At 36.8% G+C, this 72,089-nt stretch overlaps 3 protein-coding genes across 4 annotated transcripts in view; 1 reads left to right on the top strand and 2 right to left on the bottom strand.

The window, feature by feature from the left end:
• Positions 1 to 22,564, top strand: part of LOC100890119 (F-box only protein 42) — a 40,995-nt gene extending 18,431 nt beyond the window's left edge. The window contains exons 4-7 of one of the 2 annotated variants that reach the window (XM_030987355.1): positions 3,781 to 3,880; positions 5,506 to 5,562; positions 15,576 to 15,704; positions 17,085 to 22,564. In XM_030987355.1, the coding sequence (XP_030843215.1) occupies positions 3,781 to 3,880; positions 5,506 to 5,562; positions 15,576 to 15,704; positions 17,085 to 17,903 (1,105 nt within the window). In that variant the 3' untranslated portion in view covers positions 17,904 to 22,564. Of the gene's footprint in view, positions 1 to 3,780; positions 3,881 to 5,505; positions 5,578 to 15,575; positions 15,705 to 17,084 lie in introns of both variants that reach the window. The other variant, XM_030987354.1, reaches the window with a different exon arrangement.
• A 2,643-nt stretch (positions 22,565 to 25,207) lies between these two features.
• Positions 25,208 to 51,097, bottom strand: LOC589993 (tRNA pseudouridine(38/39) synthase). Its single transcript, XM_030987353.1, has 14 exons — positions 50,980 to 51,097; positions 43,466 to 43,641; positions 42,253 to 42,346; positions 41,267 to 41,459; positions 38,807 to 38,912; positions 38,400 to 38,460; positions 37,641 to 37,700; positions 36,769 to 36,842; positions 29,552 to 29,669; positions 28,251 to 28,374; positions 27,299 to 27,356; positions 26,663 to 26,739; positions 26,088 to 26,201; positions 25,208 to 25,740 (listed from the first exon to the last, which is right to left on the bottom strand). Exons 1-14 carry the CDS (start codon positions 51,001 to 51,003, stop codon positions 25,664 to 25,666), a joined length of 1,356 nt encoding a protein of 451 aa, XP_030843213.1. The 5' UTR covers positions 51,004 to 51,097; the 3' UTR covers positions 25,208 to 25,663.
• Positions 51,098 to 55,601: 4,504 nt separating this feature from the next.
• On the bottom strand, positions 55,602 to 66,242 carry LOC100889852 (4-substituted benzoates-glutamate ligase GH3.12). The gene is made up of 7 exons (XM_030987352.1): positions 66,002 to 66,242; positions 60,129 to 61,154; positions 59,581 to 59,719; positions 58,958 to 59,125; positions 57,868 to 58,016; positions 56,671 to 56,774; positions 55,602 to 56,120 (listed from the first exon to the last, which is right to left on the bottom strand). The coding sequence occupies exons 1-7, from the start codon at positions 66,207 to 66,209 to the stop codon at positions 55,896 to 55,898; spliced, it is 2,019 nt and encodes a 672-aa protein (XP_030843212.1). The 5' UTR covers positions 66,210 to 66,242; the 3' UTR covers positions 55,602 to 55,895.
• Positions 66,243 to 72,089: the final 5,847 nt, after the last annotated feature.

Below are 72,089 nucleotides of genomic sequence, written 5' to 3'. Positions count from 1 at the left end.
GTGACTCCATGTATTAAACAGAAAATACCAACCATCTTTCTCCTTTTTCTATACCCCACCCGATACCCCCCCCCTCTCTCTTTCTCTCTCTTTCTCTCTATTTCAATGCTGCATACAAATAATATTTCAATAGTTTTTTTTATTGTACAGCATATTACCTGTCCTATAAAAATAAATTGTATCCAGCGGTCATCTGAAGGTGATTAGTTTCACTGTTTCAGAATCGTTTGATATATACGATGATAGTTAATATTAATGATGATGATGATGACGACGACGACAACGATAATAACAAACAATAAAAAAAGAAAAGCAAACAAGAAATTAAAAACCAAAACAAATACCCTGAAGTTACTTAAAGAGTTAGAGTGTTGATTACATCCTTTGAGATCTGTGTATTTCATAGTCATAATTAAAGATGGATGACTATTTTTATGCCTCCGCTACAAAGTAGCCGGAGGCATTATGTTTTCTGGTTGTCCGTCCGTCCGTACGTCCCGTTCTCGTGATCGCGTTATCTCAAGAACCAATTGATGTATTCCCTCCAAACTTGGATCATGTATGTATCTTACAGAGCCAATGAACTGATTAGATTTTGGGGTCACAAGGTTGAAGGTCAAAGGTCACAGGGCTCATTATGTATGCAAAAATAGCTCATGATCGCATTATCTCAAGTACTGGTGAATAGATTCCTGCCAAACTTGGGTCATGTATGTATTTTACAGAGCCAATGAACTTATTAGATTTTGGGGTCACAAGGTTGAAGGTCAAAGGTCACAGGGCTCATTATGTTTTCAAAAATAGCTTGTGATTGCGTTATCTCAAGAACCAATCGATGGATTCCTGCCAAACTTGGGTCATGTATGTATCTTGCAGAGCAAATGAACTGATTAGATTTTGGGGTCACCAGGTCAAAGGTCACAGGGCTCATTATGTATGCACAAATAGCTTGTGATCGCTTTATCATGAGAACCAATAGACAGATTACTATCAAACTCAAGACATGTATATGTATCTTGCAGAGTCAATGAACTGATTAGATTTTAGGGTCATCAGGTCGAAGGTCATGGGGCTCATTATGTATGCCTATAAATAGCTTGTGAGTGCATTATCATTAAAACCGACAGATGGATTACAATCAAACTTGAATTTTGAAAATTGCTTTATGGCGGAGGCATTATTTTCGACTGCACGCAGTCAAAATTCCATCTAGTTTATCTTCTAATCATTTCCTGGTGTTCTTTGTTTGTTTGATTTTTTGTTTCTATTTTCCATACAGACACACGTATCTTTTTTGTTCATGTACACAAAGCAAGACAACAAGTATAATTCCTTCATTTTGTTTTAAGAGCCTGGCTTGGAAGACTAAATATGACCTTGACAGGATTCATATGTTTGTCAGTTGCCTGTCCATGTACATGTAGGAATCATACTTGATCCTGAATTTGTATTTCTAGACCAGCCGGCCAATCAATATCATCAATATTCCACCACTAGCTGTCATGTTTTCAGGCTCATCCTTTGACTATTAACAATCATGCATTTCTTTTGCATTTTACAGCCTTATCCTTGGGATATGTGTACACAGGGCTCAAATTAATTTTGTGTCCAGGGGCGCTTTCACAAAAAAAAGCCCCCGTGAGCCTTCTCACAGGGGCTCTTTTAGTTCTGACAGGGGCTCTTATTTTAATACACATTTCCATTGAATTGGTACCCATGAAACTCCTAAATTCCTTGGTATTTTATCATTATCATTTAAAATTTGAGTCGGCATTTTCCCTCTTAGAAATGTACTTGTTACATACGGTAGCTGTTATTGACTTTTATCCCCGTGATGACATTCTCTCAATTTCTTCCCGTTCTTCACATAATGTCCTCCTCTTTATTTCGAGCAACCTTATTTACATTCTTTCTTTACTTTTAGTCTTTACCATATCCTTCCAAAACACAGGGGCGGATCAAGCTTTTTGCTATATAAGGGTGGGGGGGGGGGGGTGACCTAAATATGATGTGGAGCATCGTCCACGAGCCGCGTAGTGGCGAGGCGATTTTTGTTGTTGCTATTTTGAACCCCTGTTAGTGATGTTTTCCTGGCATCTACTGACATCTACTAATACTGTGTAGGTCTGGACACATGATAGCATTTTTCTATGCACATCACATTTTCACTTGGCAGCCCAATGGGGGGGGGGGGGGGGTTGAACCCCCTAAACCGCCTAGATCCACCCCTGCAACATTTTTGGTGATCTTCTTCTCAATATTGATTTACTGGTCGAGTTGCATTATTTGCTGGTCTTTTAGAATAACCAGATTTGCGCAATCCTCTCCAGCTCCAGCAGATTTAGGGCGTCAGCGTGCCCACCAGTACTACCGGCGCAGTATATAGCCATTGCTGATGGCCGCATTAGCTGCACTGCGAGTGTTTGTTGTATGTATCGGTAATATTCATAGAGATGGGAGAGATAGCGCCATCTAAGTTCCATTTGACTGGTTAAGGGTTGAAAATTGATACTCAATAGTGTGTTAAAGTTATATCAGAAAAGATAATCTTTATGTTATAATTCCACGGGGGCGAATTTTAATTTTGCAATCGCCTCCCTGAGCAACCTGACGGGGGCGATTATGGAGCTCACGGGGGGCGAATCGCCCATCGCCCTCATGTATTTTGAGCGCTGTGTGTACATGTACATGTGTTCATTACTGTTGGGGGGGGGGGGGGGGTGTGCACGCTGGAGTTCATATTTGCAATGATACTTTAATTGAAACTTGGAAAGGGATAATAATTGACAAATCTTTAGTCTTTACTCTTCTTTCAAAATAAAGTCTATGCAAGTTTAAAGTAGATGATGTCGTGAAACAAACGTTGTACTAGTACAGTGTGTATTAAAGTCATTTAGATTCAACCTGATTCTACATATATGTACTTACATCCGTGAAGCAGAGAGTGAGAAAATCAAAGTGACTGCATTCAATTTTTCAGTCTACATTGTACATGTATGAGGTTCATGTTCCATGAAGTGTTGTGTAAAAAAAGTAAAGGGAATTAAACTTGAGCCGAGGATATTTGTAAACAATATTTCTAACAAATCACTGATGAGTATTAGCTACAGTAGTTGATGATACTAGGAAATAAGGATTAAGGGCTCAATACTGTAATGTTGGGACTCACAGATTTAAAGTGTGGCTAACCGACTATAAATCATTATGGACGTATACATGTATACAAAAACTAAAGCCAGTACAAGTAACTGATTGTCAATTTGGGGTGGAGGCGGCCTTACATTTTCAGTGCCCATACATGTATGTCCTAGGCATATGTTAGTGTCAAGTCCTGTCTATGGTGTGTAAGAAAATTGTTTTGGATGATTAGACTAGGACGATCTAAAGATGACAGAAAGAGGTCCTATTGTCTTGAACTAAAACTACAAATAAGAGATTTGATTCAGAGAATTAATTGTCTTCAGTAGATATGAAACTTTTTAAAAAATCTTTTTGATGTCTAGCCTTAATGTGTATACTTCTGATAACTGGCTAACGCTATGAATCTATATGTACTGTCATTATTGTTTACAAATATCCGCCTCACACAAGACTGACGCCGTTTATATTTTGCTACAGTTGTTTTTGATTGCCTGATAATAAACAAAAAAAAAGTATTTTTTTCTTTTTCCAAGAGAAAAAACTTTCCTAGATATTGGAATGTGAAAGATGTTTTTTGATGAATGATGAGAAGTTATTGGCTTAATTCTTGTGTCCTTTGTTTGTTATTTTCATGTACAGGTCCAACAGTGTATGGGTTCTAGATGTGCAAGAAATGACCTGGAAAGAGATAGAGACAAGGAGTCATGATAAGCCCAGAGAAAGATATGGTCATGAACAGGTCAGTTAGCCTACTCATAATTTAGATGATCATCATTCCACATCGTGACATGTTGTGGAATGATGATAATAACTTTGGATTCAGAGCCCCCTAAACACCAGATGCATGGGGAAAAAAGGCAAACATTTCTGCACACATCATGACCATTTTGTTGCTGGAATGATGACATTATGTTTGGTGCCAGGAATTTATAAAAGGAAAATAAAAGCTTTAAATCACTAAATTGGCAACATGTTGAGATCCTAGAAATAAGTATTCATCAAACAGAATTTGCAGTATCTATACTTTTCAACATAGCTCATAACCATAATGATTGTTTTCGGAGACAGGATATTTTATTAGAACAATAAGCAATAAAAGGAAAAATAAATTATTGGCAATTTACAGAAGAAAACATGATCACTTTGAAATTGACCAAGACGTCATGTCTGACTTCAAAAGTTGTCCAGAATAGAATATGATGTCCCTTAGAAGCAAAGCAGAACCACATTCTGAAGTGATTCTAGATGATCTTATAAGCCCAATAAAAGACAAAACAATAAGTATTTGTGGGCTTGCTTCGTTCCATCGGCCCTTTTCGTTGGGTTGCGTTGTCCAGTTACACAAAATATCCTAAACACATATTCATGAATGGTTGTGTGCATCACTTTGGGTTGCACACAAGTCACACACTTTTTTGAAAACATGCCTCCATATTTGTGATAGGTCAGGCAGGCAAGTTGAATGCCAATAATCACAAGCCAAGATGCTCCTCGAGATAAATGTACAATTCTGAAAACAGGCCTATACAAGAAAGTGTCAGGTAAACAGGACCTAACACTTTCTCTCTATTATGATTTCAAGTGAATGTCACATACCAGGTATTGTGGATATATGGTAGAGTAAGGAAAGTCAGATTAGATTAATAACCCTTCTTGTTTTGAGCATCATCTCATCAAGTAGATAGGATTACAAGACAGACGATCTGTTTAGCAGTGCTCATGGCAATCATGTTTGACATTTCTGAGATGCCTCTAGCTTATGCACATGACACTCTACACACAGGCAGCCAGCCCTATAGCCTTGGGGTAGAAGGAGCAAAGATTATAATTTGATTTACAAGTGGTTGGCTCTGTGTTTATGAGGATGCATGTAGGGAGAGCATTACTAATCAATATTGTATCTAGGATTGGAACCATGTCTACTGCCTTCTTTGGTTTTATCCTTTGCTGAGCCAGTTGACATCAATGAATTTGAATTTTTCAATATCACTTACAACAATGTTACAAGTAGTATCAAGAGAATAGAATTTATAAAAACAATGTTCATTTATTTCCATGGTGTTGCAATTATTTGTAAATTTTCTGTGAACTAATTTGCACCTCAGCCAAAGATGAATGAGCACATGTATGCTATAGACTTTTCTCATATTGGTATTCTGAATGTTGAAATAATTCTCAGAAGGGCTTTATAAATGTCCTGTTAATGAATGCATAGTTCATCAAGGTGGTGATCGATGATAAACATGTCCTAATCATCGATCCCCAGGTCATTAATTTCTCTATCAATCTTTCAATTGGTGATCGATGATCACCATGCCCTAATCATCGATCCCCAGGTCATTAATTTCTCTTTCTATCTTTCAGTTGGTGATCGATGATAAACATGTTCTAATCATTGGAGGCTGTACCTCGTCTCAAGAGGTAAGTCATAACCAAGTAAGTATTCTCAAACAATCAACACAATATCTCTTCTATCTTTGTCTTTGTCATCCATGTATTGCTGGTGGATTTGTCTCTCTTGTCAAGTGGTAATGTTTTGGTTTTTCAAAGGGTCCATTGGAGGACCAATCTTTATCTACTCTTCCACTCTTTATGTTACCCGATGTGATTTTGATTTTTTCCCCCCTCAAAACTTAAATTCTTCTGTATAGTCTGCCCTGTGTGTATGTCATTGTTAATTGTGTATCTTTATTGTCAAGTATGTGACATTGTTAATCGTTTTGCACTTGGCAATCTGTAATTCTGTACTACGTTTTGTTTCTATTATGTACACACCTGTTTTTGTTTGTTTGTTGTGATTGTTTTCTCCAAAGTCTAACCCATGTGTTTTTGTCTTTGTTCATGAATTTGTATTCCATTTGTGTGGAATTGGGCTGGAGAGAATCCTGCAATGCTTTATTAATCATGAACTAGTTGCTGATTTGGTTGAAGAGGGCTTACCATTTACTTGAGTGATGTTTTCTCCCTGTAGAATAGGTTATATAGGATAATAGTCATTCAGGGGTTGTTTATTGGTGCCAAGTATCTTGGATAGGAGGCATCCACGTTCACATTCATATCAATGCCCTCTTTGCTGAAGAGCAACAACAGTAGGGAAATACTGTATCAATGTGCATCATTGAAGCCTTTTAATTCAGTCAGTCTATTTCCACATTTGAATATAAATAATGAATAAATACCCCATTTCTGTCTTTCTAGGCACTTCCTTCATTAAGAATTATTCATGTACCTTTAATACTTGAAATGATGGTAAAACTAGTGAAACCCAAACCAGAAGAACCCAATGTACATTGTAACTCAAATTCAAGACCTGTTTTTATATGGCACGGAATATCTAACTCATATAATGAGACTGTTGAAGAATCTCCATGAAGTGTACTCAATCATGGATAGCTGGGTAAAAGATAGACATACATGTAAATAAGAAACAAATAATTGATCTGTATACAAAGAGAAATATATTTGGCAAATATTTGGGAAATATGATGTTTTATAATGTCTATCAACCTGCAATGAATTGTTAAGTAACCTCTTTAGAAATCTAGCCATCTGATATTCCTTTTAAAGAGATGAACAAATGGTCAATAGTTCATGAGTGATATCCGTTGCCCCGGGTAACAGGCCGCATAAATCAATTGTGCTCAGATCCCCATTGGTTTATGTGTTAAATACTTTTTGTGCGAGCGTGGGCACCATACAGTGCTTGTTTGCGATTCCCAAATGATTGAAACCTTCAGTCATTTTTCAAGCAAAGATAAATAGACAGTTTCTCCGATTTTTTCTGCGATGTTTTTACCAATCTTTACTCAATAAAAGGTCAAGGTAAGAATTCTTGGTAGATTTTTGTTTCGATTCGGCATATAAAAGACATATCGACTGCTTTAATATTCAAGGCCTGGCTGTTTTATATGCTCTCGGGAACTTGCACATTCCCTTGAAGCAGTCGATATCTCTATACTACTTATTTCTTCTCCACTCCCATCCTCAACCCCATTCCTTCTGACTGCCTTATCCTTTGCTCTGACCTTTTCATCTCTATATATTCATCTGTCATTCCTAATGGCAACTTCAACTTTTGAAAATAGCCAATGCATGTTCAAGACCAGACTGCTGAGGGTTCTGAGTATAAATCTAATATAATTCTGTGACCAAACAACTTCATATGGCCAGCACTTTTCCCACGAGACTTGGCGTGCTAATATTCATTCGCACTACCATTGAGATTGGTACTCAAGCAGATAAACTGTGCTGCCCTATCCACTTAGAGCGAATCCTCATGAGATTTGAGATTTATGTTAATTTTATACAGTTGAGACAGGGCACCAATATCAGCTGTGTTTATAAAGGAGCTATTTGTCTGGCAGATCAAAAATGTTCACAAGTGATCCCCAATAGTCTGTAAATTGCACAAATCTCCCTTTTATCTGTACGAGAATATATTCCATCTCAGTAGATTCCGTGGTACAAAACTTGCTTTCTTCTGAATATTGTGCGCATGGAGGCTTAATATTTTTCAATTTTGAATGCCTCAATACAGTGTACATATCTTTTGATTCATTAAGCATTTCTTTTCTAAAATATGGTTTTAAAAAAAAAGAATAAAAAGTCGACTGTACATTTTAACGATTTTTGGGATGGCAACTTTTTTTAATAGCCTTATTGTCATGTTTTCTTTTTAAACTGATATCATGGTGATGCCTTGACTTTGGGAAGCTTTAATTGGTGTTAGTGTTTTTCAATTGTATAGATTTCAGCTAACAAGAGTAATGAAATATGTATATGGTAAGTTTTTCTTTTAAGCCTTGTATTATTGATATCTTATAAGACAGTATACTGACATGAATTAGTGTATGAAATTCTCTTTGGTAGCATGGCCTATTACATCTTTTGGATGTTGAATGTGAAAGAGGAGTTATATTACTTTCAGGCGTACTCACATATGAAGACATACAGGGGGTGTGCCTCTCTAATGGGTCCCATTTTCATGAAAAATCCCTAAACACGGGTCCCATTTTTAACAAATATACCATTAATATTGGGTCTGTTTTTTTTTTAGTTTCCAATTTTTTTTTCTCTCAGGTTTTTGCATGGCAAACACCTGAAAATTATGAAAAATGGGCCTTACTACAAGAAAAATCCCCCCAAATTACCCTTACAAATTGGTAGGCGTACCGTTTGGAGGCTTGAGCGGCACACGTACCCCCGTCCAAACCAAATCTGAGTTTTGATGAAATCAAGCCTAGAGAAGATGATGAGGAGCTACTGTTGGATCACCTAATTGCTCTTATACTCTTTTCACACTGGCAATATTTTGCTTAACCCCATACTATAGGTGGGGTTAAAGGGGGGGGGGGGGTCTTAGCCCCACCTATAGTACGGGTTAAGCCTATTCCACTTTCTGTTCAGACTGGTTTTTACCAAAGTGGGCTAAAGTTGGCTAACCCCACCTATAGTACGGGGTTAACTAACCCTGCAAAATAGCAGGGCTAACTCCGCAATTGTGGTGCTAACTCCTGCTAACCCCGCAATGGCGGTGCTAAGCAAATGAATGAGAACAGAAACGAAAAATAGTCCAGTACTACGCAATGGAGCGTATCGCAGCTGGCCAGATGCGAAGTATATCCAATCATAACATACACGATATCCGGGGTTAACGAAATGCAGTGAGAACAGCGGGAATTTTCTTATTCCGGAATAGGCGCTAGTACGGGACTGAAAACAGCGAGTGTGAAAAGCCAAAAAAATAGTCCGGAGTTAAGGATAGTACGGGGCTAAGCAAAGTACGGGGTTAAGCAAAACCAGTGTGAAAAGAGTATTAATGTATTGCACAGTATGTGTGTTTCAGCAGGACTTCATTAGAGATACACTATACCAAATATACCATTGATAATTGAGTGACATTTCTAGGTCTGCAGTATGTATAGACTTGCCACTGTGAATGGTTTCAACCATGAAGGTCTGTTGACTGAATGAGTAGCGCTTAACTTGGCAATAACTGTGATTCTAGATACACCTTACACAACATACTCTTGCTCATGCAGTATTTTGAACTATACAACATCTACATGTATGTGGAGCCAGAAAGGTATTAACTCATCATATACGCTTACACAAAGTTAACTAACGCCCTAGTTTCTACCTCTAAACAGATATGTGACCTAAAGGTGCAAATGCATGAAAAGGTCGCAAGTCTGAAACTTTAGCATACAGGAAAAAAATCTCTGAGTAGCTGCTAAGCGCATAGAGAATTAAGTATTTATTATTACGATTTAATTTAATTGAAAGTTATTATTATTATTACTATCGATTGATCTTTTATAGCATTGCTTGAATACAAAGGGATTATATTGGAATTAAATACACAACTTATTAATTATTTTTGGAAACCTTGGAAACTGTGGTTTCAGAAAGTATACAAGACAAAAGAATGAATTTTGCGCAAGAGACTGAAGTAAGGTGTGCCTGCAAATGCCTTTCAAAGTGTTTCATCCTGTTTTGGATAGCGATTTTTGCTTCTTATTATCTAGAAACAGCCAAAATATAAAGCATTTTTCAATGTTAATTCTTGCCGCATATAATTTGTTGGTGTCTTTATGAACCAATGAATCCGTTGTATATAATTATACGGATTTGTTAGGCCAAAGCAGCGCAGAGGAATTTCTTACACCTATTGAAAGAGCCATTTAAATAACTTGCTTCTCAATGTGTACAATAGGGCTGCTTCATTTATGATAAAGAAACATGATTGATCAAAAGATGTAAAACAATGTTACACTTTACATTTGATTAATTTAAAACACTTGGAGTAGTAATTAAAAGAAAACAATGGAAGAGAAAAATATGTAGTGTGAAAAACTGTGACAATCATTGTGATACACATTAGTCTAGTTTAAATATTTGTTTGTTTGAGAATGTATGACATATGAAGGATGAGAGAGGCATCAAAGTAAGGGCATTTACTCAAGTTAACATTTCACATAGATTTAATGCCTTTCTTGCTCTCAGATCATTTAAAGGATTCATTTCAAAGGTACTCCATGCATACCCTTTTCTCCAGCCATATGAACCCACTTAAAATGTTGACTCGTGTTTCAACATGAATTGAAGAAAAACATTACTCGAAGTCAGCTGAGTTTCAGGTTTTTAAGCAATAGAAAATCATGCTTCAGAGATTTGCTTGACAAGATATAATCATTTCAATGCAATTGTAAGAAGAATCTTTCACCAGGTAGACGACATCATATTCCATTGCATTTATTAGAGAGTGTTAGATGAAGAGTAGCTTGTTGAGAGACCTGTATCAGCCATTGATTGCACTACTGCTTAAAGGTAGACCTCAGGTGACGGTGAGGGTGACAAGTCAGATAGTATAATATAGTATAGTATTTATTTTCTGTTTTAAAAAACAACATATATACAAGTATATACATAGCGTTAATAAAATGGCTGGATAGCCCATATTCAACTGTGCCAGGCACGACACTGCTTGTCTTCCATGGGGTCCAGAAATCATATACATCAATATAAAACATGACGTATAATTATTTACTAAATTAAAGGATATAAAGAAGGTACACTACACAGTTATAAATGCTTAAACTCTACAAAATGGTAGTTGTGTGAAATGAGGAGACATATATAATACAAATCACACTGAATATCAAAAAAAGAAAGATATATGCTACAAATGTACAATTTGATAGATGATATGATGTAGGAGAGAAAAACACCTGTACTGGCTTGTCCAAGCTGATGTGAAACTGCCACCAGTTCCCCCCAGAGAGTGCTGTTAGTAACTTGCAAGAGCTACTGGTACTTACCCACCTTTGCAAGCAGCCTTCATGATTATGTTATTTAGAAGTGAAGGTGGTCATTGACAGGCAGCTACTACTATTACTAGTTAGTCAGAAGGAGCTTTATGGCATTAGGAGGATCAGTGTGTATCAGTCAAAGCAATATTCAGGATAAAATGTTCACTCAAGCCTGAGAGGCACTGCTTGATGTGATTTTTTAATGGAATGATATGACAAGTGAGATGTAGATTTAGTGCACCAAGGAAATATTTCCTGACATATTTATATGAAGTTGAACAGATTATGCAAAAACGTAGTGAACTTGAGTATATGGGAGTTGGTCACATCAACTTAGTCTTTTACGATTAGTTTTTATTTAATACAGATGATACAGGGCTCTTGTAATTTAACGTACCGGTATCTTATTTATTTTATCAAATCTGAAATCTCTGAAATGCTTGATATGTAAAGTGATATTTGTGTTTCTATTTTATAATTTTGATACCTTCATGGTCTCCAAAAACTGTCAAACACTATCGTAAAGCACTAAAGCTCTAGTATTTGCCCATTAAAATGAAGAGATTACTTAGTGTTGCACCAAATTTAAATGTATTTGAAATCAGGAAGTGTTAAAGAATTAATTTCAGTTTCATTTGATAGACGTCACCACTAGAGTTAAAATATGTACATGAAGCATTTTGTCAACAATCAAATGAAAGTGAAAACACGATTGGTTATGGTGATTAAATGATCATTGATGACTAAAGTAGCTGTGCGAAGATTTTAAAAATTGATTGGACAACTTTATCAAAATTCAATGCTTGGAAACATTCAAAGTAATGATTATGATCAATTACAAAACGCTTAAATACATCCCGGCATAGCACCCGAAGAGCTCTCCGAACACTGCTGAGATGTGTGACATCACAGGTTGGGCATGATTTGCACAAGTAGACAATGTCCCATGACATCTCACACATTTTCACCGCCTGTTTTGTCATCTTCTCTTCAGTCAATTCTCTTACTTCACTACCATCAGTCTAAATGTTTGATCTATTGCCTCACTCTAAATTCCGCGGATGGTATTTTTTTGATGAAAAATGCAGCGATGAAAAAAATAAAGGAATCCGTCGCTTGCAAATGAAATAAGACGCCATTGTATTTTCAGCTGCATACACCACTGTATGTTCGGCGTTTCAAGAAAGAACAAATGCCGTCCATGCTATCATTTTGGGGGATTTTTAGTTTGAAAGTGTGGTTTCTTTGTTTGTTCATTAACCCCTATCCTGTGTATTTACAAACAAAAGATGTTAGTTATCGGAGTCGGTTTCATATCCCTTTTTGAATGGTGTGAAATGCCATCACATTTATATACACTAAGTTCATTATAATTTGAGAAATAATAGCATTGCAATTATGTTCATTCTTTATGGGATGTCATCTGCTTGTGCAGATCATTCCCAACCTGTGATGCCACACATCTCAGCAGGGTTTGGAGAGCTCTTCTGGTGCTATGCTGGGGCCATATTTAAGCATTTTGTAATTGATCATAATCATTACTTCAAATGTTTCCAAGCATTGAATTTGATAAAATTGTCCAAAGTTTCACCTTTGCAATAATGAAAATAAATAATTTTTTCAAAATCTTACCACAGCTACTTTAAAGATACTATGTCCCTTTTGCAGCCAACCTCAAATTCTGTAGAACTTTGCAGGAATTATGAATATGTCATGTATGTCCTATCTGTGAAATTTAAACTTTAGCAGTGTCCTAATATTCAAATTATGCAAGGAAACCTGTTTACTTGCTAGACTTCACTGTCAGACACTATTGTCAGTATTGAGTGAGTGACTGGCTTTTTTCTTCTTTGGTAATAACATAATGAGATGTAAAGGATTTGTCTACATCAATAACCTACTTCTTGTAATGGCCAAAATTAAACTGATTGAATCTTTGCGCAGCATAAAACGTACGACCATGCGGTGCAATGGTCTGAAAATCAAGACTATTACTTATTGGCTCTATAGCTCCTAAGTCAATTTGGTAACTAATAGTCGTTATTTTCCCACTTAAAGACATTCTCAAGCCCCCTGTTTTTAAGGGGAGTTCTAAATTAGTATTATCTTTCAAATGCCATTGGAATTTAACCTTTTCATTTTTTTGGCCTGCAAATGGGACAAAGTACCTTTAAAGATTGTACTTACATGTATGAGGGTTTTTTTGCCAATATAATATATCTAAATAATTAATTTGGGTATTTTGTGCCAAAGCCATCTCTTTTGCTCCATCCCTCTTTTGGTAGGTATAAATATTAAGATCTGTATATACTGTCTTCTCTCTGTTGGATATTTACTATTGATATTAGTAAGATATGAAGTCTGATTTGATCAACTATTCTGGTTGTCAAGTACTCTTGAGATATTGGAGAGAGCCCTATGTAATGTGAAACTCTTCTCTCTTAATCTTTTTTTTTTTTTTTTTTCATTTATCATTTCTCTATCTGTCTGTCTGTCTGCATCTCTCTCTCTCTCCTCTCAGCATAATGAATATCTCTGTGTAACATGATATCTCTGAAGCTCCCAACTCTCTCTCTCTCTATCTCTCTATCTCTCTATCTCTGTCTCATCTTACTTTTACAAGCCTTTTCCATATTTTGTTCCATCAGAGTGCATGTACTGTATGTCCTTGTAGGACAGGAAATTATGCAGACAGAGATCTTTCTGAAAGAAGAAAAGACCTCTCCTTGAGAAGACAATCATGTGAATTAAGAGACAAGACTAGATGAGATAGTAAGATAGGAAAGAATTTAACCCAAAAATCAATCCAACATGGGCAGATTGTGTTTGGCAGAAGAAGCCAATCATGAGTGCCCACTACAATATTTTCAATTCCTCAAAATGTATTTAATGGGTAAATTGGTATTCAGTGTTTCAATTATTATTTCTACATTGATGCAGGATAATTTCAGTCTCTGTAATGTGTCTTGTAGAGGTAGGTTACTTCAGTAAATTGAGTTTACTTCAGTAAATTGAGTTTACCAACAAACCCTATGGAGAAGTACATTGTAACTTAGGATCTGTGTTAAAATGTATTTGGTATATGAGCAGTCAGTAGTGCACTTTGCTATGTACATAAAGCTATATAATCTAACCCTGTATAAAATGGATCTTGGAATTCCTTTGGTCCTTTAAATATGTATTTACGACAACTACGCTGAGTGCTTTGCGAATAAAAAGCTGCAGGACTCTATTTTGTAGTACAGCATGACATGTACATGTACCGGTATGTAGTTCTCATTCTTTGTACATGTATGTACATGCAGTGCATTGAGTGCAATTTAATTCAAAGATTGCAAAAAAATGCATTTGTTTATGTACCGGTATGTACATGTAGTTGAACTCCTAACACACATGACTTGCATTTATACCTACATTGTCTATACATGTCTAAAACAAAGTAATTTCATATTTCCTATCACATCGCTGTACACCACTTGTATGCAAGACCCCCCCCCCCAAAAAAAAAAAGAATAGGAAAACAAAACAGAAGAGAGGTGCGGGGGGGGGGGGGGTAGTAGTAATGTTTGCAGTTCAACCGCAAATCCTACTGTAAATGGTTGGCAATATACGTGTGCCGATTGGCAAATGGTGGCATACCAGGAAATGGGCCTGTAGAAAGGTTAACAGTATGTCTTCATCAGCTCAAGATTGCCAAATAGCCTGCTGTTTCTGATTTGGGAAATAAGCCTGAAGTTACAAATCACGTCTTCATCAGCTCGAGACTCGACCTCAAAATTATACAGGAGATATTTACAGAGAGCCATTCTTTATTTCCTCTAGCAAGATATTAATAACACCATCCATGGCAAATCGAGGGATACATACAGTATTTGCAAAATATACCTGACAGCTTTCGATCTAAGAAAAGATTTATAGAATGTAGTAATAAACAGCATGCATTCAGTGTGTATGATGGAAGGTAATAATGGGGCTAGACACAGACACAGCTCAATAAAAACATATAAAATGCAGAAGTCATGTAACAGTCAGAAGAATGAATTTCTTCAGCTTCAAAATATCATTCTATAAATGGATTGTTAAACAACAAAATCAGAAACAAAGCAGAGAAAAATGAGATGGTACGAGTTACATGGCTGCATATACACAGAAGAGGCAAGAAGAAGAGTCTAAAAGTCTAAAAAGCAAAGATTAATCCATCACTGTAGGGATTACTCTCACAGAATTGTAGATCTTTTGATAGGGTGTTTGATTTTTTAATTTGAGTTCTTCTTGAATTTGTGTGTACCTTTTGACTACCTACATGATGCAATAAATGTTAATATCTTTAAATGTCAAGTAATCTAGAATTCTTAAATCAGTGAAAAGCACTGCATGTGAAAGTTATCAAATTGATTCAAAATGAATGTCTCTCTGTTGCTGCATGTTGTGAATGTCTTGTATATAAAAGGATCCATTCTTCAGTATATAGTGGTCTTCAAACATGAAATACCATTATAGGAAAATGGTTTGAATATTAATGAATCCAATTCAATCTTGTCTAAAATCATGCATAAGTGCCAAAGGAGAATCATGCCATTAAACCACAATGCCATTGTATTTTGTTTTGTTGTAATTCTGCAGGCTCCTTTAGAGATCTTATCCGATGCTTGGCTTCTTGATATGAGTGGTCCTAAGTGGAAATGGCAAGAGATGAGAGTCTGTAATGAAGAGTTTGCAGCACCACAAATATGGCAACATCCAGCTTGCAAGGTAAGATCAGACTACTATGTCGGTCGGATATAGAAAGAGTAGTGATGGATGTATGTATGTAGGTGATGGCAATGAATGATAATCAGATTGTAATGGTGGTAGTGATGATGATGGATGATAATCAGATTGTAATGGTGGTAGTGATGATGATGGATGATAATCAGATTGTAATGGTGGTAGTGATGATGATGAATGATAATCAGATTGTAATGGGGCCAGGTAGTGATGATGATGGATGATAATCAGATTGTAATGGTGGTAGTGATGATGATGGATGATAATCAGATTGTAATGGTGGTAGTGATGATGATGGATGATAATCAGATTGTAATGGTGGTAGTGATGATGATGGATGATAATGATGATTAGGATGACAGTGTTTATGGTATTATAGAGAGTGGATCTGGTAATATATAATAATAGGCCTATTTATATAGCGCAGCTTCTATATGAATATACTCTAATGCGCTTAATACAAGATATCACATTATTACCCTGGCTGTAGCTGAGCTGCAATAATAAGGGGCTATTAAAAGCATTGGCAGAATTTCTTCCTACTGGGTACCCATTTACTTTACCTGGGTGGAGAGTGGCAAACATAGATTCATGTCTTGCCAAAGGACATTAGTGTCGCGGCAAGACGCCAACCACAAACCATGTGATCCACAGTCCAGTAACGTATCCGCTAGACCGCAACACCTCTACTAATTAATACATGTATGCGAGTTAAAGGTGACAATGGTTGGGACAATTGTTGCAGTAATGTAGGTGTTGGTTATAATGGCGACCTTGTTGATAGTATATTAACAGAACGCGGAAAAACAATAAAATCTGGGTCTTTAATCCCATGATTTGGACTGTAATGGAAAATCAGAGCTGCCAACCATTCCGTTTTTGCCGGAATTACTCTGTTTTTTCCTCAAAATTACTGTACTACATTTTTTCTTCATAAAATACTTTTTAATTTTTTTTTTTTTTTAACATACCGCATGTTAAACAACTGCCCTAAAATGGTGATTTGATCACAAATTCAATAGAAAACTAATTTTAAAACATACTTGAAGAGAAAAATATTCTCAAAAAGAATGAAATGCCGATAATGCCAAAAAAATACCTGCTAGTATGGAAAAAAACAGCATGATGAATGAACATGTCTGCATTGGAAGTTTGTCGCGCGTGGTTGTAAGTTTCAATTTCATGAATTCCTTTTTTTGGTTGAATTCCTTTTTTTGCTTGAATTCCTTTTTTTTGCCATCATGATTCCTTTTTTTGGTCGCACAAGGTTGGCAGCTCTGGATAATGATGATGATCATGACACTTTATTTATAATGAAGATGTAAGATAATGACTTAGGAAATATCAATTTTTCTATTCCGACAGGTTGGAGACACAGTACTAATCTACTCCACTCCCAGGCATCATAAACCCTATGGATTAAATCGCAAGCGCAACCATGTGGCCAACACACCGTCCCCCACCAGACCGCATACAAAACAGACCCATATGAGCGGCAGAGACCAAGGTCAAAGTTCACAGCGTGGTCAGAACAATCTTCAGAGTTTATTTCGTCGTGGTGATGGATCTGGTGGTTCAGGACGAGCTGCTGTGTCAGGTATTAAGGACAGTATGAACGGATGTAGTAATTGTGAAGTGAACAGTAATGCTAGAGATGCTTCAGCAGACAGTGTGAAACCTAAATACCATGGTGGTGCCAGGCCTAAAGTTAAGGTCATTAATGGATTGAAAGGACTTACAAAAAGTGTGACATTATTTGATGCAACGTTAACGGAGAGCACATCAGACATGGCTTGTTTGACGCTGTTGAAGTGTAAATGTAGACCTGAAGCACAGGCTAGTCCGTATCCATGGCCCACATCAGGACCACAGCCTAAGAGGTCTACCTTACAGCTTTATGTGCTAGACATCAGTCAAGCTACAACTCAAGGACAAGTCAGCTGGCTTCCTGTTCCTGATTCTACACATCCAGATTTCCATGAAAGACCAATATCAGGTGTGGTTCCTAGTCAGCATGGTCCACCATCTGAATCTACCATCATGGCTTCACTTACTGCAGCTAGAGGTGAACTGGTTATGTTTGGTGGACTTGTGGAGAATCGCAGTCAAAGTTTATTGAGAGGAAGAGGTTCTAGTGCCTCTTGGGATTATAAAGCAGTCAATAAGATCTATTTCTCTTTCTAGTCATCCTTGCAATCAAAGATTTCCCTTCCTGGCTACTGGACTTTGACCTAGCTCTTTGTAGCTCGATCATGCCTTCATATTTGTAGTTATAAATAGGCATAAACATATGAACCCATTGAATCTAATTGAATATTGATGGAAAGTAGATTCACTTTAATGTATTTTGATGACTAATCTTCAGGTAATCTCTGAAGGTCAAACCAACTCTGTAGGATCAGAATTTAGTGCTGGGAGCCGATGTACACCTGTAGCCTACATGTGCATTATCAGTATGGCCCTCTTCAGAAATTAACACATGTATTAAGTTACATGTGTGTTTATTGAATGCACAAATGCACAGGATATCAATATTTTTTGTCAGATATAACCATGATTTATTTAAGCATTACATGTACCTGGTTAGGATGCATGTTCTGAGATATGTAGGCTTCAGTAGAATTTAATGCCAAAGGCACCAATGTCCTTTGGCAAGACATTGATCTACATTTGCCACTCTCCACCCGAGTGTTGAATGGGTACTCGGTAGGCAGGATGCAAAAGCTAATGTGCTTAGATTAGCAAGTGTGCGCTTGTAAAAATGACGCCTGGCTGGAATGCTCCCCGGTGAGTGGAGAATGTCAATACATTGTGTCCGGGAAAGCCTGAATCCGATGACCAGGGTAATAATACAGTATATATCTGTAAAACGCTTGGGAGGGCGTGCGGTCCTGAAAAGCTCAATGTAAGAACCAACTATTGTTATTTAATGATAATAATATTATTGAGTGAATAGATTTAATACACACAATACATAATAAGTCAGAGGAAAATCAGCCAATTCTTGAAGTATTATTGATGTTTCTATTGATGTACATTTGCAATGTCTGTGGCACTGGAAGTAGAACTGTTGAGCCATGCAAGAAAACGCTGAAAGGCTTTCTCATATCATCATTGTTAACGATGAACACATTATGACATTTTAATACATCATAATTCCTTGGCTCTGCAGATGAATACGTATGCCCTACACGCTTTTTGGCTTTCAATACAGATTTGATTCCATTGTAAATTAATTATCGGGTAACTTTACCTCCGGACGTCTTCTGTTAAATCAGTAATCAATATTTCTAGAATGCTCATTGTTGGAAGGAAGAAGTGATATTGATACGATTTCATTAAAAGTAAAACATGTTAAGGTGACTTGACTATCAAATTAAAAGGCTGAAAGCTATAAGGGTCAAAAAGCCAGTATGTACAGAAGAGAAAATTTGATTCACTCACTCAGTAAGAACATGGAACCAACCATGTTGAACAGCTAACTGTCAATGCTTGCTTGATTAATGTTCTCTAGTCACATGCTCACGCTGTATATCAAGGAAATATCTCAAGAATGTATGTTGAAATAATGCCAGAATCATTTATTCTATAAACAGTTTATTGATATCTAGAGAGTTTCATGCATTCAGATGTAATGTTAGTGACCTAGCTTTGCTTCAGTACCTGACTGTAAGTTTGGGATATGTGTTTTCTACTTTTTATCTTTTGTGCAGCTATTCTGTAGGACGTTTGAAATCCAGATATTAACAATAATGTTTATAATTATGAGGATACGGCATGGTTTATCACGGGCTGAGTCACCATTCTCATCTTTTTTGCAACTATACAGAAACCATTAATGATTGTTACTCATTAGATACCACTTGTAATTATCCACACACACACACACACACACAAACTAGTATACATGTACATGTATAGTCAGTTCTGTTACTTGTCTAATGTAATGCTTACATTGTGTGCATTAGCTTCTATGATAGAAATACAGCACAGGGGCTGTGGATCATGTTCATCATCATGAAAGACCATCATTTAAAGTCGTAATACTTTAAGAAAGACTTTGAAAAGAAATAAAGCCTTTTATTAGCTGTCGCCATGACACCCTCGATATAAAACTATTTGAATCTAAAATTACCCTCCTTGTTGGGATGAATGCATCCTCTTGTATTGAATGGAAAGCTATTACTGCTTCTAGAGATTATTTTTGTTTCCAGTAGCTTAGAAGCATGTACCGGTATGTGATCTTTTTTGTGGTTCTGAAGGGGTTAAACATTGAAGGGTTTAGGGGTCATTAAATCTGTGCCATATGATGATATTGATCTGTGCATTAAGGATGCAAACTCGTAATAGGACCTTGCTTTTACCCTCAAGATTGAAAATAATGGTATTAATTTGGTTTCCTTTTCTCACAGCCTCTCAATCACCTTTTCTTTCTTCTTTGTTATGTTCTTGTTCTTCTTTTCCTCTCTCTTTATCATGCTTTTATCATTTGTCTTTGAAAACCTTTCTTTCTTTTTGATAATTCTGATTTGTGCATATAATTACAGTCCCTCTGTCTTTTTTTTATTTTGGTTTCTCTACGACTCTGTCTTTATCTCGATCCGTCTTGTGATCTGTCAATATAAACATCCTGGTTGTGTTCTATTTCATTTATAAGATTACATCTTGTTTCGATCCCTTTACAAGTATGACTTGATCTGTAATTACTTTGATGATAATGTACCTAATCTGAGAATGTTGTGTCCAATGGTTTTCAGAAGTTACATGCCTGTATTTTGTGACTTGACCGGTTTACACATACATGTAGCATACCGGTAGATTCAAATCAATATTGGTTTTATGACAACTGTGTTCTAATGGTGATGATATTGATAATGATATGAAGTTTTGTCTAACATACTCTGATTACTCAAGTATGCGATTATAATAACCTGCATGTGCTAATACATTTGTTATGAGCCTAACTGGAATTTGACAAGCTTGTAGTGTGCATATTATGTTGAAAACATGTAGATTTAGTTATAACCACTATTGTGCAATTGATAGGAGCTACAGAAATGTTAATATTATACATGTAAGCACTCACTGAATCTGTAATGCACCATAGAAACCATATAAAAGTGGAGTAAATAATGAAGTTTGCTCATAATCAAGAATGAGTCTGACACAGATTGACAATGGCTCATGGAAATGTGTGTATTCCAATCAAGTACCAAGCTGATTTAGCAAACTATGCCTTTTTGAAATTTCTTTTGGTCATAGAAATATGTCTTTTTGCTGATGAAATGTAATGTATAGACTCTTAATACAAACACTTCATACAAACACTTCATGCACAATAGATATTGCATGTATTAAAGCACAAGTATAGTCCAGATTACTTGTACAGAATATCAGTATTTGAAAATCATTCAAGTTTCACAAACACAGAGAATATATATATATATATAAACAGTCATTTCATTATAATTGGTCTTCTCAGTATTTTGTTATTTATTTTTTAAGTATAATTATGTACCTCTTTCAATGTGTTATTATTATTTTGACGGCTTTGGAGGAGTGGGGGGGGGGGGGGGTAGGGCATTGCCGTTAAGATGGATTTAAGCAAAAAAGAAATGTTCAAACTCGTGTTTTTTCTTTCTAAATCAGTCTTACAGTGTATTGGGTTGTGGTTGCTTTGTCTTGCCAAGGGTATTAACCATTGAACAGCTTTTCATTTGAGCAAACCATCTATATTTTGTTGTATTTTTACATTAAATATTTTGAATTCTAAGAAGTAGATTACAGCTATACATTGTTAGGAGAATGTAAAATAAAATGCTGAATTGCTGATAATAGAGCGAATCGAGTTGCATTATTATGCTATATCAACCCATCAAAACAAGACAGAGATAAGTTTTCTTGCTGGTAGTAACACATTAATACCACAATGTAAAGTGAAACTCAAAGACAATCTCTTTGTACAGATGTGAAATAAAACAAGTCTTCTTATATATATATATATATATATATACATACATATATATATATATATATATATATATATATATATTTTCGCTTCCGGGGTTGGGGCCATAGCATGTGTCACACAAAAGTCTGTATTCTACTAATTCAATTTAACCCAACCCGAGTTTAAGATTACATAGACTTCGGTCTAATTTCCTTTATAAATCAAACCATAATTTTAACTAAAAGCTTAAACCCAACACCAGGTTTATATTTGAGAAGAATACACAGCTACCAGTTTGAAATGTTCCTTTTCAAACATTTTGCAATCTATTGAAGAAAAAAATGCAATGTATAACATGCCTGATGGATTTGTTACTGAAACAAAAAATATATATTTACTTTACTAAATACATGCAAATAAGTATGTTTCATATTGTAAGATATATTGCAATGTATTTCAATGCATAAAGTCAAAGATTAGATGGTGTTAATGCATTCAAATAGGCAATCCAGTAGCATTGTTTTATTCAGATTGAAGAAATTTTAAAATAATTTCAACAAAATGTGTAAAAAAATTATGTATCTCAACTTCATATACTCAAATGTCAACGTAGATCTTGTGTATTATAGTACATTCACACTGTAAAGTGAATTATTATTCTTGTAAAAGTGCTGTTTTCATTAAAATTTCTAAATGTAACATAATATGAACTTGCTTTGAACCCCACTTTGTAGAGTGTCTCAGTAATATTTTAAGTAATTTACATGGCACGCAGATGTATTTGAACATTTTCACATGCATGCAGGTGAAAGGAAAGATTCTCCTGGTGCAAATTTGGTGGTTAAACATTAAATAAAATATTGTACCAGGACTTAGTCCCATTTCAAGAAGAGAATTCGGTTGTGGAACTTTTCTTGTGTGTTGTCAATATGTACATTGTAGCTTTGACCTTTGGTTAGATTGGGGTACATGTAAATAAGGTTTAGGTGGCCAAACACCTTGAACATCTATGGAACTGGAACTATGGGTAATCATTATTATTCATCAGTATCAATATCACAATACCCACCACCATTCATCATCAGAACCATCATCATCATCATCAGAACCATTATCAGAACCATCATCATCATCAGCAGCATCATCAGAACCATTATCAGAACCATTATCAGAACCATTATCATCATCAGAACCATTATCAGAACCATTATCAGAACCATCACCATTCATCATCAGAACCATCATCATTCATCATCAGAACCATCATCATTCATCATCAGAACCATCATCATCATCAGAACCATCATCATCATCAGAACCATCATCATTCATCATCAGAACGATAATCATCATCATCAGCATCATCAGAACCATTATCAGAACCATTATCATCATCAGAACCATTATCAGAACCATCACCATTCATCATCAGAACCAAATTGAGACAATGACAAATCTGCCCCCCCCCCTCTCCCATAATATTATAGACTGTACATGTATGTCTTTTTTAAAGTATAATTATTGGCCAGCACAGAGTAAGGAATTCCAATGCTACATGTATGTAACATTAAAGATGTACACTTATTCATAAATCTTTTAACCCTATGTTAACTGGGGGGGGGGTCAATTTGACCCCCCCCTGTAGAAATTTCGCGTCTACTCCGAAACCGCGGCAGATATGAAATTTTCCTTTCATGACTTTTTACTTTCGAGTCTTACGCATCTTTTAAAACGATTTTTTCGAAAATCGGACCTACGGTTACAAGGTCACATGACCTTTTGTCTTTGCATGTCAGCCCAAAAATCGCTCATTTTCGTGATTTGTGTACAAAACATATGTAAAAGTCATTTTTCCTAAAAAACAGATCAAACATGAGTTATTGGGTCTTGTTTAAAGTTTAGGTGGTTGTTTTGGGAGTCATTATAGTTGAATTGTAGTAAGAAATGAAATAAAACAACAAAAACAATGAAATACATAAGTTAAAAAAACAAAGAAATACATAAGAAATTATCAAAACAAGGGATAACATAAGGAATAAGCTGGCTCTTCCAAATTTTGTTGTCGTATTATTATTCATAATGGTCTAATGAATATATGTAGTGAAAAAGAATGCTTAAATATGAATAATATATGATTTATGGGTAAAAATGTGATTTTTATGACTTTACTTGCATAAATTACCATAAATATGCAAATTAGTGAATTTTTCAGAAAATTGAAATTACCATAGTATTCTGTACACTTCAATTGACATGCGTGCAAATTTTCGCGGCGATCGGCGGTGAAACGGCCGAGATCTTAGGGGGGGGGTCAAATTGACCCCCCCCCCCAGTAAAAACCTGGTCTGAAATAGCCCAGTTAATATAGGGTTAAGGGGGAAGTCCACCAGATATTATCATGGTTAAAATAAAAGCAGTAAAATGAGAGATAACAAATTAGTGACAATTTTAGCGAAATTCGATTAAAAATAGGAAAGTAATGAATGTTCTCATCAATGAAACACAAATTGGCAACAAATTTGCTTTGTACAGAAAATTGTATGAACTTTCTGTTTTAGTTTTTGATGAGGGTAAAAGACTTAATTCATAGGTTTTTTTTATAAAAAAACATATTTGCAAAAATTATATTAAGGGTGAATGTATGTTTGAAAATATACATTTTTGAAGTGTTTTTTGTTTGGGGCAAATGGGAGGCCGGGGACCTTGCAAGGTAATGATGTATATCACAGATTTGCCAATTTGTGTGTGATTGATCGCATCTTCATATACGGTACTTATAACTTTCTTATTTTTAATCAGTTCTGCTCGAACTTTCAGTGACCTACTTCTACTGAAACCAACTTAATAGGGTGGACTTCCCCTTCAAACTGTAGTTACTTGTATAAATAAACACTGGTATACCAGGAAATGCTTGTTAGTCAGATGACCATCTGTTTCATGCATACATTTACTGGATATTCACTTAGTATGTCCATAGTACAGTACAGTACTGCATCATTCAACAAAACAGGATATGAGAATGGCCATTGATTATACATATTTGAGAATGCCTTCAAAAATTCAAAAAAAAAATGAGAGGAATGCTTTTTTTCTAATCAATAAGGGATGTGAACATGTGAACAAAAATGCATGAAAGTATCTTACTTAATCAAGAAATTACAGTTAAGAGTGATGCACTAAATATCAGCTATCCCTTTCACTGTGTGTTTAATAGCAAGCTTCCATACTATATACTTCCCCTTTGTATCTAGATCCTCATATCATGATATCATCTCTATGGAATTTATGTATTATAGTCATACATGTACACGAGTCCTGTTTGATGAAATCCTCATAAAAGATATCCCAAACATGTTGCACTGAGATCTAATTCTACTCTGATATTAAGTGGGTTTACATAGAAGCAGAAAAATGATAGGAACAGGTCAGTGCAGTTCGAGCAAAATTTGATTAAAAATAAGAAAGTTACACATTTGTAAAGTTGCGATCAATCAGGTTTCCTCCCATTTGCTCTGTACTACTAAATGTCCACCTTCAATTTAATAATCATAATAGTGGGTTCTTGTACAGCGCTCCTGTCTGTCAGACTTGACACTCCTGGCGCTCCACAGTTAAGAAAATGTTCAATCATACATGCACTCTAAATATAATTCTGACGAGTATGTTTCTACACAATCCCTGTATGAAACAAATATATTCTATCGTCAATAAGTAAGAAAAGGAAAGTTTATGAAATTTCTGTACAAAGCCATTTGGAAAGGACCTCACAAGATACATCACACTTGCCAATTTGTTATTTCGCTGATGACAGATTTTACTCAAACTTTTACTGGCCTGTTCCTGTCATCAGTTTGCTTCTATTTAAAGCAACTTAATATCAGGGTGGAATTCTAATTAATGGAATCCCAATTATCTCCCACGATTTTGATGTGATCATAACTGGGTTCGAGCTGATAATGTTTCCCCAAGGAATGGTCCTGGGTAGGGGCTACTATCATGACGATTCTTCTGAGGGGGCATCTTCAACTTTTCTTCGTTTGGCAAAATGCTCTATCCGGTTCTCCAGACTCTCTGAAAAAAAGGCAAACCCAACACAATGCAAATTAAATTACCAGAAGAATAAATAAAAAGCTAGTAGTTGTTCTGAACAGTCTGCAACAATCATGTACATTTTCACTGTAAAGATTATTGTACACATTTCTTTGCGAGCCAATGATAAGAACATACATTGTACAAGTATATATTTTCAGCCAGAGTGTTAGACTACTCATTATGTTGTTATGTAGTTTGATGGTAATACTCAAATGATGGCTGATTTTACTTAATTATTTTACCAAATTCTTTGCCCCAGATCAGTAAATATTAATCAAAGAATATCCATCTTATAATGTGCTTTCATTACACTGTACTGTACTCACCTCCCCTTTTCCTGTCTAATAGTGGTCTGTGATGTTTAGATGGTAAGCCTACAACGAGACTGGTAGCCTGCCTCTGTATAGGTGGTCTGGCATCACACCAACGAATAGTCTCATCTGTAAGAAGTTTGATATCAATCTATGCAAATCAAGGTACATTTATTATCAAACACAAGTTCAGAGCACTGGCACTGCACTGAGGATTTAGCTCTTAATTTTCATATGACAAAATAATCACAAACTAGAGACAAGTACAATACCCCTACGTATCCATTCAGAATGGGGTTAACAGGCTGGGTTACTTCCTTAGATCCAGCTAGTTCAATCATATTGACGATTGATGATGAAGGGGAAAAAGGTTGGCATACAGAATCAATAGCTTTTCCCCAGATCCCCAGACTCTTTTTTTGTGTTAAATAATAAACCTATCAAATTAGGATTTTATTTCAATCTTTGATTTAGTTTGATATTATCTAACTATGAAAAAGCAAATTGTAAGGTGTGACGAAATGGGGGCTTTTTAGTGGCACCAACCCCAAACCCATGACTAAATTATTGACAGTTAAAGGGAAACAAACCTGTATAATATTTATTTGATTGAGTGGTAACAGGAACGGTTGTCAATCCTTCTAACATGGCACGCATCATGGATGCCCTGTGGAATATAAACATTCTCATCTTTAATATATCATTTCAAAAGTTTCTCTCATTATGTATCTCACAAAAATTGTATTTGCAGTTTCATTTGTTCAACTTCAATGGTCACATTACTAAGAATACAGCCTAACCTACCATATACAATTTACCAAATCAATGCTGACTTTGTTTTGAGTTGAGAGATCAATCCACGTTTACGATTTCTATGAATGTCCTCAAACAAAAAATTCATCAAAATACATTTCCCTCCAAACTAAAGCTGAATGTTTTCTTAGCAACCCCTGAACATGTTGCAGTGCATACCTGATTTGTATCAATCCATGTGTACATACCAAATTCTGTATGCAGTGATAACAGACCCCTAAATCAGAGCACATGTCCATTAACACATGCACAAACATACTGTTTCTCTGCATGTACGTACATGTAACTTTATGGATATGTTTGAAATTGTTTGAACAGGGTATCTACCTAACACATGTATACTGGTTCTCTGCATGTACATGTATGTAACTTCTTTATGGATATGTTTGAAATTGAATGAACAGGGTATCTACCTAACCATGTGACCAGTCCACATTTCTTGGAATTGATTGATGTTCTTCTCATGAATTGCTGGAATGAAACAGATCAAAAACATAGAATAAGTGGAACATAAACAATGTGCTTAGATTAGCAAGTGTGCACTTGTAAAAATGACGCCTGGCTGGAATGCTCCCCAGGGAGTGGAGAATGTGCATACATTGTGTACTGGTAAGCCTGAATCCGATGACCAGGGTAATAATATATATATATCTGTAAAGCACTTTGATAGGGCCCTCCTGAAAAGCGCCATATAAGAAATAGTTATTATTATTTTATACTCTTACACAACTTGGCCACATTACTTTTAAATAATTGATCAACATTGCCTTTCTGATTGATTTTAATGCATAGGTACGCCTACAGTTAAGACAGTGACCATTCAATCTTCTTGCTTTAATACACACACATGTAGCTTGGTTGGGATCTAAAGTCAAGTACAGACTATCCAATCCTTTGGGCAAAAAACTAAAGGAGCCAGAATCAGATGAATTAAATGTATACAAACACCTATGTTTGTCTGAATTTGAGTCTGCAATTGTAGTAGTTTCAATTTCTCTATTACCCTCACTACTGGTCTTATTTACATGTAGATCTCTCATAACTCTAATGAATTGATCGTTGCGCTGATCCCTGAAAAATAAAGTAGAGGATGTGCTTAGTTGGTGTGTAAGGTTCTAAGACAATCCCATTATCTCTGCAGTCTGCACAGGAATGTCTAAATATTGCTAATCCTCCTTTTGTCACCTTGCATAACATCTTGTTCTTCAGGTAATTAGTGCTTAACAAAAAGACTACAAACTTTTACGGAAAATTCTTCGGAACTGGACAGTCTTCTCCTTTCCATTAGGTTTGAGATGTATTAGTGGTATTTCATTCATATATTAAAAAGGAAATTGGTATCATCACTAGCAGCAATTAGCTTACATTGATCATATCTCCATGATATTCCTTCATAGGCACAATCATAGAGAACCAGAGGAAAGTCTGCTGCCATTGCATACTGGGGTTTACATGGCTCATTCTCCACATCTAGCAGCTGATCAATTATCTGCAAGAATAACAATGCCATTCAGTCAACAATATCCTTTACTTTTACAATCATGAGACAGAAGAAAGCAGTAGGTAATACTAATAGAGGCAGAGACAGGTACAATATATAGCTTCTCAAAAATGCCAATAGAGATGGGACAATAATATTTTGACAATTCTTGCTATTGCCAATACGCCTAAAATTCCCTGGATGCAGACACTTGGAAGTAATTTTGAACCACTTCACGGACTTACATACTTCTGGTGTACATCAGCGCATTTGCGGTACATGAATTATGTATGTGCAATGTACGCAAGCTATTTCTAGGTTCTTTAATGTATGTGACGACGGCAAAAAAAAAGAAGAGAAAGATACCCTAAATCATTTCGATGACCAGATTGAAACAATACAAGGCCATTCTCAAAACTTGAGAATACCCCACCAAAACGTAGTTTGTTTATTGGTCGTCCAACGAGCCACTGAACCCTTTATCGTAGTCCCATTCGTTAGTATTTTAGACGAGTTTTCACACTTTCCAACAAACGCAACCAAAGAAAGTTGACATTATTATTTCTATTCTTCTACTTGCTCTTGCCCATCACACACCAAAATATTTTGTTTCTAGAGTATGGTGAACAATATTTTCATATGTTTTTTGTAATGATCCACTCTTGAAATCGCTTGAAAATTGTGATTAATCGCTATGATTACACCCCAAGACACAAACAAATAGACCGGAAGAGACTTGGTCACCAAACTGTCCCATACTGCATAAAATGAGGCCTGAACACAACATACAGGTATTTCTAATATATATGTCATAGCGGAAATTATGCCTTGAAATCATAACATGTCTTGCTTTCATGTTATTCTAATGCCACTCAGGGATTGAAGAAGACTTTTTGTGGAGAGAAATGCATTCTATAAATCATGATAGCCCCTATCACAGTGCACCAGTAACTACTCCCAAGACTTCATATTCAGCCATTAAACAACTGGGCCTTGCAAAATATATATGATGATCAACTCATTTAACTCAATACATGTAATTATTACAATCCAAGATAGCAATGATGATGGGGGTAACAGACAGTATGACAGGGGGAGAGAGAGAGAGAGAGAGAGAGAGGGAGCTGGGGTAGTATCCAAAAGAAGGTCATTGACCTTCACCCCGGCATGTCATGTTTCTTCTCACCTCAGGCTTCTCCTTGTGTTGTCCAATCAAGAAGAGGATAGCTGTGATACATCTGACTTGGTGATAGAGGAAGGCTAGACCACTTATAGTGAACTCACACATCTGAAAGCCACCTGAACTATAATAGATAAACAATACTGTGATCATACATCTGACTTAGTGATAGAGGAATGCTAAACCACTTATAGTGAACTCACACATCTGAAAGCCACCTGAACTGTAATAGATAAACAATACTGTGATCATACATCTGACTTAGTGATAGAGGAAGGCTAGACCACTTATAGTGAACTCACACATCTGAAAGCCACCTGAACTATAATAGATAAACAATACTGTGATCATATATCTGACTTAGTGAAAGAGGAATGCTAAACCACTTATAGTGAACTCACACATCTGAAAGCCACCTGAACTATAATAGATAAACAATACTGTGATCATACATCTTACTTAGTGATAGAGGAAGGCTAGACCACCTATAGTGAACTCACACATCTGAAAGCCACCTGAACTATAATAGATAAACAATACTGTGATCATCCATCTGACTTAGTGATAGAGGAAGGCTAGACCACTTATAGAGAACTCACACATCTGAAAGCCACCTGAACTATAATAGATAAACAATACTGTGATCATACATCTGACTTAGTGATAGAGGAAGGCTAGACCACCTATAGTGAACTCACACATCTGAAAGCCACCTGAACTATAATAGATAAACAATACTGTGATCATACACTGTACATCTGACTTAGTGATAGAGGAAGGCTAGACCACTTATAGTGAACTCACACATCTGAAAGCCACCTGAACTATAATAGATAAACAATACTGTGATCATACATCTGACTTAGTGATAGAGGAAGGCTAGACCACTTATAGTGAACTCACACATCTGAAAGCCACCTGAACTATAATAGATAAACAATACTGTGATCATACATCTGACTTAGTGAAAGAGGAATGCTAAACCACTTATAGTGAACTCACACATCTGAAAGCCACCTGAACTATAATAGATAAACAATACTGTGATCATACATCTGACTTAGTGATAGAGGAAGGCTAGACCACTTATAGTGAACTCACACATCTGAAAGCCACCTGAACTATAATAGATAAACAATACTGTGATCATACATCTGACTTAGTGATAGAGGAAGGCTAGACCACTTATAGTGAACTCACACATCTGAAAGCCACCTGAACTATAATAGATAAACAATACTGTGATCATACATCTGACTTAGTGAAAGAGGAATGCTAAACCACTTATAGTGAACTCACACATCTGAAAGCCACCTGAACTATAATAGATAAACAATACTGTGATCATACATCTGACTTAGTGATAGAGGAAGGCTAGACCACTTATAGTGAACTCACACATCTGAAAGCCACCTGAACTGTTCATAGATAAACAATACTGTGATCATACATCTGACTTAGTGATAGAGGAAGGCTAGACCACTTATAGTGAACTCACACATCTGAAAGCCACCTGAACTATAATAGATAAACAATACTGTGATCATATATCTGACTTAGTGAAAGAGGAATGCTAAACCACTTATAGTGAACTCACACATCTGAAAGCCACCTGAACTATAATAGATAAACAATACTGTGATCATACATCTTACTTAGTGATAGAGGAAGGCTAGACCACCTATAGTGAACTCACACATCTGAAAGCCACCTGAACTATAATAGATAAACAATACTGTGATCATCCATCTGACTTAGTGATAGAGGAAGGCTAGACCACTTATAGAGAACTCACACATCTGAAAGCCACCTGAACTATAATAGATAAACAATACTGTGATCATACATCTGACTTAGTGATAGAGGAAGGCTAGACCACCTATAGTGAACTCACACATCTGAAAGCCACCTGAACTATAATAGATAAACAATACTGTGATCATACACTGTACATCTGACTTAGTGATAGAGGAAGGCTAGACCACTTATAGTGAACTCACACATCTGAAAGCCACCTGAACTATAATAGATAAACAATACTGTGATCATACACTGTACATCTGACTTAGTGATAGAGGAAGGCTAGACCACTTATAGTGAACTCACACATCTGAAAGCCACCTGAACTATAATAGATAAACAATACTGTGATCATACATCTGACTTAGTGATAGAGGAAGGCTAGACCACCTATAGTGAACTCACACATCTGAAAGCCACCTGAACTATAATAGATAAACAATACTGTGATCATACACTGTACATCTGACTTAGTGATAGAGGAAGGCTAGACCACTTATAGTGAACTCACACATCTGAAAGCCACCTGAACTATAATAGATAAACAATACTGTGATCATACATCTGACTTAGTGATAGAGGAAGGCTAGACCACTTATAGTGAACTCACACATCTGAAAGCCACCTGAACTATAATAGATAAACAATACTGTGATCATACATCTGACTTAGTGAAAGAGGAATGCTAAACCACTTATAGTGAACTCACACATCTGAAAGCCACCTGAACTATAATAGATAAACAATACTGTGATCATACATCTGACTTAGTGATAGAGGAAGGCTAGACCACTTATAGTGAACTCACACATCTGAAAGCCACCTGAACTATAATAGATAAACAATACTGTGATCATACATCTGACTTAGTGATAGAGGAAGGCTAGACCACTTATAGTGAACTCACACATCTGAAAGCCACCTGAACTATAATAGATAAACAATACTGTGATCATACATCTGACTTAGTGAAAGAGGAATGCTAAACCACTTATAGTGAACTCACACATCTGAAAGCCACCTGAACTATAATAGATAAACAATACTGTGATCATACATCTGACTTAGTGATAGAGGAAGGCTAGACCACTTATAGTGAACTCACACATCTGAAAGCCACCTGAACTGTTCATAGATAAACAATACTGTGATCATACATCTGACTTAGTGATAGAGGAAGGCTAGACCACTTATAGTGAACTCACACATCTGAAAGCCACCTGAACTATAATAGATAAACAATAATGTGATCATATATCTGACTTAGTGAAAGAGGAATGCTAAACCACTTATAGTGAACTCACACATCTGAAAGCCACCTGAACTATAATAGATAAACAATACTGTGATCATACATCTTACTTAGTGATAGAGGAAGGCTAGACCACCTATAGTGAACTCACACATCTGAAAGCCACCTGAACTATAATAGATAAACAATACTGTGATCATCCATCTGACTTAGTGATAGAGGAAGGCTAGACCACTTATAGAGAACTCACACATCTGAAAGCCACCTGAACTATAATAGATAAACAATACTGTGATCATACATCTGACTTAGTGATAGAGGAAGGCTAGACCACCTATAGTGAACTCACACATCTGAAAGCCACCTGAACTATAATAGATAAACAATACTGTGATCATACATCTGACTTAGTGAAAGAGGAATGCTAGACCACTTATAGTGAACTCACACATCTGAAAGCCACCTGAACTATAATAGATAAACAATACTGTGATCATCCATCTGACCTAGTGATAGAGGAAGGCTAGACCCACTTATAGTGAACTCACACATCTGAAAGCCACCTGAACTATAATAGATAAACAATACTGTGATCATACATCTGACTTAGTGATAGAGGAAGGCTAGACCCACTTATAGTGAACTCACACATCTGAAAGCCACCTGAACTATAATAGATAAACAATACTGTGATCATCCATCTGACTTAGTGATAGAGGAAGGCTAAACCACTTATAGTGAACTCACACATCTGAAAGCCACCTGAACTATAATAGATAAACAATACTGTGATCATCCATCTGACCTAGTGATAGAGGAAGGCTAGACCCACTTATAGTGAACTCACACATCTGAAAGCCACCTGAACTATAATAGATAAACAATACTGTGATCATACATCTGACTTAGTGATAGAGGAAGGCTAGACCACTTATAGTGAACTCACACATCTGAAAGCCACCTGAACTGTTCATAGATAAACAATACTGTGATCATCCATCTGACTTAGTGATAGAGGAAGGCTAGACCCACTTATAGTGAACTCACACATCTGAAAGCCACCTGAACTATAATAGATAAACAATACTGTGATCATACATCTGACTTAGTGATAGAGGAAGGCTAGACCACTTATAGTGAACTCACACATCTGAAAGCCACCTGAACTGTTCATAGATAAACAATACTGTGATCATACATCTGACTTAGTGATAGAGGAAGGCTAGACCACTTATAGTGAACTCACACATCTGAAAGCCACCTGAACTGTTCATAGATAAACAATACTGTGATCATACATCTGACTTAGTGATAGAGGAAGGCTAGACCACTTATAGTGAACTCACACATCTGAAAGCCACCTGAACTGTTCATAGATAAACAATACTGTGATCATCCATCTGACTTAGTGATAGAGGAAGGCTAGACCACTTATAGTGAACTCACACATCTGAAAGCCACCTGAACTGTTCATAGATAAACAATACTGTGATCATACATCTGACTTAGTGATAGAGGAAGGCTAGACCACTTATAGTGAACTCACACATCTGAAAGCCACCTGAACTGTTCATAGATAAACAATACTGTGATCATCCATCTGACTTAGTGATAGAGGAAGGCTAGACCACTTATAGTGAACTCACACATCTGAAAGCCACCTGAACTATAATAGATAAACAATACTGTGATCATACATCTAACTTAGTGAAAGAGGAATGCTAAACCACTTATAGTGAACTCACACATCTGAAAGCCACCTGAACTGTTCATAGATAAACAATACTGTGATCATCCATCTGACTTAGTGATAGAGGAAGGCTAGACCACTTAAAGTGAACTCACACATCTGAAAGCCACCTGAACTGTTCATAGATAAACAATACTGTGATCATACATCTGACTTAGTGATAGAGGAAGGCTAGACCACTCATAGTGAACTCACACAACTGAAAGCCACCTGAACTGTTCATAGATAAACAATACTGTGATCATCCATCTGACTTAGTGATAGAGGAAGGCTAGACCACTTATAGTGAACTCACACATCTGAAAGCCACCTGAACTGTTCATAGATAAACAATACTGTGATCATCCATCTGACTTAGTGATAGAGGAAGGCTAGACCACTTATAGTGAACTCACACATCTGAAAGCCACCTGAACTGTTCATAGATAAACAATACTGTGATCATACATCTGACTTAGTGATAGAGGAAGGCTAGACCACTTATAGAGAACTCACACATCTGAAAGCCACCTGAACTGTTCATAGATAAACAATACTGTGATCATCCATCTGACTTAGTGATAGAGGAAGGCTAGACCACTTATAGTGAACTCACACATCTGAAAGCCACCTGAACTGTTCATAGATAAACAATACTGTGATCATCCATCTGACTTAGTGATAGAGGAAGGCTAGACCACTTATAGAGAACTCACACTTCTGAAAGCCACCTGCACTTAATAGATAAACAATACTGTGATCATACATCTTACTTAGTGATAGAGGAAGGCTAGACCACTTATAGAGAACTCACACATCTGAAAGCCACCTGAACTGTTCATAGATAAACAATACTGTGATCATCCATCTGACTTAGTGATAGAGGAAGGCTAGACCACTTATAGTGAACTCACACATCTGAAAGCCACCTGAACTGTTCATAGATAAACAATACTGTGATCATCCATCTGACTTAGTGATAGAGGAAGGCTAGACCACTTATAGAGAACTCACACATCTGAAAGCCACCTGCACTTAATAGATAAACAATACTGTGATCATACATCTTACTTAGTGATAGATGAACACTCGACCAACTCACATATCTTAGTGAAACTAAATGCATGCAAATAACAGTACCAAGAGCCAGTGAGGGTTAATTGGCCATGAGTGCTGTATTCTGGGCACTGATGATGTTTTCTCGTATTAGTTATAGTAATAATGATAATATTGGTTTCTTATACAGCCATTATACATGTATTCACCACAAAAAGTGATCAAAGAGCTTAAAAATTACATTTTAGCCAGACTACCAACTTCTGTTCTCAGAGTATTCAATGAAATACTCCTTGCAGGTACCTATTTAGAACACATACATGTAGATGTAGAGTTGCAAATGCACACTAAGGTCTTCCTAAATGATGTTAGTGCTATGCCAGGTCAGTGCTCTGACATCGAGAACCAGAAGGATTTAAAGCCATTTTCTTTAACACAAGTTAATGCCCTTCTGCTCAAATGAGATGATTTGCTATAATAGTGGCAACTGCTCCTGGCTTTATATCATGGAAACCATAGCGTTAGGATTACACTTGGGATTTGAATTACCGGTAGTTTTAAGGTTAGGTTTGAAGTTAGCCTTAAAGTTGCTCAAGCTTTGGTATACAGAGGGCAGCACATGGACACCACAATAATCTCCCGAAGGAAACTCAGTGTGTACATCGGAGCGGTTTCGGAGTACCGCGCGTAATACCATAATAATCGTACATAATGCAGTCATAGAAAGTCTGCATGAACATTTGCAGTGTACGTACAGTGCATACAAATTGAAATATTTTGTACGTGCACATTGCGTGCTCGCTAAATATGATCTAACAACGCCTGGACATTAACCATAATACGTAATTCCCATCAAATAAAACTTGCAAGATTAAATTGTAAATAAATATATTTTACAGAACTATGATAAAGTGCATTTTTAAATGTATTCAATTAATCACATATCATTCAATTTGATATTTTAAAACTAAATAAAAAACAAACAATCAAAAATTGGGATAAATTGGGCATGCACGACTCGACTCGTTCGTTTTTGAAGTAGGGAAGTTGGCAATCACTACATAACACTGAGCCAACGGGTATTACCCTCCCATGCGTAAAAAGTTCTTCTTTTATTTTTGTCCTACTTTTGTCATTCTGTTTCTCTTATTCATCTGATTCCGTACCACTTAGGTTTTATTGCCCATTAAATGCAAGAAAAATTTTGTTGTTGGTATTCTTATAATCTGTTATAACCTAAGTCAGGAAGATTTCCATTCTCACATTTATTATTTATTTTAAAAAACGAATTGTAGGAAGATCGTATAGTGTGTAGTGGGCTTATTAAATACATCTCTGCATTAACCCACCATCCATGGTGTGGCTAAGATAAGGAGAACATATTACCTGTCATCTAGCTTTCTAATTTCAGCAGACCGGATAGTTCTTACAAACTTCACTACTCCATTGCCTACATCCATCTGGAAATTAAAAGTTATGAAAATATAAAAGAAATTAAATCATAACAGAGATGACAAAAGTTGTACAATGTACTTCTAAGGTGACCTAGGGAAGTCACAAGGCGAAGGTCTGCATATTTCTTGATCCCTTATGGCCTGTACATACTTTCTGCTATCACTCAGGATCATTACCTTATAAAAACAATTTTAAAATAATTTTTTCTCTCACACACAGCATCTGAAATGGTAAAAGATAATAATGCTCCAAGAAATTAAAAGAATGTTTAACACAATGGCAAATATCCAATATAAATATCAAATAACCATGCTATCACAATTGATGTAACACACTTTGTTTCTTTACAATAAAGTTGATCCTTTATACTCCGGAGGAAAATGTGAGTTGTTACGCGTGGCACTAAAAGGGCTAACACTTACAGGCGCTATCAGGGATTTGCAAGCCCTAAAAATCTAATCTCAAAGTTTATATGTAGCAGCAAGATTAGTTCATGAAAGTATGTGCACAATGTATCAAAGGACTGTGTTGTTTTATTCTCTCTGAGTGAAAATTGAAGCCCTCATTTTACACAGAAAAAAATGGGTGAATAAAACACTGCCAGTTCCAAAATAATTGAAAAGAAAAATGATTGGTATTTTGCTAGTAATGAATAATTGGCCAACATACTTTTAGGACATTTTTAATTTATGAATTTACCTCGTTTTTTTCTTCTCCCTTTTACAAGTTTTGAAATTTGAACAATGCAAATCCTTGCAATGCCCACTAAACTGAAAGAAAATCCAAACATACAATGTACATACCTTGCAGAAGTTCCTGAAATCAAAGGTTCCAACAAGCTTTTGAGAGGCCTCATTCATCAGCTTTTCATTCATGTACAAGAGAGAGAATGAGGGAATCATTCACACATGTTAAACAATGCCAAAACACCTGGTAGGGAAGGACAAATTCACAAATGAAACAAACACATCGCAGGAAAAGATTCTCTAAAAGTTGATTGAGCACAAGGCCTTTGTGAAATATGGGTTAACCCTATGTTTTTTCTGTCGATCACAAGGTCCGCGGTTCGAGTCCCGCCGCGGCACTAATGTCCTTTGGCAAGACATTGCTCTACATTTGCCACACTCCACCCAGGTGAAGTAAATGGGGACCTGGTAGGAATTTATTCCTTGAAACGCAGCGCGCGGGACAGCTGCACTAGCTGCTAAAGCCAGGGTAATTATGCTGCATTATTGTCGAGCGCTTAGAAACTTCAGATAAAAGTAAGTGTTAGGCGCTATATAAGTAAATATAATCATTATTATTATTACCTTAAATAAAACTGAAAACTGCAGCAAACAAAATGATTTTGCTTATGTTAACTATGCACTGCCAAAGTCATTCAAGATGTCAGTGTTCTTTCTTTCAATTTCCTTCTTGTTTTGTTGCTGTTGTTATTTTCTTCTGATGGAAACTACAAGTGGTTTACAAGCTTTTGCCCAAACTGTAGTTAAAAAAATTGATACAACACATAATATTTCTCTTTCTTTACTGAACCCTGGTTAAAGAAGATAAATGCTTACCTTTGTATCTAGATCACCAGCAGGGAAGAAGTACTTGTATGTTCTGTGTAGTGTATCAAACCTCAACATAGAAAAAAAACAATGAAAAAAATTGTTTGTAAGTTCATGACTAGAAGCATTCATGGGGCATCCATAAAATGAAATTACAAATTATAAAATTTGAGCACTCCCCCCCCCCCCCCCCCTCTTTCTTTCTTTCTCTCTTTTTATCCTAAAGTAGACCATCAAATACAATCAGAATAGAAAAGTAATTCAAAACCTCTCGTCATTTTCTAATTTTCTAATGCTTTCCTCTGCTTTGCTAACTCAATTACTCAGTAGTAAGTTTAATTGGATGTAAATGAACATATAATGTTCACAGTAGATATGGGATGTTATTATTACTCCGTGCACTCTACATCTATTACCTTGCATGGAAGCTGGGTTCAGCTGGTGTCCATGCTATGACTCTGATTTCACTTGGTAAAACACGGTTCAACATCAAAGGGTAGTTGATCTCCTCGGTTGTGTTTCCTGTTCGGAATATAAATGAAAATGATACCATTCTTATTACTTGATAAGTTACATCCATCATCGCAGGAAGGCAAGATTTCCTTTCACATGGTAGCCTGTCCATTTTAATGAGGCCTATTTAAGGTCTATTTCAACTCCCTTTACAAGTGATCGTCATTCATTATAAGAAACTTTATGACCCAGCACCTCACAACCACCAAAAACCATCACAGATGATTTTTGGTCATGTTCATATCTGATTCTCAGCTTCACAATGGTATGAAACTCATCAGAATTGGTTGTCCACAAGCAGGGCTCAAATTAATTTTTTGTCTACGGGGCTCTTCCCCCCAAAAAAGAGCCCCCGTGAGCCTTCTCACGGGGGCTCTTTTAGTACTGACAGGGGCTCTTTTGTATACAAATATCCATTGCATTGGTACCTATGATACTCCTCAATTATTTGCTATTTCATCATTATCATTTCAATCAGCATTTTCCCTCTTACAAATTTACAAGCTACATAGCTGTTACTGGCCTGTGTATATAATATAAACGCATACAACACTGATCTTTATGATGTCTTTAACGTGACATATCTTCTTCTCCCCTTGCAAACGAAAAAGAAAACATGGTCATTAAAAGGGATTAAGCGACAAATAATGATTGTGATTCAAATTGATGCAAATATTTGTTTGAATAAGCACTGCTATTCACCCGAATCTTCTTTGTAAAAACAACTTTTACAAATCTCAGCCATGCTTACTGAGTTGAGACGTTCCGTTCAATTTAAAATACCCATTACATAATACACTTCTCCTAATCTCAAAGTGATCTTACAGCACAGTGGCAGAATTGCATGGCTGAGATTTGTAAAAGTCGTTTTTGCAAAGAAGATTTGAATCACAATGATTATTTGTCGCATGGTCCTTTTATTAAATAACCTTGTTTTTTGTTTTGTTTGCAGAGGGAGAAGAAGCTATGTCACGTTAAGAAATCATAAAGATCGGTTGTATTATGCGTATATACATAATGATACCAGAACAAATGTTGATTATCAGAATGTCATTTTGGAATACCTCTATACAAACCCCCCCCCCCCCCCCCCCCCCCCCCCCCCCGTAGATCTGCCCATGTTATCATATCATTCCACGACATATTGGTCTTCCTCTTCTTCTTAAAAGGGACTTTTAGATTTGCGTGGACGTGCACTGGCAGTCACATGTGATGTCCTTTAAGCACTGGCACTGCCTTAAAAGGAGGTCACACGTTGCAGTCCACGTTCTCATCGTGCAAATCTAAAAGTCCCTAATATTGATTTACTGGTCGAGGTTCATTACTTGCTGGTCATTTGAAATCACCAGATTTCAGCGGGTTAACGCTTTCACAACGAAAAACTTCCCCATGACCATGTTTCTGCCCTTGCGCGATCGCCTCCAGCTCCAGCAGACATGGCGCGGCAGCGTGCACACATACCGCTACTAACGGCGCAGTAGGCCTATAACCACTGCTGACGGCGGCACTGCACTGCGAGCTGAATCGGTAATAATAGGCCTATACTCATAAAACGAGAAATCTTGCACGCTAATCTAAGTTCCATTTCATTGGTTTAAGGTTTGAAAATTGAAAATCAATATTGTGTTAAAGTTATAACAGAAAAGATAATCTTTATTTTAAATTCCACGGGGGCGATTTTTAATTTTGCAATTGCCCCCGTGAGCAACCTGACGGGGGTGATTATGTAGCTCACGGGGGCGAATCGCCCACCGCCCCCGTGTATTTTGAGCGCTGTCCACAAGGCACTTAAGAAGATTGTTCATCTGAAGAAATAATCCTTTTGAGAAATGGGGATTCAAGTTTGATGTCTATTCAAGCACTATATTAAGTGAGGTATTGAGCAAGGGGATATATGAATGATTAAATCTCAATACAAATTTTTATGAAGGGACGGCCAGATTGTCATAAATCTTGGCACACTATTAAAGTAAGCACATCCTATAAGCGAGTTTGTAATTAGGATTTACGCATGTGCAGATAAAGGTCAGTCATTCCCAAATTGTAAAACCATTGAGACGAATACTCGTATCGTGCTCATGAAAGTTATGTAATTAGTATTCATTTATGTACCGACAGTATATTTATTTGATACACAGGTGGAAGTATTATTCTCAAGAGGGCAAACAAAAGGTATTCATGAAGCACCTCCATCACTTTGACAGTGATTATTCTAAAATGCACAAGTGGGACGTTTCCATAGTGTAAAAGATCTGTGGATATTTGGGGGTCATGTGTTCCAAAGCTATTTACGAACTGGCTTATTCAGACCAAAAGGAATATGACAAAGTATATCGCACATTATGTGTATTAGAAATCTGTACCTGTTCTCTCGTGGGCTGTACCATCTAGCCTCTGAATGACCCCTACACCTTGAAGTAAGTTGGTACGAAGGTCAATGGCAATAACCTGGCCAAAGGCGCTGACTCCTTTATCTGTTCGTCCACAGCGAGAGTAGTTAGATGTCTGACGACTCTCGATCAGCTTCGTCTTAGTGAGAGCTTCAAACAGGTGATGCTAAATAGAGATGAATGAAAAGATATACTTTGAATGACGTTTCTCCTCATTGAATTTCTCTCACCTTGATATCTGCATGTATACCTATATTACACTCTAAAAACAACTTGCAAGAATACCCTAAAATGCATATTATAAGCAATAAGCCCAGGCATTTTGGAGAAAGTACTAGGTATGGAGTTACTGTACATGTAAAGACAAAAAAATCACCCTTGATTCAGACACTCCAAGAGTATTGGACATTTTGAAAGGAATGTTGAGTATAACATACACGTACATGTAGTATTGATTATTTCTGTCATACACTGTAGTACTTTGAAATTAATATTACAGTGGTTATCATTTGAAATGATAGCTCAATCATAAAATGCTACAAGTACTACAGATCGTAAAGAATCAATTATGAGCCCATTCTCTTTCCATATGATATAGTGAATAAATTAGGCTCTTTTCCTTCCCTGCAAAAGACATTAAAAAAGAGGAAGACAAAATCTTGAGAGAGAAACAGATATCAAAGAAGAAGAGAGACAAATAGTTTATGTAGAGGTTGGAGGGAAATCTAGTTTGTACAGTGTTACTATACTTACCTCTACTGTGTTATTAGAATCCTCTTGCACAACAAAACCACGATAATCCCATCCTAGATAGGTGATCTTTAAAGATCTTCTTGTACAGTGTTACTATACTTACCTCTACTGTGTTATTAGAATCCTCTTGCACAACAAAACCACGATAATCCCATCCTAGATAGGTGATCTTTACAGATCTTCTTGTACAGTGTTACTATACTTACCTCTACTGTGTTATTAGAATCTTCTTGCACAACGAAACCATGATAATCCCATCCTAGATAGGTGATCTTCAGAGCTACATGCCTCGTGTTGTATCTAAAGATATAACAAATGCAGGGAAAAGGAAATAAATGTGCAAATATAAAGATACCCATGATGTGAGTTTGACCAATTAGACATAAATCAGTGGATGGGACTGCTTCTCTAATGTACATGTATGCCTTTTAGGTAATCCATCATTTTTCTTGTCCTAAGCTATATTTAAAAAATCAAAGATATAGGGTAAGGTCTTGAGTTGTGATGGGTTTTAGACATCCTTGTAGCAGCATGTATACTATCCCTATGCCTTTCATCGCGATTGCATCTCTCATTGCAGCTTTCATTAAATGAAATAAAGGGCTCAAGACTTATTCATAAGTAGCCTGCTAAATCCCCCCCCCCCCCCTCTTTCCAGTTTCCCCTATATTGTTGTCTTTTTATTTGATGTTGATCCTGAATGGTTCCTCTTCTTCTTCTTCCAGTGAAGTGCTGCTTAACTCATATCATGCCACAGGGCTAATCCCCATTGTGCCAAGCCCCAAATCCCCCAGTGCCAAGTTTATATTGAGATATTCTGATTAATGCGATGGTTCTATGAATAGCGCATGCAAAACACACATCACACTACAATAAGCATGAACAATACCTGCTACTACGAATGTGTGCATGCACACACATGGCAGCATAGCAATGGTTTGCTCGCATGTACAAAGCACTATAACGATAGAATGCATGCAGCCTTATGGCAGGCTATGAGTTAACAGAGACTTCTTGCACTTCAACGCATAAAATGACAATCTGAAAAATGGAAGATGGTTACATAGAGAAAAAATGTAGATCCCAATTAGATAAATGATTGTATTAACACTTCGGTTGCTTTTTTTGCCTTTCTGTGTGGTCACATGTTTGCCAAAAGTGCACTTCTGCACAAAACAATTGGCACTAATGGATGGAACGGTTGCTTTGAGCAAGACAATGGCTTTGCAAAATTACCCATCCATTTTCATTCTTAATTAGCTCCATGACAACTCTATTAAAACTCTACTGGAAAACAATTAAATAATCTTAAAACGTCTGGTATATTTATGCCCATCATAAATACAATGTTGCACATTATTATGTGGAATATAATTAATTTGAAGTCCACCTAAGCACCATGCTTCGCATCTTACTTACTTCTTAAAGTCAAATGGCCTTGGAATTTTAGAGCTCTTTGCTTTCTTCTTGACTTTCTTTGCTTCATGATCTGTAGATGATGCTGAACAGGATGACGAAGTATGCTGCTTGAGGATGCCACTGACTTTTATCCATTCCTCTTCACTCAACTCCTTCTCTAACGTTTCAATTAGCTCCTGACAAGAAATAGCAATATGGAAAGTGAGATTAGAAAATAATTAAAAGGCAATCCAACCCTTGTAATAACTTCATTGGTATGGAAAAAGAAAAAAGGGAGAAGGAGAAAGAGAAGGGCAAAAGCTTCAAATAAATCAGACCAACAATAAGGGAGAACTTATGAATGTTGGAAATATGAGTTCACTAAATCCATACTAATTTCAAATTGGCATTTTGGTCAGTGGATTGTGACGAAGTCATGACAACTCTCCAGTTTGTCGTGTTCAAATATATTATTGAAGCTTATCTGTACTAGTTTATAGGAGGGATTAGAATACCCTGCAAGGTCACTGGACAGGTGATTATCTCATCAACTCAGCTCTCAATTAACATAAGAAAAAAAGGATCATGGGGGACCAATGGTCACCAATTAGGCATTGTTTTCTATATAGAGGGAGCAAGTACATGTAGCTACAAGTAGGACAGTGTGGCTTTAATTCATCTTTTTTTTCTAATTGCTTGCTCACTTGGAGCACTACACAAAAATATATTGTAGGCCCCCTAAAAAGAAAAGACCCTCCTGAATCATACATTAAGAAAATAAAAATTGTAATACTTTTTGTGCATTGAAACAAATGGTAGTCCTGCGCTCCGTCATAGCCACATTATTGATTTAGCCAATTTGAAGTGCCATTACAATACTTAAGTGTGAAAACTTTCAAAAATTCATAACTCTCTTATTTATTTATTTATTTATTCAAGTTTTATTTAAAATAGAGGGTAGGTACATTCAGTTTAACAAAACTGCTTTCCAAGTATGCCCTCTAGAAAGACATAACAGGTATAAGATATACAAAAATACAAGGAATATATAAAAAAAAAAAATATATAACACTCATCAAAACTAAACATTGACATATTTGACATAATATAGAGTACAAACATATATACATGTAACATAAGACAAATAATTATACCGGTAGAGGGAAATAAGAACGGAGATTCGACTATAATAAATGCTTTGCCAGTTGGCATCTGCGCTTAAATATTTGAATAGATTTGGTTGATTGAATTGAGGGAGGAATTTTATTAAATAGGGTACTTGCTTTATATGAGAATGATCTTTTCTTGAATTCGGTTTTGGGGTATGGGATGTCAAGTGGAGCAATTAATGAATAGCGGGTACAGTAGTTGGAGGTCACATTTAATTCAAACTTTCACCAGTCTGCTTCTCTGATTTTTCAGGATTTTTAAAAGTGTTTGTCTACATGTACTTGCGCCCTCTATACCGGTATAGCAAACAATGCCTAAGCGGTACATGTTCGTGTTGGTCCCCCATTTTTCTTATTTTAATTGAGAGCTAATTTGATGAGATACCCACCTGCCAGTGACCACCCAGGGAGGTCTAATCCCTCCTGGCCAAACTAGTGCAGACAGGCTTGTAGTTGGAATTTTCTTTAAAGGGTACAAAACAACAACAAAATACTTTATTCTACATGTTTGTGTTCCAGAAAACCTGATCAACAAAAAAGAAATTCTGTACAGGGAGATGGCAAGTGAAAGGTATTACAAAGTTTTGGTATGGGGTCATGAATTCGGTTCAAATTAAAATATTGGGAGCATATACGTTTCTACAATATTCATTGATCGTTTTCGTGGTTGAAAACGAGTCTGAAGTTATGAAATTATAAATAATAAACTCTTTATGTTGTATAGCTCCCTCTCAAGGTCAAGCAATTAATTTAGCTTTGAAACAATGTTTCTTGACTAAAATCGACCGATTAGCTATTCCCGTTTGAAAATTATATATCACAACTACATATTCTGAGATTTTCATGGTCGCAGCTACCATTGTACGGCCATAGGCGCTATTTGAAATTTATCCAAATTTACCGGGAGCACCGGTAAATTTTTATATTCAACTTTTCTCGAAAACAGAAGTGTTTTAGAGGCTAATTTTTTTAGTGCTTATAATACATCCACAGGGATATCCAAATATATCAAAAATTGTAAAGATTCACTATATACCCAATTTTCAAAATTTCCCAAAACTTTGTATTACCTTTAATACTTTCAAATCAAAGATAAAAATGAGCTGTGGGTAGACCAAGGCTCGAGTTCTGTGTGCAAAGTTTCATAAATCTTCATGTTTCCATTTTTTTCACTATCCTACTTTTGGATGTTGAAGAATAACACAATGTATTATGTGTTATAACATATATGACATAATATTGAAGTCAAAAATCTTAAAGCTATTTCGTCCAGTATTTATGTCCTAGGGTAAGGGGGACCCGGTGTCCTAGGGTAAGTGGGATTTGGTAAGGTAAGGGTTAGGGTTAGGGTAACACAGATTCTGGTGACCTAGGTAAGCAGGACCCGGTGTCCTAGGGTAAGCGGGACCCGGTGTCCTAGGGTAAGCGGGACCCGGTAAGGTTAAGGTTAGTGTTAGGGTAACACAGACTCTGGCGTCCTAGGGTAGGCGGGACCCGATGTCCTAGGGTAAGCGGGACCCGGTAAGGTTAGGGTTAGGGTTAGTGTTAGGGTAACACAGACTCTGGTGTCCTAGGGAAAGCAGGACCCAGTGTCCTAGGGTAAGCGGGACCCGGTGTCCTAGGGTAACGCGGGACCCGGTGTCATGGTTAGACTATACAAGTATAAAATTACGGTTCTTACCTAGGCCTAGTCTATTCCTTTGGTTTATAGAGCTCAGCAGCGTCTCGCATGAATGCCTCAAACAAGTCTGTATACTGGCCGAGGCTAAAAATATTGACTCTGAAATAAGGCTCTAAACAGCGCCACCTAGTGACATTCAAAATATAGTCTTATCTACCGATAATAATGTTACGAACCCCAACATCTTCAACTCATCGTTACAGGTACATTGTCACCGTCTTTCATCGATCTAGGTGCAGGTTCAACTCCTGGGAGCTTTCAGCAAAAAGTTAAATTTATAATTCTATTGCTATATGTTCCATTCTTATTCTTATTCTTATGTTAATACCAACAGGATTACAAGCTGCTGAGGCTACAATGGACAACAATAGAGAGAGAGAATCAGAGTGAAAGCAGACAAGAACAAAACTTTTTTTAAATAAAAAAAATTCTAGTCTAAACCCCTTTTTAACTCAACCCCCATCAAAAAATTGCCCTCTTTTAGAATGTAGGCTGGAGCTGTAATAAACCGCTGCACAATACAAGTGCATACCGATGGTGAGTTGCGGGAGGGCGCGCGCCTGTGTATGGTTATCTACCGTAACCCACCATCGCCTGCAACCATCGCCTGCAACCCACCACCACTTGTTTTATTGTGCAGCAGTTTGCCATGAAACCAGTGAAAAAGTGTATAGATCTATCATCGTTTTCCTGAAAAATAGTCCAAAAATAACAAGAAAATTGACACGAAACAGGTAATAAACATAATGACTTTTAACTCATGATCTTTATTTTATGACATTTAATGAATATTTACTTCATTTTGGGTATGTTTTAGTAGGGTATCTCCACGCTGGAGTTACGGGTCGAATTTTGGATAGGCTTCTGAACAAGCGCCGCATTCCGACCCCCCCCCCCCCCCCCCCCCCCCGACCCCAGCAGCGAAATTTTTATTCCCAAACAGGTTTGCAATTTCTTATATTTCCGTTCTTCTCGATGGCTGATACGTTCTAGAGTCTACGTCATTAGTAACTCCGGGAAGCTCCAACACCGGCGCCGCAGGCGTCGGAGCTTCGGGTGGTTTCCTTGGTTTCTCTTGGGGGCTAGTAAAACAGCCGATTGGGTGATATTATCGTTAAATCTGCAAAGGGAGTACTTACAATTTTTACATCATAGGGTGCACGACTCCTCAGGGCTCAACTCCAATCACTTGAATGTATAATTTGAAGAAGTCTTCGATGGGAAAAAAAGGTTAATTCAGGATACTACACCAACGATTCTTCCATGTCGCAGCGTTGATTCAAAATAGCGATGAGAAGGTACGCATGCGCGGCAGTGGCGAAGAAAATATGAATATTCAGGCTATCGAGCGGCGATCGCTCGAAATCGCTGAATATGCACGACTCGAACAAACAGAGCCCTTCTCAACCTCGTGCATATTCAGCGATTTCGAGTGATCGGCGCTCGATAGCCTGAATATTCATATTTTCTTCGCCACTGCCGCGCATGCGTACCTTCTCATCGCTATTTTGAATCAACGCTGCGACATGGAAGAATCGTTGGTGTAGTACCCCGAATTAACCTTTTTTTCCCATCAAAGACTTCTTCAAATTATACATTCAAGTGATTGGAGTTGAGCCCTGAGGAGTCGTGCACCCTATGATGTAAAAATTGTAAGTACTCCCTTTGCAGATTTAACGATAATATCACCCAATCGGCTGTTTTACAAGCCCCCAAGAATAACCAAGGAAACCACCCGAAGCTCTGACGCCTTCGGCGCCGGTGTTGGAGCTTCCCGGAGTTACGTCATTAGCAGCTTGGAAAGAGGTCAGAAAAAATTAGACTTTGATTTTTTATTGCTTTGCCTCACTATTTATAAAAGGCAAAAAAACTGAATAAACTGAGACTTGAACTAAGGCTGCGACGGGTAGTCGAATACTCGAGTACCCGCACGGTTGACGACTACTCGGGTACGATTTCTTGTACCCAAATATTCGGCCGCAAAAAAAAAAAAAAAAAAAAAAAAAATGTCCAGGCCCACGCTTACCCGTGCCAGGGAGAGCGACGGCCGCTAGCATGGTACCGCCGGTAAAAATGTTTCCCAACTCAAGCACTGTCAAACTCACCTTTCAGAAACTGGGACCACATGTCCAGATTTCTGTTTGGACTTGGAGGAACATGGATTATTCTGCCATCTTTGGTTTTTAAAACAGCATTGTTTACTGTTATTATTCTTATTAAATCGGCGCCTTCAACTGCAGCTCAAAGTAAAATTGCATGCGTTTTCGGCGAGGGACCTGGGAAACTGCTTGTTGTTGTTGTTCGTTTGGTATTATAATGGCTATTAGTCAAATTTGACTATTGTTGCCAATTTTATCGCATCTCTTTCTTTTAATGTCTTGGTAATAATTATGCCGAGTGGTATGGTAGTGGCGAAAAAATAAAAAAAATTAAAAAAATAAAAAAATTAAAAAATTCAACAAAATTCAAAAAAATTCAAAAAAATTCAAAAAAATTATAAAAAAACATGGCGTCCTTTTTTTTCGAGTATTCGCTTGTGAGCCTGGGAGTGTATCCAGGTACTTCATTACACTGTTGTGCACAGCCTTAACTTAAACCCACAACTCTGAGATTGTATTACGCTGACCTTACCGATTGAGCTTGAGCCAACGATGGGTTGACGAAAAGTGATTCTGCATGATTTCTATAACCCTATCACTCACCCTAACGGTTACGTCATTGCTAATGACGTAACATATCAGCCAATCAGATGACCGGAAATATTAGCATTGGCCAACCTGTTTGGGAAAAAAATTAGCACCCCGGCACGCCTGGCCCACTCTAGCAAAGCATAGAGAGTCAATGCCAATACATATTGACCTCTAGCACTGCACTACGTGTTAATAGGCAGCATGAATAGTCAATACACTCACAACACACGAATGCACACAATCATGTCGATGCGGCTGTAAGCAAAGTTTGACAGTAGACTTACAATTTGAATTTTTAAATTATTCTTTTTAACATTAGAAAGTTGAAAAAATGTATTTTACAGCTATTTTTTTAGGTGTCATCAATTGTCACTAATATCGATTTTGAGTGAAATCAGTTGAGTTTAGGACAGTGGTGTTTCAAATGTTGAGAATCAAAAGCACAGCTAAGTACTACACAGCCAGGATAGTGTAGACCGAAAACTTCAGTCTCTCTAATCATCGGTTGTTCCACTGAGCAGTAGGGGCGCTGGTCCGAGAATGAGGATCGTCCTCATAAACAAGGATATCCTCATAAACGAAGACAAAATGTGTCCTCAAAAATAAGGGTCGTCTGCATTTTCGAGGACGTTTTTTTTCATCGGCGCTCTGGGGGTTTCATGTTACAGAACGGCCCGCTGGCGATGCCAAAAATGGATTCCCAGGGGGAAAATAACCCTAGTTGTCCGTCTACTTTTATGGGTTGTCCGTCTTCCCAAGGCAAGGATTTATTGCTCATAATGTGAAGGTCTCTGTACAAAGTCAATGTAAATTGCATCAAGAAAATCATTGCAGAATCCGTTTTTTGCATTGCCAATGCGCCGATCAAAAATATGAAACGTCTGCAAAAATGCAGACGGTCCGTATTTTTGAGGACGCATCGGTCAGTGTTAAAGAAGACGATCCTCGTTTATGAAGACGATCCTTATTCTCGGACCAGCGCCCCTACTAGCCCTACTGCTGAGACTACGTCTGGCTCCACTAGACCTCCGATTATAATAAAAATTAAAAATAACAGCTTAGCCTTAGATCTATTTGACTTACGATAGCTTGCTCATTTAGATCCTAAATTAATGATTAAAGGTAATACAAAGTTTTGGGAAATTTTGAAAATTGGCTGGATAGTGATTCTTTACAATTTTGATATATTTGGATGCCCCTATGGATGTATTATAAGCACTAGAAAATTTAGCCCCTCAAACACTTCTGCTTTCGAGATAAATTGAATATAAAAATTTACCGGTGCTCCCGGTAAATTTCGATAAATTTCAAATAGTGCCTACAGCCATACAATAGTAGTTGCGACCATGAAAATCTCAGAAAATGTAGTTGTAATATATAATTTCCAAACGGGTTTAGCCAATTGGTCGATTTTTAGTCAAAAAACATTGTTTTATTGCTAAATTAATGAATTGACCTTGAGAGGGAGCTATACAACATAAAGAGTTTATTATTTACAATGTCATAACTTTAGACTCGATTTCAACCGCGACAACGATCATTGAATATTGTAGGATCGCATATGCTTCCAATATGTTCATTTGAACCAAATTCATGACCCCATACCAAAACTTTGTATTACCTTTAATCCGAGAAAGTCTCGTCGTCAACATTATCCGTCTTGGTTTTAGTTGCTCCTATGTGTGGCCTGGCCCATCTCAAAGCGACAGTACCGGTACGATACGGTACCGTACGCGTGGCAGTCCAACTCCAGAGAGCTCCGACCCCGACGGCATCGGCGTCGGAGCTCCCTGGAGTTAGTAGGCCTACCGGTACCGTACGGTACTAGTAGATCTACTGACTAGTAGTAGTAGTAATCATACAGTCAAGTCGAAACGACGTGGCAACGCCAACGCTGTTGGTATTAGGTCAATGTCTGTCTTACCCTAAGTTATATCTCTATAAATAAAATGCTTCACTTTATCATCTCCACCATCTTGTGTATGGTTTTCTTACCTTGGTTAACATTTGAGACATCATTTTCAGCTGAACATCTCGCTCGTGCTTGCATAGGAGGAGTATGGTAAGCCAAATATGTAAGAAAATTTATCACCGATCCTAAACATTTCATATGGAACACTAAACAGTCACTGGTCAACGTGTGGAATCATGACTGAAAAAGAACCGCTTCGGTTAGAAAGAAGAAAACAAACGACGGAAAGAAAGAAAATTATATGTATGTATATTTTTTAAAGAAAAACAAGGAAGGAATAAAGGAAGAAAAAAGAAAGAAAGACAGAGAAGAAAGATTGAAATGAATTATAACGAAAGAAGAACAAAAATCAATTACAACTGTATAACAACGCGAAAACAAAATTATGAAGCAAACACAAATTAATACCAGACATATATATTTATTTTCACTGGAGCGTTTCGTTAGCTCTTTGCAAAAAAAAATGTTCATTATTTCTTCAAATCATGTATAATTATACTATTTGTACATCTTGTTACGTTTTAATCTCTCAGGGGCGTTGAAGGATACTAGTAACAGGCGCGGATCCAGGATTTTCCAATAGGGGGGGGGGGGCGGAAATTTGAAAATTGCGCAGACATTTTTTTGTTTAACTCATCATACCAATACTGACAAGGACATATCAGAAGCGCTATACAAGTAGCCACTATTTTTATTATTATACCGGTACAATTTTTGACATTTTCATCAGGGGGGAGGGGCTATAGCCTCTTGCCCGAAAAAGTAATTTTCCGGTTTCACAATTCGAGTAAGCGAAGCGGGCGAGCAAAAATTTGAGCATAATATGTATTTTGTGAAAGTGTTATTTATCACCAAAATAAACGAGAAAAGATATCAAAAATTCATATTCGGACAGTCCCCCTCCCGCGCAAAGCGCGGAAGCTTTGACATTTCATTAAAGTATTAGAGAAAGAAGACGATTCGTTGTACCGTTCTCGACTTGTCAGAATTTTCAAAAATGTTTCTTTGTCTGCTTTGTTTTCGTTCTGTCCTCTTACTGCCCTTACCGCCCCTGGCTACGCGCCTGCTTTAAAGGGATAATGAAACAATCATGATTGTGATAGCACACAATTAAGTTAATACAAATTAAAGGGGAAAAAAATCTATTACACCAACCATGGATAAATCACGGCCGGGAGCGTCAGATCATAGTTTTGTGTTATCGGGCGAGGGCCGGGGCGTAGCGACAAAGCGAGATTTTGCAATGTTGAAATTCTGCATTCTAGGAAATCCCTAAGGACAATATGTACGTTCTTTCCGCTTTTACGTTCTTTCTGCTTTATTTATATTTCTAAATTTCCTGGGGGACATGTCTCCCTATCGGGCCAAGGATTGCCGCCCCTGTCCATGATTACTACCAACATAATTTCAAATACAAGCACAAGCGAGATGGTATGAGCTGAATCCAAATGAAGGGCAAAATAAGAGTTGTGAAGCGGCCCTATCGTTAATTTAAAATTTGACTGTTGAGTATAATATATCCAAAATATTGTGCCCTTTTTCAAATGTTTCACTAAAGAGTGATGACCTTTGTAGCGCAGGGGCTGTTTTTAACGTTTAACGTTTCCGAGGCTCGAGAGTTTATGCGGCCGGCCCGGCCCCCTCTATTCAATAACGTTTGCCAAGCCTTCTGGAATGACCCCAAATCTCCAGATTACAGTTTTCCCTTATTTGTTGTTACTGTCAATTAGCGCCATTTCCTTGTCTTTCCCCTTTCTCACCCGACTTCCCCCCCCCCCCCCACACACACACACTCAGTGTTATCTAGGGTACGCGCATGTAACTATGTTCCCTCTCTTTGAAAGCACCCCTCTATCTCCGGTGTGTAAAGTCAGTACGGGACGGATTTGTGTGTATTACGGGCCGGACTTTGTTGCGTGAAAAGTAACCCTTTATCGGAGATTTTGGCAACACAAATTCGGACCCTCTGACCCCGGAGTGGGAGGGGAGGGGGGGGGGGGGGGGCTTTCTTTTTCTTTTCTCCTTTTTTGTTTTCTCTCTCTCTCTCTCTCTCTCTCTGTTTCTTTTCTCTTCTTTCTTTTCTCTTCTCTTTTCTTTTCTCTTCTCCTTTTTTCCCCCCTCTTTTCCCCCCTTTTTTTTGCGCCGCTAATAGGGGGGCGGGGGGGGGGGGGGGCGCGGCCGTTTCGGCCCCCCTGGATCCGCCACTGCAGTAAAGCGATTGTTAGCGAGAGGTGTAAAAAGAGAAAGGCAGTATACGAACAGAGAAATGGAAAGAGAGAGCTTGCTGAAGGGGGGGGGGGGGGAGAGAGAGAGAGAGAGAGAGAGAGAGAGAGACCGGGGCGATAGGAGGAGACTTAAAGATCCAGGAGGGAGAGTATAGGCCTATGGCAGAGATGGAATGGGGGTATCTTTTGGATATCCTCTTGTCTCAGATCTTAATCTGAATCTTTCAATCTCTCACCCCTTTTTTCTCTCTGACATTCTTCTTTTTCTCAGACTCTTTTTTGTCTCCCTTTTTCTCTCAACTGATCTTCTTTATCTCTCAAAACTGTTTTCTGCATGTTTGGACGTGCTTTCGTTTATCAAACCTGCTATGTATTACAAAAATAGACTTTAAATTTAGTACTTTTACACTTTCAAGTTGGTGAATTTTGTAATCAGTGAAATGTTCTCTCATCGTTTTCAGAAAAGTTATGTTTTCAAACTCTGTCTGAATTGTTCCACTCAGTGTTGGTGATGAATTTAAATGAGGAGGGATCCTGTTTCATAGTCTGTAAGCAATAGAGGAGAAGGCTAGATGCACCACCAGCTTATGATTATTTGGTACATGGCGTTCAGAAGCCCTCTATCTAAACAAAGAAGAATGGAAATGTCATACGAGGAAAGGTTGCGACGCCTCCGCTGGTCATCTCTTGAGTCTCGTCGGAAGTTCACTTTGATCACATTCATTATCAAATGTTAACTTTGTTTATGTATGTATCCTGCGATAGTGTAAATAGCGCCATAAATGTAAACCCAAGGTATAGTACCGACCTGAAGTTCAAACACTTGTTCGCTCGAACTGAAAGACTGCGTTCGTCAGCCATTAACTCATTTCCCAGATTGTGGGACACACTTCCTCAACATATTCGTAACGATGTACTATTGACTCAAATTGGCACTTGGTGCTCCCACTTGAAGGTGTTGAACTCTGGCTTGTAAATCTGTATATATATATATATATGATTCCATATTTATTCATGTTGTATTATACATTATATTCCTTAATAATATTAATAATGATTGTAAAAGTTATATGATATAATCGTAGCAATAATAATAATTGTAATAACAATAATATAAATGATGTTAATAATAATGACGAATATGCTTATACATATTTGTAACAGTGTGATCTTTTAATGCTGTTTATGCTTTCTTATTGCTAGTTGTTTAATTGCTGCTGTTTATAGTCATTTATAGAATATAAATAATCCTTCAATTCTATAAATGATTCACATAATAACCACCTGTGATGTATACCGTATAATTTTTGTTCCATTTTTCATTATATAATATGAAACAATAATGATATTTATTTGAAACAATACACAGTCCATTTTAACCATTCCAAACCATTCCAAAATTGTATTACTGAATCTTAATATTTTCATAAACATGATATAGGGCTTACCTTTATCTGTACATATTATGATCGTGCAATAGCTTCGAGACTGGTTGTTGTTGAAATTGTATTCTCAATGAAAATTAATTTTGTTGTTGATGTTTTAATATAAATATTGATGTCAATGATACAAATTATAATAATCATAATAATCATGATAGTAACGGTAGTAGTAATAATGTTAATAACGATAATGATAATGATATTATATTTATTTTTTACAACGTGATGATGGTGTTGATGATTAACAGTAATAATATGTTACCATACCTGTCATGAAATCACAACTTTAAAAAAAACGATAGTAACGGTAGTAGTAATAATGTTAATAACGATAATGATAATGATATTATATTTATGTTTTACAACGTGATGATGGTGTTAATGATTAACAGTAATAATATGTTACCATACCTGTCATGAAATCACAACTTTTAAAAAAATTGTCATGCAATGTTTTTTTTCCTTTCTTTTTCTCCCTCTTTCCTCCATTTTCTTCTCATCTATCTTTTCTTTTTAAAGCTTTATTTTAACCAATATCAGGTGCATCTAGACGGGTGTGGGGAGGAAGGTCTGCGGATCACAGTTATTTGGTTAACTTTTTCCATACCCGGGCAGCTCGACCGGATGCACCTGCTATTGCAATATTTATATATGCTTTCTATTGATTTTTTTAATCTCAATTCATGTTTGTTATATTGTTGTATTATGTGACTTGATTTGCCAAATAAAATAATAATAATAATAAAAGATAAAGAGACCCTGGAGTAATGCGTAGAAAATCCAAATTAAAATTACAAATTAATTGATTATGATACAAACAAATAGGATGAATATCAATTATTTCAACAATGGATAACAACAATCTAGTATGGCAAAGATAATTGAGTGCAAATGTCAGAGATTACAATAAAGAGAAATAGCAAATAATAACGTACTACCACACGCCTCTTCTGGAATGATCACAGAGATGAAGATAAATTACATTTCTCGTAATTCTGTTTACAAGCTTAATTTCTTTTTTTTTCCAGCGAGATAGAGAAGCAGAGGAACTCGCTTAACAATTTTTCCTTTTTTCCAAATTCGTGAGAATTTTTTTTTCCACTACTTGAAAAACCTTAGGGGCGACCGCCCCTGCCCCACCCTCCCCTGTGACGCCGCTCCTTTGTCAAGGTACTGAGTTTATCATTTTCCCCTATAATTATGAAACAACTTATTACTCTATAGCTTCAAACTTAATTCTTTATAGCTTCAATACTAATCCTTACGATGACGTTAGTCTATGTAGGAATTTTCCAACATGACTTGTACCATTGGGAAGAGTCTGAGTTTCTGCGGTATTTTGTATTGCAAGATAGACGCGTTACTATTGGCTAAGATGTACTTCTGGAGAGCATCGAAGGCATTAGGACGAACGGAGTAAACCCGTGGATGAGAGATGAGACCTTCCCGACGGAGACGATCAAAGTCACCATTACGAAGACGAAGCTCCTCGTCGATCTGTGAGAAGACATTCCAAGGATCAAACAAAAGAAAGCAAAACCATAAATTATCTAGACAAATTAAAGAAAATACAATTAAAAATAAGATTTAATATAAACCATAAGCCTTGTTCTATAGGCCTAACCTGTCACGTCTTTATGTTGTATCCATCTGGTATACATCTTTGACAAACTTGTAAACAAATCGCAAACCCCTGAACATAGGCATAACTACTGTAAAACACGAGCTTTCTCTTAACAAGCTTACTCCAGTTGAGATGCTGTCGTACCAATTCTTCGTAAACTTCCCCTAAACAACATTTGACATTAGCCTTCTATGTAGGCATATTAGCTTAATTTGTAGGCATATTAGCTTAATTACAACTTTGGTAGCTGTAAAGTAGCATTACCTATGGCGAAATATTGATGTTTAAGGTCAAGATACACACGGAGCAGTTCTTAAATGTATCTAACAATAAAGAGATAACCTGGGTATAGGCCCATACACAAAGCCTTTTTCTGCATAATGCATATTTCTTAATGTTCAAATAAAAATGCTTGACTAATACCATGATCTTCTCATCAGCAGACAGACCAGTGGAAGACCGAGATTCATCGCCTTCAATCCGGATGAAAAAGAGATAGTATGGTGTGGTTTCATGCCCAGCCAGTTCTGGAGAAAACGACAGAAACTTTATTTTACAAGTGGTTCCTGGATAATGTATGTATAACGATGTGATAGTTACACACCAAACAAATCATTAATGGAATATCATAAGATATTGCGTTGAGAAAAATATATATACATGTACACGGAAGTAATATAGTAATGGTGGAAGTAGTAGTAGTAATAGTAGTAGTAGTAGTAGTAGTAGTAGTAGTAGTAGTAGTAGTAGAAGTATTAGTAGTCTTATTAGTAGTAGTATTAGTAGTAGTAGTAGTAGTAGTAGTAGTAGTAGTAGTAGTAGAAGTATTAGTAGTCTTATTAGTAGTAGTAGTAGTAGTAGTAGTAGTAGTGGTAGTAGAAGTATTAGTAGTCTTATTATTATTATTATTATTAGTAGTAGTAGTAGTAGTAGTAGTAGTAGTAGTAGTAGAAGTATTAGTAGTCTTATTATTATTATTAGTAGTAGTAGTAGTAGTAGTAGTAATGGTAGTAGTAATGGTAGTAGTAGTAGTAGTAGTAGTAGTAGTAGTAGTAGTAGTAGTAGTAGTAGTAATAGTAATGGTAGTAGTAGTAGTAGTAGTAGTAGAGGTAGTAGTAGTAGTAGTAGGCCTAGTAGTAGTAGTAGTAGTAGTAGTAGTAGTAGTAGTAGTAGTAGTAGTAGTAGTATAGAAGTAGTAGTAAGTGGCGGGTCCAGGGAGGGGGAAAAAACAGGTAAAAACACGTTAATTTTACCTTTATTTGAAGACGGCCTCCCTCCCCTGGTGCTCAAGAGCGGGGGGGGGGGGCGATTTTCAATTGTTTGGAGGTAAAAACTTATTCACCGGCTGGCTGTTTCGCCCCTAAATATTTTCTCACGAATATTGGGCCCCGTTCCTGCCGCCGGCTGGATCCGCCCCTGGTAGTAGTAGCAGTAGTAGTAGTAGTAGTAGTAGTAGTAGATATAGTAGCAGCTTCATGAAGTGGGATTAGTTGTCCTAAGTTCAATTTATTTTATTCCATTTTACTCCTTGACCCATTTTAGAAGAAAAAAAATTACACAAATTGACTAGAGGAGAAAGTAGGGGGGGGGGGTATATATTTAAGAGTATTATATCCTCACCAGTATAATCATCGGGAACGAGCGTACTTTCTGCTACGACGAAATCAACGAGAGACACACCTTGCCAGCGAGCTGTAGCTGCTTTAACAGCATCCTCTACGACACGTTGATCAAGTTTTTCATAGATCAGATTCAGCATCTGTCCCGTTCTTAATTCAAACAAGATTCAAACAAAATAAAGCAAATTAATTCCAGTTCAAAAGGATGAAACTTCGTTCTGAGAGCTGTAGAGAATGACATTATACAGGGTTAATGGTAATACAACGCTTTGGGAAATTCTGAAATTGGCTGGATGGTGATTCTTTACAATTTTGATATATTTGGATGCCCCTGTGGATGTATTATAAACACTAGAAATTTTAGCCCTTATAACACTTCTGCCTTCGAGAAAAATTGAATAACAACATTTACCGGTGCTCCCGGTAAATTTTAATCAATTTTAATTAATATCTCGACCTTGAGAGGGAGCTATACAACATAAAGAATTTATTATTTACAATTTCACCACTTTAGACTCGATTTTGACGGCGACAACGATCACTGAATATTGTAGGATCGCATATGCTTCCAATATGTTCATTTGAACCAAAATCAAATGACCCCAAACCTAAACCAGTCATTGTATATTGTAAATCTTGTCTAGGCATTATTTAGACGAGGGATTTTTGTCTATTTGAGTAGTTAATATTTTTACTTTAAATTAAAACGATAAAAGGTCTATACAGCTGTCTCAAAAATTAAAGAAGAAACTCTCAACAAAGAATTAGCAACTGAACACGTACCATTATAATATAGAATAATAATATCGATTATTTATAATGCGCCAACTACTAACATTGGGCACATAGTTACAGTAAATTGTTAATACTTTTTACTATTTACTTTTTAATATTTAATACTTTTTTGTTGCCCTTTCCAAAAAACAAGAAAACGTAATGCATCAATTAACAAAGTATGAGAATAAGTAACGGCATCATGTTGTACAGCTATAACCATTATACCATATAACCATCCAAATTGTAGGTCTCTGACCATGATGAAATAAACTATAAATGTTCACCAAAAAGGAGAGTGTGATCATCATACCAACCTGTACATGAACTGGAAGAAGGGGCAGTTTTCATAGAACCCTGTAATTTGTATGACATCACCAAGTCGATAACGATACAGACATGACTGTCCTTGAGTGAGAACGACCTCGTAACATTCTCCTTCTTCCACCTCGTCAAGAAAATAAGTCTTAGGCTGACTTTGACCACTGGAAAATAAACACAGTATTGATTATCAGTCTTAACAACTGGACTAAAGTGGACATGACCTAAAGTCAATGTTTGTATGGTCGAGATAACATTCATACAAAGGTTACAAGAATATAACGTTCAGAAGCAACCATTAAGGTATTATACGCAAGTTGATTAAGGTACTGGAAATTTAAATTGCCTTGGGATGCATCGACAAGAGCAACAACTAACCTATGAACCATCACACACCAGGGAAACAACAGGCCAAAGGAACGAAACAACAATGTAAGAGGGAATTACGACGAAGGGGGGGGGGGGGGGCGTGGTAAAGTTGATGGTAAAGTCGACATCGTGGACAACGTGGACTTATATATCTACAATTGCATAACGGATGATGCGACTAGGGATCAATAGCTAAATCTTTTTTTTTTAAATAGGTTTTATAATAAAGTTTCTACTAAAATATACTTACATATCATCCTCTCTGATAAACTCTGCCACTGTGTCTGTTGGGAAGGGTAAATAAGCGACCTGGTTCATTCTTGCTGGACCTAAACAGACTCCAAAGAATCCCTCTGAACATGCGTAACCTCCACTCATAATTTTCACGCCTAAAGTGTATTGAGTTAATAAGAAAATATGCATCACACACTGTCTACAAATGAGATCAAAAGTATCATGGAAAATAACTGTACTAATATAATCACCACTATGATTTAGTTAAAAAAACGACTTAATTGATCAACGAGATATAAACAAAGATAACAAACCCTTTACAAACCCGCGTTACAAACACTACGGAACATGATTATGTGTTGTATTTCATGATGTAGATGGCTTTACATAAAAAAACAGAAAAGTGATTGTTTATCAAGGCTACACAATGGTTGTGTCATTATCATTAAAGCGTGGGGGAGACCGGGGCAATTGAAACAAGGGGCAAATGTAACAGAGATGTTACAATTTATTTTACCCCGTCTCCCCTACCTGATACTCAATCCATATAGCGTATATTCTCACCTCGAGCAAACTTGCTTTCAATCTTGGGCCAGATGTTTGTCCGATCAATCGCAATGACTACCTGAAGACGAGGCCAAATCCTCTTGAGAATCCCAGAGAATCCTCTCTTAAATTCTTCTTTCAGTTCTTTTGCTCTTCCAGGATCTCCGTTACCTAACGCAATAAGCAGACTCTTTCGAATATCACCGGGTAGTGAGAGATTCGCGTTGATGGTACCATTCTCTATGTCGAATAGGATCTCTCTCCAACAGTTCTTTAATTGCTCCATTAAATTCTCCAGAAAGGTTAGAAAGGTCATCTGAATCACCCCAAGATCCCTTTCTAGTAGTCCGAATAGTAGATGAATATAGTTTGCCTCGTAGATGGTTTGCAGACGGAGACCTGGTCCTGGTGTTGTGAATAGTCCTAGAAACACATCTGGTATAGCCGGAAGGGTTGCTATGGTTTCCACTCGGGCACCACTTGTAGTCTTGCTCACATGAGGTTGAACGTAGAGATAGAGTCGCCTTTGAAATAGTCCTAAAGACGGAGCGTTCTCACGCAACGAAATATCGGAGACAGCTCCAAGAGTCTCAAATATGGCCAGCTTGTTGACATAAGGGATGTGTTTAGATTTGCCAGTTGTTCCTGTTGTCCGCGCGTAGGACGTTGGGGTTTGTCTGGTAAGGACATTCTTTTCTCCATCCATCATCCTATCGACATAAGATCGATAGTGTTCATATGTTGTCAAGGGATGGGCCCTACGGAATTCATCAAGGGAATGGATGTCACGAAGGTTGAAACGTTTACCGTATTCAGTGTCGCCATTCTCCTTGATGATCTTCTGAAGCAGTTTTTCTTGGAATTTACGCGGTGTCTTCCAGGCTTCTATGGCGCGCTTGAAGCTAGAGGGTCCAGTCAACTTCATAATAGCTATCACAAGGAGATTGCCATTGAAACCAAGAAAGGATTGGTGAGAAGATGGCCGATGGCTTAAAGCCCAGAAATAGATTAATGAGACTCCCATGGACAAGGATCCACCAGTACCTGTTTGATTGAATGATCGCGTACATCATTAGTGCTAAGGAATATGAAATGACGGACTTCCTAAGCTAATTTATTATTATAATTATTGCTATTGATTACAAAACAGGCTTAAACTAAAATGAATAGTATTTTCTAAAAATGCAAGCTGTACTTGTTGTTGAAAATGATATATCAGAGAGAGAGAGAGAGAGAGAGAGAGAATATAACTGTGCACAACATGCTAATCGACTGCTAGTCTATATGCATGGCTATCTGAAAGTTTTGTATGTATTTATTTATTTATGTTTTATTTATTAAAATTAATAAAACAGTGGAGCTAGTCCGATTCAGTTAAAAGAAACTGCCCTCCACATGATACAAACAAAAAAATAAAATAAAAGAACCAAACATGAATTAAAACATCAATATAATTCAATATATAAAAAAAAACATGGAGCGCACGTGGGATGCAAGGCGAGACCATGCCCGCTCCACCCCCAGTAGCCAGATTGTAAGTTTTTTCTATTTTATAAAGTATGTTAGAGAACTGTTTACATATTTCCTTGAAATTGTTTAGTCACTTGCAATTTGGACGGACAATGGCAACTTATGAAAAAACAAATTTCCGGTGAATGAAAGGGATCATTTTTTGTATTCTGTTTTAAATTAAGGTATGATATTTGTAAACGGTTTTGGGTGGTATGGCGAGTATCATAAAAAAAATGGGTCGCATAACAGACAATGGTTTCAGGTATTGTGGTGGATAATCATTCCAAATCTTATGGACTAACAGACACTAAAAAACCATGCAAGCCGATAAATGCACTGTGCGCTGATAAGACTGCCGGAGCTAAAGCTAGGGTAATAAAGTCCAAAGCTCTTTGGAAGCGCATAGAGATGTTATTTCATGACGTATTATGCGCTATACAAGAACTGAACTATTATTATTATTATTACAAGCAGCATCTAAGAAATTTTTGATATTTAATTATTTCTTCAACAGATTGCCAATTTTAGGGTAGTTATTTAAGTTCATTGTGAAGTTGAATAATCTGTATTAAAAACCAAACGAGCATATCTATTCTTTAATTTCTGAAACCGAGTTATATTAATTTCCCCATACTGTACAACAATAATCTGATATCAATGCAAAATATAACTGTTTCAATTGTTTGTTTTGGGTCAAATGTTTGGTTCTTATAATATAAACGATGGAACGTGAGACTTTACTAGAAATAAACTGAATATGTAATGTCCAATTTAATTGGACATTGAATTGGACCCGCTGCCTGGCTATTACGTGAATTTAGTCGTCATTAATCCAAGGTACCTCTGTTTGTTTCCGGCGAACCATGACATGCGTGTTTATCACTTACTCCCTGAATCGCGGCTTTAAAGTTCTGCCAAAGATGACCAACATCCTTGTCAGATTCATATATTCAGACCAGACTATTTCATTTAAATCTTCCTTAACATTTTGTTTGTCAAAAGTTCCAAATGTTCGAAACCTGCTTATTTGAGATTTTAGTAATGACATTTACCAATTTATTACCAAGTAAACCAAAGAGTGACCACTGATTCCAATGGTATGAACCCCTGATTTGAAACAAGTTATTGCATCAGAAACCAGCATTAAATCAATTAATGTTTTACTATTGGGGGAAATACGGGTATAGTCATTGATCATTTGACGTATATACTGACATTAATACGCAATTCATTTATTCTATCAGATAAACGGTTGCTTGTCATCATATTACAATTTAAGTCACCCAAAATAATAATGTAATATGTGACAGAAAATATCTTGTTCAAATATATTAAAGAAAAGAGTTGCATCACTGGATGGTTTTCTATATAATACTCCCACAAAATAGGAGCTGCTTTGGTGACTTTTTATTTCTAACCACAGTTCAGTCTCGTCACATTCCAAATCTTCCCTTCTTAAGAAAGATATTTTTTTTCTTTATGTAGCAACCCATTCCTCCTCCAACTGACCCTCTATGTTTACCTACTAATTTATATCCAGGCACACAACCAGCGCTCAAAATACACGGGGGCGGTGGGCGATTCGCCCCCGTGAGCTACAAAATCGCCCCCGTCAGGTTGCTCACGGGGGCGATTGCAAAATTAGAAATCGCCCCGGTGGAATTATAAAATAAAGATAATCTTTTCTGTTATAACTTTATCATAATATTGAGTTTCAATTTTCAAACCTTAAACCAATGAAATGGAACTAAGATTAGCGTGCAAGATTTCTCGTTTTATGAGTAGGCCTATTATTATCGATTCAGCTCGCAGTGCATGCAGTGCCGCCGTCAGGAGTGGTTATAGGCCTACTGCGCCGTTAGTAGCGGTGCGTGTGCACGCTGCCGCGCCATTTCTGCTGGAGCTGGAGGCGATCGAGCAAGGGCAGAAACATGGTCATGGCCTGGAGAAGTTTTTCGTTGTCAGCAAATAATGAACCTCGACCAGTAAATCAATATTAGGGACTTTTAGATTTGCACGATGAGAGCGTGGAGGCACTGCCAGTGCTTAAAAGGACGTAACACGTCCACGTCCACGTCCACGCAAATCTAAAAGTCCCCTTTGAGGAGAAGAGGAAGACCAAAATGTCGTGGAATGATATGGTAACATGGGCAGATCTACGGCGGGGGGGGGGGGGGGGGTTAACCCCCTCCTCCCACCCCCCGGCCCCCTTGGGCTGCCAAGTGAAAATGTGATATTAAAGCGGGGGGGGGGGGGGGGGATTCTGGAGAGGAGGACTACTAATCTATTTTATTTTTTTCAGGGGGCGGGGGGAAGTGAAGCGCCGTTTTAGCATGACTTTCTTTTTAACTCCTACTTTCACCTATCTCAGATAACCCTAAGTTTTTGGTTGCTGCTTTATATGGAGTTGATAATGCATGATTAAAATAAAGAGAGAGAGAGAGAACCACCATCATTTTGCAATGGTTCAGAGTTCATGTAATGTACATTTGAAACCATTTCTTAGCGTCTCAACTATAAAAAAATAGCAAAACTATTTTTGAGGAAAAGCATTATACTGAATAAAATAAAAAATAATAGCTTTATATTGGATCATACTAATATAATATAATAATAATAACTTTACTTATATAGCGCTTTTCATAAAACATTTATATCAAAGCGCTTTACAATATTGATACAATTAAAACTTAACAGAGTAATGACAAGAAAACAAATGAATGAAAGTGAAATTATGAAACATAAGATAACAAGGTAAGGTAACAATATAAGAACTAAGTAACAATTTAAGAACTAGGTAACAATTTAAAAGCTAGGTAGAATATGCATTTTCCATTGATACGGGCTAAAGAAAATGTGGTATTTGTATAGAGGTATTCCAAAATGACATTCTGATAATCAACATTTGTTCTGGTATCATTATGTATATACGCATAATACAACCGATTTTTATGATTTCTTAACGTGACATAGCTTCTTCTCCCTCTGCAAACAAAACAAAAAACAAGGTTATTTAATAAAAGGACCATGCGACAAATAATCATTGTGATTCAAATCTTCTTTGCAAAAACGACTTTTACAAATCTCAGCCATGCAATTCTGCCACTGTGCTGTAAGATCACTTTGAGATTAGGAGAAGTGTATTATGTAATGGGTATTTTAAATTGAACGGAACGTCTCAACTCAGTAAGCATGGCTGAGATTTGTAAAAGTTGTTTTTACAAAGAAGATTCGGGTGAATAGCAGTGCTTATTCAAACAAATATTTGCATCAATTTGAATCACAATCATTATTTGTCGCTTAATCCCTTTTAATGACCATGTTTTCTTTTTCGTTTGCAAGGGGAGAAGAAGATATGTCACGTTAAAGACATCATAAAGATCAGTGTTGTATGCGTATATATTATATACACAGGCCAGTAACAGCTATGTAGCTTGTAAATTTGTAAGAGGGAAAATGCTGATTGAAATGATAATGATGAAATAGCAAATAATTGAGGAGTATCATAGGTACCAATTCAATGGATATTTGTATAAAAAAGAGCCCCCGTGAGAAGGCTCACGGGGGCTCTTTTTTTCGGGGGAAGAGCCCCCGTGGACAAAAAATTAATTTGAGCCCTGCACACAACTAATTTCATTCATACATATTATGTCATCGTTTAACCATGTTTCGGATAAACTGGACAATTCATATTTATTACTTGTCGAAAAATACTGAACATCGATCACCTTATTCCCTAAGCTTCTGATATTAACATGGGCAATATGATATTCGTCCCTTTTTCATATGGAAATTCACCATTCCTTGTTTCTCCTGTACGTATACTTTTATCATCTTTATCACAATTTGTGTTTTCTGCAGCTGTAAATGACTCATCATTTTCGTTATTAGCATTATCCCAAAATGGTAGTACCTGTAACAAACATTTATGGCATTGCCAATCTACAAAGTCCTCGAGTGGATCGTTATATTTACATAATGGGATTCTGTCAAACTTAATGTGAAGCCATTCTCCACACTGTCTACATACGAGAGCTTTTTGGTTTCGTTTCACTGGCTTACTACAACAAACACATGAATACGTAATCCCCATATCAAAACATGAAAATCAACATTAATTTAAGTAAAGAAAAATATAATACCATTAAGATTTAAAAGTGTTAACAAAAATTCTTTGTAAAAGATGCTAAGAAGCTAATTGGAGAATATTTATAGTGAAATCAAATTAGAGCTGATAAAATCGAATTGAATACGATTCATCAAAGAAAGATTTTTCTATCAAAATCAATACAATAATAACAGTGTCGAAGCTGAAAATTACGACATGAAAGTTCTGCTTATTGGTCAGCTATTTCATAATGAATGTTCTCAGTTCTTACCTAATAGAAGACATGTCCACACTGCATTAGACCAAGCTGAAATCAGAAGATACCAAGCACTTACATGAAGACATAACGCTACCAATAAAACCTGCAAGTGAAGACCCCCAAAGGCCATTTTCACATTCAAAATTATACTATATAAAGCGAGCACTACGGAGAAATTAGTAGTGGGTTGATCGCTCCCTGTAAAACTTGGTCTGGACATGGACCTACTACGAAGGTATGAACAACTGATCAATGATCTCAGATTGCAGCTATTATAGCGGACCAGGGGGTTTCAAGGTCTTTTTGAAGGAGGAGTAACATTTGGCGGGGGAGGGGAAGTGGGTTGTGTTAGTTATTATGAAAAAATAATGAACCTATGAGATCTACTGAAGGCATTATATAATTTAAGGCGTTTAGGGTGATTCTTTTCCTACAAAAAAAACGTCTACAGATAGTTATAAGGCTCATTTATATATTTTTAGAGAACAGATCATATAGGAGAAGAAGCCTTTAAGCGTGGTACAAAGGTCAATGGAGTGGTCGTAATGAGCCAAGTAAATACAGCTATACATACATATATATCTATACAGCCGATACCGTTGAAACCCAAGCGTCTATATTGCGGTTTACTTGACTTCAATTACCACCCCTCCTTGTGTGATATGGACAGGACCCGCGCTACGTTTTTTTCAAAGTGGAGGGGGGAGGGGGGGGGGGGGGCTAAAATATAACAAACACATTTTTAATGTAGCTCATGATGTTATATCAAATTTAAAACAACTACGCCATATTTGTTTAGTATTGGCAATTTTTATTTTGAATTTTTCTCAGCAGTTCTAGCATTTATTGATACTTCACTTGTTTTAAATACGATGCCCCTACATTTCATCATTGATTTCAGGTATTTCTATATGCATTTAGAGTTTCTGCTAGCCGCTAGCGTTTTACGCCCTATAATACATTTTAAAAAATTGTTTGTATTTAGCGAATAAAGTAAAATAATACGGAGCTGAAAAAGAGGAAAGGAATGGAGAGGGTTTTTTAATAAAAGAAAAACTTACAATTTAAATTCTGTTTAATATTATGTTGAGAAACATGAAGCTCATTTTTTTTAGGTTAAGTATTATTCTGAAAAAGCAATGCTTGTTCTCGTTTTGGGGATGAAATAACTGTGTAGTGCGGTAATATCTTACTATTATTATGTGATTGTGATATATTGTAGTCATACACATTGCGAAATTATGAACAATAAATTATATTGTATTTATGTTCGTTTATCAAATGATCAAAAAGTTTTGTTATAATTATGTTTGTATAAACTGTGTTATGTACGAAAAATAATTGGAGTTTTGAGAAACAAAATCAATTATTGCAAAAAAATTATCACAATTTGATATTCAATGTGACTATTCATCAAATAATTTCCATACTTTCAGAGCCTAATCGAATCCAATACAAAATATTATTATACGAAAAGGGATGATACGTTTTATGCTAAGTAGCAATACTCTGGAGTTTAAAAAGTCTTGAACGTGTATTCTAAACTAATAATATATTTTGTCAAAATATTTTTTTTTCTTCATTTGCTTTATCAACAGATGGAAGTTTCCCGTTTCGTTGTCATGGTTTCTTTGTGTTTCAATAATCATTTGGATAATTGTCAGTATACTATTTCATGCATATTGCGCGGTTCTCTTTCTATTTTGACTTTTCATAATATATCCCTTTTTGAAGAAGCAAAGTGAACAAGAGGGGAGAAGGTGACGGAAGTGACTACCCCCTCACAGGTTTTTGAAGTTTTGTTGTATTAAAACATTACATTCTTAAGCAAAACTATAGTGTGACTTCCAAAACACCTCGACACCATCGACGACAGAACTTGACAAAACATATAAACATTTGTTTCGTCATATGTCGCCATTATAACTCATTTATCATGAAATCATCCTTTTAGATGTAATAAACTTCACCTCAGTGAAATATAATACTGCAACCCTAGTTCACTTGTTTGTATTAATTCCTATTGTTATTTGCTTAAACCAAGATAAATTGTCATACAATTTGATCTATAATACTCTGTGGGTCTTTCCACACTTGTTACAATTAGATAAACCATTCAATTCCTTCATCGTATATGAACTGAATAGATTGTGATTAATGTAAAAGTCTACAGGCCTATACCTTCATAATCATAACCTTGACATAACAAATCAAATCATGCACTGCACCAATGTTTCTAGTGCTGCATGGTAGTAATATTGTCTCTCTTTTGTAGAGAGTATGCACACTCATTATAATCCAACTGAGCTACAAACTCCATAATATGCCTCTTATAATTTCATATCGTTCATCTTTACTTTGATAGCTAAACAATACCTAAACGTAAATGCCAACATACGCCTGATTCATTATCAAAGTACATTACACGTACTGACAAGTACATTCAGGCGCGTACGCATGATTTTTTCAAGGGGGGGGGGGGGTTTAACATTTATAAATCGGTCCGAAAATTTCGCAACGACACAGCCAGCCGCAGAATAAGCGGGGGGGGGGGGGGGGGGGGGGTAAGAGGACACTTTTTTTTTTGGGGGGGGGGGTCTCGAAATTTGATATTTGGCTCAGTTGGGGGGGGGGGGGGGTAAGGTCACCTTTTTTAGGTCGCCGTGGGCATAGTTTTTTTTTTCGTTTTTTTTTTCTCATATACGGTTGTCTCATTTACTTCGTTTTATATTTATATATGTATGTATTATGCAAATGAGATAGCAAGAAAAAAAAATCAAAAGGGGGGGGGGGTTAGGTTTTTTCTAGGGGGGTTTACATACATAAAATTACCAAAGGGGGGAGGGGTTAACATTTCCGAAACAGGGAAATTAGCAGCACGCCTAACAGCGCCTCCAAGCGGCCAAATCAGTACTAGCTTCTTATTTATCGCTAGTGACGTCACAGTCTTGCCTAAATCTAACCAAAAGGGCTTTCTACACACGACATATAGTATAAAAACAAGCAAGACTACTTTTTTAACACTTCACTTTTACTTTGCAGGTCATTAGTGCGCAGTCCTAAGGGTCGTAAATATTTAGTAGGTAAATTATATGAAGTAGGGAGCTTGGCATGGATAAGATTTCTATTTCCCACTATTTACACAAGTAAATAGTGGGAAATAGAAATCTTAATATGAAGGATAATATGCGAGGGAGTTTAACGACCGAGCGAGAAGATTTTTGCATTTTCAATTATCTAAATGCTGCATTAAAGGCTATATGAATGGATCTCGTTTTAAAGAAAACTTACACTTATTCTTTAGGGTGAGGATTCCTTTAGTATGCCTTGCTTGAATGCAAAATGGGAGAGGCTTGAAGAATCTTGCTAGGCTAGGCGAGCCCCCATCTAGAACTGCTACAGACTGCATCAACCCAAGCATCAATACATCTCGGCATCTAAAAGGTAATACAAAGTTTTGGGAAATTTTGAAAATTGGTTGGATAGTGATTCTTTACAAAGTTGATATATTGAATGCCCCTGCGGATGTATTATAATCACTAGAAAAATCAGCTCCTAAAACACTTCTGCTTTCGAGTAAAATTGAATATCAAAATTTACCGGTGCTCCCGGTAAATTTTGATAAATTTCAAATAGCGCTTACAGCCATACAGTTGTAGCTGCGGCCATGAACATCTCAGAGTATGTAGTTGTGATATATAATTTCCAAACGGAAATAACCAATCGGTCGATTTTAGTCAAGAAACATTGATTTATGGCTTAATTAATATTTTGACCTTGAGAGGGAGCTATACAACAAAAGGAGTTTATTATTTACCATTCCATAACTTAAGACTCAATTTCAACTGCGACAACGATCCCTCAATATTGTAGGATCGCATATGCTTCCAATACGTTAATTTGAACCAAAATCATGACCCAATACCAAAACTTTGTATTACCTTTAAACAGAGTGTATAAATATATTTGTTGTAATCAATATTCTTTATTTTTAGTGTACTGTGTAAATATCTTATGCCTTGTTATTAGCATATGCGATTGTTGATGATTTACAAAAATTTGGATTCTAAAAACATGTTATTTTAATCCAGAACGTTACCCCTGCAGTATGCACATCGTATGCTCTCTCTCTCTCTCTCTCTCTCTCTCTCTCTCTCTCACTCTCTCCTTTCTTCTCCTCTCCACATCTCCTCTCTTTTTCTTTACTCTTCACATATGCAGCAACATTTTCTATCCTTGCAGTTTTCTCTTTTCTGTTGTGTTAAACGTATATAGTTGTTTCTTTTAAATAAATAGTATTATACATTTCTGTCTTATCTGTCAGTCCCCATTGTTTCTTATGACCTTTCAAGTGTTCATTATTCTTTATACGTGTCGTAACAGTTTTCAAAAAATAATGTTTGTCATTATTTTGAGGGATCCAAATTTTACAATCTCTGCTTTTCAGTGGATCCCTCCATTCTATTATACTGGATATTTATGTTATTTATGTTATATCCGTTTCCTTGTGAAAATCACTGTTCTTTTGGAAATGAAAAATAAAACTGAGACTGAAACTGAAACTGGATCTTGTCTTCTCATTCCATAATTCTCACCCAGCTTGTGAACCAAGTCATGTCTAATTCTGCAATTCAGTGGTTCCTGCTATTACTTCTCTACGGCAAAATCCGACTTCTACTCGGCCGAATCGTCATGCGAGGACCTCGGCATGCATGTGACAAACATCGAGTCGCAGGAAGAACAAGAATTCCTGGTCAAGAACCTCCCCAACAGCGGCGAGGATTGTTGGATAGGGCCATCTGCAGTGACCTGGCTCGACGAGTCAATCCTGATCTAGGACAATTTTGGTTTGTTTCAGGATGTATCCATGGTCCAGGTTCAAGTGCTACGACGACAGCTTTTTCGAGACCATACATTTTATTTGTGAAGTAGAAGGCGGTGAGTGCAAACCCTACAGAGAAGCGGGCGCAGGCAGTTTCACGAAAGCGACATAATTATCTCGTTAAACTCTATGACATCTATACCGATGGTCCACAAAACCGATAGATACAGCACATTGGACCTACAATGTCGGTCTTGTGAGCCTTTGGACAATTTTTGAAAGGGTTCGCTGGATTGACGGCATATATTAAATCAAAACCCCACTATATAGAGCGAAATCTTTCGTTGCTTATTACGTATTTTCCGGGGGGGGGGGGGGTCTCTTTTCTATATCCGACGGATTTCTTTCAGTCAGCTGTCGGTCTTCTGAGATGACCTTGACGATACAGGTACACTTCTGACAACGGCTCTAGCTGAGTCTAGCCCTAGATATTACGTCCCGTCAAATTCCCTTAATGCTCTAAGGATTCACACGGAGAGAATGTTCACCGGCAACACGAGGGCACTCGTTTTCCGCAGGTTCATAATAAGCGAGTTCGTAACGACGTCAACGTGTCATAGGTTAAATGAACATATCTCCAAAGCTTACTTTCCCGTTCACTCCCACGCTCTGTGTAATGTACATAGTGATACGTGAAAATGTGTGCGTGCGTTCGTCCTTAACTGTTAAGTGCATGTTTTACCGGCTGTTCGCCGTGCTTTTTATCTTTTTATTCATCAAAAATTCCTACAAGAGTGGTTGCAATTGATTAGGAAGGCTTCTTTGATAGATGATATACGTTTGTGGACCGTCAACTCATCAATTTTATCATAGAGGGGGACTCAGATCACGAGGAGTATATTTCTCTTGGCGTAAGTCCCCTCCTATTAAAGGGAAATTTGATGATCTTAACACGCAAGGGGGACTTGCACCACGAGAAAAATAAAGACAGTTTCTTTAGTGTTTTTTAATCACATTCTTTTTATTATATTTTCTAAAATTATTTATTAGTATTTACTATTGTTTTATTTCTACAGGTTGGTCTAACTTCAAGTCCATTTCTGGAACTGCTCTCCTAGAGAGCTCTGCATTCACATAAGAACATGTACAATATAAACATGAATTCAAAACACAATTATATACATAGGTAAAAATGTACATGGCATATACATTAATTCAACTAAAATTTATATCAATAACAAAAAGGGGAAGAAAAAATATTAAGTATAGGTAACATAA

Source organism: Strongylocentrotus purpuratus, unplaced genomic scaffold, assembly GCF_000002235.5.
Source record: "Strongylocentrotus purpuratus isolate Spur 01 unplaced genomic scaffold, Spur_5.0 spur5_scaffold_16, whole genome shotgun sequence".
NCBI lineage: Eukaryota > Metazoa > Echinodermata > Echinoidea > Camarodonta > Strongylocentrotidae > Strongylocentrotus > Strongylocentrotus purpuratus.
Note: the sequence above shows the minus strand (reverse complement) of the source record. Positions and strands in the feature narration are given on the sequence as shown.

Coding starts and splice junctions, on each gene's coding strand:
- LOC589993 (XM_030987353.1), bottom strand. CDS start 51,003: ATGATGTCTCAAATGTTAACCAAG. Junction 42,347..43,465: donor AGGCCATTTGACTTTAAGAA/GTAAGTAAGATG, acceptor TTATATCTTTAG/ATACAACACGAGGCATGTAG. Junction 41,460..42,252: donor ATTCTAATAACACAGTAGAG/GTAAGTATAGTA, acceptor ATCTCTATTTAG/CATCACCTGTTTGAAGCTCT.
- LOC100889852 (XM_030987352.1), bottom strand. CDS start 66,209: ATGTCCAGACCAAGTTTTACAGGGAGCGATCAACCCACTACTAATTTC. Junction 59,720..60,128: donor TGAAAGCAAGTTTGCTCGAG/GTGAGAATATAC, acceptor AATACACTTTAG/GCGTGAAAATTATGAGTGGA. Junction 56,775..57,867: donor CGTTCCCGATGATTATACTG/GTGAGGATATAA, acceptor CGTTTTCTCCAG/AACTGGCTGGGCATGAAACC.